The following is a 72,089-nucleotide window of genomic DNA, read 5'->3' as shown; positions in this document are numbered from 1 at the left end:
CTCATAGTTAAGGTTAAAAGGGAAAAGAGGTTAAAAGTCCCCCAAAAAACATATAAATACATAAATAAATAAAATAAAGTAGATAATTATTGGACACCCCACAAAATGGAATTTTCCATACAACACCAAGAATATATCTGATAACAAGAAAAATATGGCTTTAACAACAGAATCAAGAGAAGCAGATTCTAACATATGTTTCTCCACAACTAGTACTAACTCTGCCGAAGCCACTTCTGCGTCATTTCAGTTCAAAATGATTTAGGTAACTATCAATTATGTCTAAACAGCTAGCATCACAAAGAGACACAGTTAAAAGGGCTTCAAAGATTTGAGAGTTAAGGACCAAAATACTATACAAGCACAAAAGATATAATTGGACTCTACTCTACTATTCACGATTAACCAAATATTTGGAAAGAGCGAAAGCACCAATAAAAGGAAGAAGATGATTCGTAGAAGCAATTTTCCTTATCTAGAAAATTGTGACCTTAAAAATTGTGCCTGACCTAGTCTCAATTAGAGCAATCCTCCCCCCCCCCAAAAAAAAAAAAATAATAAATAAATAAGAAGGTTGTTTCTCAATACCACACTTCCCCTGCAAAATAATTCGAAACACAATGAGGTACAAGTCCTTAAGCAGAACTTCACTCAATTTCTAGAGAGCTTGACAAAAATTTCTTAGTTGGTAAATTTTTCAAATCAATTTTTAATTTCTTGTTAAATTGTTTCAAGCATGAATTTATTGATCTTTGATGTATTTTAAATCATGTTTACAAGATGGAATGAAAAGAGGCTTTAGTAAAGCAAAAGCATAGCTATTTTGGGGGTCAGTTTTCATGATTGCGCAGAATTGAAATTGTGCAGAGGCCTGACTTTGATGAATTTTTAAAAATAGTTCTCTACCTCGTAATTTCATGAAATTTTAACAGGCAGTCCCTCCATAAGCCTAGTATATTGTGTAATAGAAGAAAATTCCAATAAATGAATTTTAAATAAATCTCAAACTAGGTTGTGTTTTGTTTTATTACTATGCTGAATTCTATTTTAACCTACTGTTTTCTATAAGTTTTTTAGTCGAGGAGACACTCAAAACAATTCAAAATAAGTCAAATTTCTTGAAGTTGTACCAGGGGAGCACAATAAATCACTGCCTTCAAACTCTATTGCAAAATGTGCTAAAATTTTATTGGATTTTCACCAAAAATTTATCATTAGATCTTCGAGTTTTCTATCTGAATCAAAAATGAAAGAGTGAAAGAATCAAGTCTTATTATGTAGCAGACGCATAGAAGAAGTGTAAATTGAATCAAATTATGGTTGAACAACCTCACCTATTCACTTCAATGAAAAGCTAAAACACTTCCACTTCAACAAAACACATTCAGAAAGTAGCATTGACAGCAAAATCGAAAGAAACAATACATACACATACCTGTAGGGCAAAGGAAAATCATATTTGGATATGAGACAGAGAGGGCACAGCTTGTCAATACAAAATCAAGGCATCGACATTTCTACCCTGCAATGAATCCAATATTAAAGAGATGCTCGATAAGGACCAACAACATATGGTGAATGTCATTGTATTTTTATAAGAAAAGTGAGGTCATACCACCCCAGAATAGAGTAAACAACATAAATACAAGATCAGCTCTACAGGAAACATAAGCATGAGATGAGATAAAACTGTTTAAACTAGCAATATTATCATCATGACAATAATCTGTTTGACCCATCATAATCACTTTGTTGCCAAAATTCATGAGCCCATAAGAAGCTCAAGGAAAAGCCAATTCAATGTAGAGAGAAAGCTCATAACTTTGTCTAATTTCTTGATATGGATTCATAAAAAGCAAGCTAACAAATCAACCTAAAAACAAAAATATTTGCGTATAAAACTACGGCATTATGGTAATTATGTAACCATCCTCTATTTTTGGAATTATAACATCAGTTTTTAAATATTTAGCTTATTTTTTTTTTTTTTTTTTTAAATGAAATGAAAGAAAGAAAGAAAGATGGAAAAGAAAAGGGAAAAAGATAGCACATAGAACTCTAGGTCAATACCAAATCAAAGCCCTAAATCTAAGAGAACCAAAAACTCTAGATTGTAGCATTTCGAATTAGCTAGCTCAGGATCTGCATCCGTTCAATCCAGATCAAAGTCATTCAAATCAAAAACAACATCAGTCAAGTCCATATTTGAGCTTAAAATCTTAGGCCAGAACAATAAATAAGCAAACGAATAAAAGTAGTTTGATCTCAAATCCAACATCTACGAATCGAATGCAAATGACACGCATGAGGTGGATCGAAGCCCTAACTGTTGGAGAGAAAGAGATCGAGGGAGGAGAGAAGACAGAGAAAGAGATCGAGGGAGTGGAGGAGGGGAGAGGAGCCCTAACCTGTTCAGATCAATTGAAGAAGCTGAGGTATTCTTCGTCTGCTCTCTTCTTCTTCTCCTCCTCCTCGTCTTCGTCTTCTGTCTCCACCTTCTTCTCCTCCCTTTTCTTCGTCTTCTCCTATTCTCTCTCTCCCTTTCCTTTGTTTCTCCTTTTTATTTTTTTTCCCCCTGTTGCTGATTCACCCGTCTCTCTCTCTCTCTCTTCTATTTCTCTCTCCTCCTTTAGTTTCTTCCCTCACTTTTTTTTTTATCCTTATTTTTATTAAACCTAAAATTCATAAAATAAATTATTTTTATTTAAAAAGACTCATTTTTTATTAAAAAATTTAAAAAATATGTTTATTAATTTTATTACTATTGTAATTGTATAAAAATTAATGATTTTTCTTTTTATTTTAGACATATAATAAATAAATAAAATTATATATATTAAACGTGTCTCCAGCATGTCATGTCCTCTATTTTTTAAAAATTTACGTGTCCCGTATCCATATTCGTGCATCATATCATATAACCATGAATATCCCAAGAACTAGTGCAAAACTCAACAATCCAAAGTCAATTACAAGAGAAATACCTTCAATGGGAGCAACAATAATGATTAATAATTGTCATGTAACAGTTTGAATTCAATAACAAACATTATGAATCAAACCAAAACATGATTCTCCAAGAACCTAAAGGTTCAGATTATACAGAGCTTAGAATTAGAATTCGAAACTCAAGAGATTCATATATCTAATTGAGATAAATCATCAACCACGACAAGCAACGTAAATTATAGTTAAAATTTGAATCAAATTGTTTACCTGAATCGAACATTGAGGCATACGATTCTCAGCTGACACCTACCCTGCACCTAGCCCCTACTATCTCCATTGCCTGCACCTAGCCTGTCAAAACCTCCAAATTACATTTCTCAGCAAAACAGTCCCAACCTAACATGGTAACCATCTAATGCAAAATGCTTATATCAAAACAAGGCATGTTTTTTCCCCTAGGAAATTCAATTTTAAATTACATTTTCTTACAAAAACAAACTATTTCTCAACAACTACACTTCCAGTTATCCTCATTTATCTCAGCAAACTCACAGGAAAAATAAATAAAAAATAAAATAAAATAATAATAAATAAAAATGTGGAATCAAATAGAAATAAATGAGGAAAGTTGAATTGGGGAATCTAAATGAATTTGGTGGGTTTAAAACTTTATCATAAACGGGGTTTAGATAAAAACGAACAGGAAAATAAAACCCACGAAATCTATATAGAATCTCATGCGATTTTGCAAGAAATGTAATCAATCACCTACTTGTATAAAAGCAAGAATTCAATGAGAATGTCAAATAGAGAAAATTGGAAAGATTTATCAGATGCAGCTGAGCTTACTGATCTCCGACTGTGCCATGTGGCCGAAGTGGTCTACTTGGGAATCCAGTCAATGCTGGAGAACCAAGTTCGTCTTCAGTGTAGCAGGAGAGAGAGAAGAGAGAAAAATGAAGCAAATATAGGGTTTGTGTTTTGACATATTATTTTTAAAATAAAATTTTTAAGAGAATTTAAAAATTTTGAAAATTTGTCTAATTATAGATTTTGAAAATAATTTTCAAATGTTGGAGTTTGGGATGATTTAATAGTTATTATTATTATTTTTGTAGTTGATTAAATGGGTATAAGAGAAAAAGTGATTGAGAAAAAGAGAAGAGAATGAAAAAGTGATTATTAATGTGTAGTTGAAAAAAAAAGTGATTTTGAAAAAAAATTTAAAAATTTTCAACCAAACATGTTTTTGGAGACAAACCACATAGACTATTTTTTTTACAAAAAAACTAGGTCTCAAAATTTGGCACCCCAAATTTATCCACAAATGGCTATATGTGGTGGAGATTGAATTCAATTCATGCTTCACTATAGATCATGTATGAAGAAAAATATTATGGCGATTTTTTTTTAAGGTCCCTGATATTAAAATTTTGTAGCATAAAGGGGACTTGATATTTTCATAATATCTAAGGTCCCTTAACATTGATCTAGAGAAAATTCGATTCAGAGAATTTCTCTGGATAAATCACAGAGAAAATTCCAAAGTTCTCTGGACATATCACAGAGAAAATTCCAATTCCAAATTTCTCTGGATATATCAAACAGAAAATTTTACTCATCGACACCAAATTTTTTTGGACACATCATAGAGAAAATTTTACACATCACCCACATGAAATTTCTCTGGACACATTACAGAGAAATTTTACACATCTCCAACACCAAATTTCTCTGGACACATCACAGAGAAAATTTTACACATCACCAACACCAAATTTCTCTGGTTTCAAACCAGAGAAAATTGAAATTTCTCTAAGTTCAAACTAGAGATTTTTTTTTTCTTTTTCCTTTTCTTATTTCAACTTCTATTTATTAACAATACTGTTGTTGTTGACCATTACTCCATATCCAGTTTATGCAACCATTTATGTATAAACTAATATTTCTACAAAACCCTTTACAATAACATTAGAATTAAACATTCAAAAAATACAAGGACCAACCAACATTCTAATCCTTAGGGAGCATTTTATGTTGCATGATTTTCTTACCTGGCTAGATCTGGATAAACTTGGCCGCCTTGATCTCGCACGTCTCTAAACATCGAAAGAAATGAGTTGAACCCTTTAGATGAAGCCCCGCTCAATATCCACAGTAGCAAGTTACTAAACAAATTCATGGTCCCAACTTTGTTCACAAATTTTTTTGGCTTTGTTCACATCTGTAGATGCACATCTTGACCAGGTAGATGTTGTGTTTTCTTGGCAGCATTATCTTTTACTTTTGTGCATAATGATCGCTGCTTCTGCTTCATGTATTGGATGACTAGAGAAATTCTCTGGTTTGAACTAAATTTTTTTTAGGTTGGTCTAGAGAAATTCTCTGGTTTGGATTGAAATTTCTCTAGATTGATTTGAGAGACTTTAGACATTCTCTCCTTGACATTTCATCAAACACTTTCTTTGCTGAATCCATGTCCTCAGCTCCCGAATACACCTTTTTATGTGGATTTCTTCAATAAATGTTGTATGAAGATTTTAAGATTTGGTTTATTGAGATCAACAATAAAGACAATGAAGAAGAAACGAGAAAAAAGTAAGAGAAGCAATGATAAATATTTTTCAGTTGTGCTTGTGAATATGTAACTGATGCATTTTGTTTCTGCTTTCATATCTGCTATAATGCTTTTATAAAGATTACTAGTGTTCTGCTTCTTGATATTTTTCCTCCGAGGGTAATGATATTTGTTGACGGAGGAATCTTCATCAGAGGACTAGTGATTGGAGGAACAATAATGAGGACTAGTGCGTTGCTTCATATAAATCTTGTTGTATAAAGCATTATCAAGAATCTTCATATAAATCGACGATCAGCTTTATAAATCTTGTTAGTGCGAATTCCTCTGTCGTAGTCAATGCCAATGAAGCTTTGAACAATGTTGCAGACAAAGAGGAGAGAGAGAGAGAGTTATTTGGTGCAAGAAGGGAGAGGAGAGAAAATGAAAGAATGGGTGTTATATATGGGTATAGGTGAGGGACCTTAGACTACAAATTTTTTTTATTGTGGACCTCTCCCATTGCTAAAAGTTGGAGAGGGATGTTAGACTAATTTTCTCTAAATAATATGAATGAAATATAAGTTTTTTTTTTTAATTTTTTAAATCAGTATTTAAATTTATAATGTAAATACAATGAAAATGAAAATATTATGTATGAATCTTATAAATAGTATATTAAACGGTTGGTGTTGTGTTTTGTGCAAAGTGTGCAGTAGACGATGATAAACCACCAGTGCGGAATTGAAGTCAAGGTCCATGAGACTTTCCCAAACAGAGTCTAGAATTAGCTGAGACTAACAATTTTGACTCCAAGTGAATGATGAATTCTTTCACATAATTATATATAACTTTTGCTCTCTTTTCTTTTTTATATTTTCTTTTTATCTTTTTCTTTATTTTTTTGCTCTTTAGTAGGACACAAATGAGAGGAGAGGAGATGAAGAGATAGAAGTAGAAATTAAGTTTTTTTTTTTGGTGGTTAAAGAGATGAAGAGACTTGAATTTTAGGAATTTTCTTAAATTGAATTGTATAACATTGAATGGATAAAAATAAGTTCAAGAATTGATCTGATATCTCTTTCATGGACCAATTATTTCTATTTGATTATGTTTGGATGACAAGAATTATAGAGAAGGAATATGTGAATCTCATTATAATAAACTTAAAAAGTATATCCTAGGAAATGGTGAGATATATTTTTTTTTATAATTATATTATTTAAGAAAATGGAATGTTTTTAGATTTATTTTTTGTTAAAAAACTCTGACTAAATTTTCCATTTTATCTTCTTGTTTTTTTAGAATATAAATAGATATTAAAAAAATATTCAAATTGGTCAACCCAATTGATTGATATGCAAAGTTTGATTCCATTTGATTTGGTTTGGTTATAAATAAATATTAAAATGAAAAACTTACTTATAAATTTGATCTTGAGTAATGGTGATTTATTTAACCTTAAAGATTTTTTTATAGATCAATTAGTCCCATTAATTTTGAAAAGATAGATTTAATATATTATTTAAAAACTAGATTTAGTTATACTCTTATTTCTATTATATTTCTTTCTTTTTTTCTTTTGTGCTAAAAAGGTAAGATATATAATATATGAGAATCAATTTGGAATGAATTTTTATATGTGAATTTTTTTTTATTTAAAAAACATTTCAAAACGAGTACATAAATGACTTGAAATATAAAATTTTTTACACATTCCAAAACGATGTGCAATTCTTCGAACTTTTCAAAAAAAGTATAAAAACTCCTTAGAATTAATTTTGTCAATTTGTTTTTTAAGTTGGTCACAAACTATGCTTTTTAACTTTCAAAAGTGAATGTTTTAGGAAGTGTTTTATAAGTTGGCCTTTTTACTTCATTACGAAAAAAACGTTTAAAAAAGTTAAAAGGTAATTTGACATATATAAGTCAACAAATTTGGCTTATAAACTTGTTCCCAAAATCAAATTGAAAAATTAGAAGGCATATTTGAATGAAAATTTTAATTTCTAGAGATTTAATCGGAAAAGTAGTATAATTCAATATTTGTTGTTTTTCTCCATCTCGGAAGAAGTAACAGTGACCGTATAAATAGAACTAGCTCCTAGAAACTAGCAGTCACCACTTCAACATTTTCTGAAATTTGAAATTTTCTTTCAGAAACACTTAATTGGTAGGTTTGTTCGTATAACGGTGAAAATTTGTACTAGTATAAATGGTTATCAAGATAACATAATTTGAAGCAAGCCACATTTGATTATTCAACTAGTCAAAATCTTGATATTCTCCGGGTATTGAACAATGAAATTTTTTACTCATTTTGATATAATTTACAGAGAATCAATCAATATTCAGTAGCTTCTCTTTCTTTTTTCTTTTTATTTATTTTTTCAGTGACTCACTCAATGTACTCAATATCCACATTTTGAGATGGTTGATGCATCAACTCAAATGCTTCTTCTTCCTGTGATTGTATTTGTATATCCTGCCAAGCAGCAAACCAAGTCACCAACAATTCGAAAAATGACCAAATGCATAGGAAAAGCAAAACAATGGCAAGGCATGGTGTGCCATTATTCCTTTGTTTCAAAACCAAATCATGAGGATCACAACATGATGACAAAGATGATTCAATACCTGTGTATTTTTTAGATGATGTGTTGGTTGATCTTGGGCAATTGAATAGGCTTGGGGTTGAGACATTCGGTAATAGGGCTCTTTGAGATCAAATTTGCCGGATGATGTATGGACTATTCCTCCTTGTCCGGCACCAGCGGCCCAACTTTTAGCTATTTAAGTTCATTTACCACTAATTAGAACATTTAAAGAATCCTATTAACAAACAAATACAACTGAACTAGTTAGATCATGAACACTAACTTGTCATCGTTAAGTTAATAGAATAACTCTGAGCATTGTGTGCAATCATGTGGAGTTGACCTGTAATTTCTTGTCCTGGCATGACATAAAGTGGCTGAGAGAGGACACAACGCAGCTGATACCAGTGGGTTGTAGCCGCACCAGGAGCTGTGCTCAGCCACCTTTGTACAGTACTGTAGAATGAGGAATTAACAATGGTTGTGAGAGAGAGAGAGAGAGAGAGGAACATTATTAATCAAACATCAAATGATTACCTCCCATCGAACAATACATCAAACCAACATGCCAACCCATGAATTCTAGTACCCGCAGGGGCTTTGAATTTCAATGGAACATCAATTTCATACAACTCCTCTTCCTGCAGAATGAAAAATATAAGACAATCATCAAGCTTTATTCCATACTTCAATCCCATTTAACATGGATATATTACAGCCTCTATGGGTAGTTTCATAATCAGGTTGCATCATATTCCATTGCCCAAACAATCCCACAAAGTTTACAAAACAGAAATCCATATATACCCTGCAAAGAAAGACAATGTGAGCAGCTATCAAAACCTCCGACATTTTTGTACCCTAGTAGACCCCCTTTGTGATCCATAATTTCAGCAGTTCCATAGTTACAGAAACAGTAATTCCATTCCACAAAACCTTTTTAACTTGACCTCTTCAAATCCATGAATGCCCACCAGTCATGGACTATGAAAGAACAATTGCTGTGCTAATAAAGAAACAAGTATTTTTTTTATAAATATTACTGTGGTTGGCAAGTGATAGTTCTTATTTAGACAGTTAACTAATACCTTTATAGAAGTGAAGTTAATCGTATGAGATATTGCTGGAGCCACTAATAGACTAGGATCAAAAGCATCCACCACTGGCTGTACAGAAAGTAAAGGGGAGAGAGAGAGAGAGAGAGATCATTAGAGGTCACCATGATAAAAACAGAAAAGCCAACATAATTACTGTCAATAAACATGACAGACAGAAGTGTATGCACAGACACATTGTACTCGAAAGTTTCAAGAACCTTTGAACAATGCTTTACCATCAAGTTGATGGTAACCATGGCGTGCACACACACACACACACACACACACACACACACACACACACACACACATTGTACTTGAATGCTTCAAGAACCTTTCAACAATGCTTTCCTGCCAACACATTTATAATATGAGTGTTCAAATTGACCTAATTCAATTCATATGTGGAAACTGCAGGCAGCTTTTTTCTGTCAGTGACTGTATCAAGATTTACCACAATCTAACAATGTGAGTGTTCACAGTTTCTACTTTCAACTGGAATCCCTTAAAAGTTTCTCCTAATTTTTCTTTCTACACAGACCACATCATCCACATCATGGAAGAGAGAGAACTCTTCTAATGAAGACAAATAACAGATTCTTCCAAAAGGACACACCTCAATGAACATTGACCTGCCACAAATAAAATCATCTCAAACAAGCCTTGAGACCATCTGCTTTTTGTTATGATATCTTAAATAATGTCATTTCCATATGTTTGAAAAGATTTTGAGGGTGGCAATCCAAGGGGCGGGCTACCTTTCATAAAAAAAAAAAAATCCCACTGTGAACCAGTAAAATAGGGAATGATTCATGCTAGTGGATTTAATTATTAGTTATTTCAGTGTTAACAAGAGAATGAAATTTATTGACGTTCTAGAAGGTACACATACTTCAAAATTGCTTACAATCTAAGGTTATAGATAATCTGAATTAGATGTGCGTGGACAAAATCTCCACTGCTTGGTAAAGAAGACACTCTTACAAATGGGATCAAAACTCATAAGCTTGGTGTGTACCCATGCAATATAGAAATAACTAAATCCTACATGAAAATGAAGTTCTAAGAAAAATTTACATTCTTCAAATGATCACTACTTACAGCTATCCCAACTTTAACCAAACCAAGCCTCCAAACTCATCAAATGGGGTCGTTTACATAAATCCTTCTTCTCTACTCCCAATTTTATTAATCAAAATACCCTTCTAGAGCTTTTAAATGGTGATGTTGTTCTTCACGGTGATTTTTTATAATAAGAAAATTTTGCATAACAAACAAAAGATGTAACTTCAAAGAACTAACCTCTACAAACCAAACTCTATGTATCAACAACTAAATTATTGAAGGAAAAGAGCAGGAATAGGTTCAACAAATAAGATGCATTATAATGCACTTGTAGACATTTAAAGCCAAGCATAATGAGAAAACTGTGACACCATCTTAAAAATTCAATAATATTTGTAGTACTTGCAAGTTCTGCTATCAAAATCTTAGGATTCGCAATTCTTGCAAAATCGATACGAATCTATGGGTATTCGAAGTGAATCTCTAGTGAATTGCACGATTCACAATCGATTCACAATTTAATTCACTTTTTACGATTTATGTAATTTTTGAAATTATTATGTCTGACATATTTTAGACGTTTTTTCTCTATCTTTTTAGTGAAAATGACATAAACAACTTCTAATAACATTTAATACCAAAATAACCAACATATATACATGATTTGTTGTTATTTTAGGAATCATGGAATTTTTAATAGGATCCAATCAGATTCAGTCAGACTCGACATATTTTTAACTTTCTCATTTTTTTTCCCTTTAAAAAATCATAATATATCTTCTAAAGATGTTTAAAATTAAAGTTACACTATGAATTATCTATTGTTAGTTTATTAAATTGAATATTATATGTGTGAGGTTAGTTATACCTTTTAAAATATTTTAATTATTTCTTATTATTTGCTCACTATTACTTTGAAAAGTATGTTTGTTTATTGTCCAAATATCAATATCATTGTTAATTATTGTTACTTTGAAAATTGATAGTTTTATCTATTTGTTATTATCTTTATTAAGAATGGTTGATAAAAACTATCTAAAAAAGAAAAAGGTAAGATGGTGATCTTACATACGAACTTTGTTAACTTTTTACCTATTAAACTACGTGATTATCATTCAAAATAACATTTTCATAGATTTAAGTCTAAATATTTTATATTCATAAGATATATTTGATATCTAAATGTATGGATATATATGCTTTTAAGTAATTTAAAAAAGTGACCGAATATTTACAATTCACGATTCACGATTCACGATTCGCGATTCGGTACGAAACCATTTCGATTCATGGTACGAATCCCGATTTGACAATTATGCTTGCAAGTAAGACGAACCTGAGAAAAGTACCCTTGGAAAGCAAATCCATATAAAGGTGTTAGATCAACCTCATAATAACTTCGTTGCTGCCAAAAGAGGGCCTGCGTAGATAAGAGTAAAAAATATTAGACCACTTTCATTGCCAAAAAAACCAAAACACAACAAAAAACAAGTTTTTATGGTAGTAACAAATAAACAATATAAAGCAAATGGATGCATTTAGCAACAAGTGACCAAACAAAAATAAACTGATTCTAAAACAGAAGACAAAATTTTCCTAGTGAAGATATTATCTTCATTAAAGAAGAGCACAAGAGCCCAGCATATTTGCAAGGAAAAATAATGAAGGGTAAAAGCAGTGATATAATTTAATGTATCTTACCCAAAATTACAAATAATCCAATGACCTAATATTGTTTTTAGTCCCCTTTTTGCTTGTTTAATTTCTCAAGTAAAATAACAGCACAAACAAGTTCCTGATTTTTTGATCCAGGACTTTGTCCCAGTAAAATGCAACGTTCACTACAATTTGCATACAAATAGGTGTAAGACTAGTTCGATCACTATTTAATTGGATAGATTCCAAAAGGTCAACTTACATTTAAAAACTGAATTTTTTATTTTTATTTTTGATAAATAAATTTAAAAAAAAAAACTGAAATTGAATTCTTTTGACAAGAAATAGGAGGGGAAAATCACCTACAATTGGGGTCATGCAAATTTCACATATCATTCTTAACCTTCACTTAATCACAGGGTACATGATAGTGATTAACCCTACAAATGCTTCAACTCATTTCACTTACCTTATTTGCAATCTCAACATACAAATATTCATCACTGAATGGTGCCATATGTATTCTGCAGGAGCAATCAAACTTAAACATCAGAACCCAAACAAATGACACATAACAAAGCACACATATTAATCTTTGCAACAAATATGATAAAACACAGTGAAACAAATATATGTAGGCACTCCTAGGGACCCTTGCTACACTTTGGGTTCAGTCAACCCCAACCCCACTATATACCTAAGCCACTAACAAATAAATAAATAAATAACACCTACCCTCCCACTTATAGTCCATAGTGAAAATTTAAAAACTGTTCCGGACATAAATATCAAAGAAAAACACAGAAACATCAATAATTAACGTACTTAACATCCTAAGCAAGGCCTAAAGCTAGAATCCTGCCAACTAGCATGGCTGCTTTTGAATTGAGTTTCTTCCATCTCTTATAGAATTTCCAATATGTTCCATGCATGATATTTGCACCATAACGTATGCAGAAAAGTCAAAGCACATAAGTTCACAGAGGGAAGTCAAGCTAGTAACTGAAAGTCTTCTAATTTAATACAGGAGATTAAGGGAGTTTGACAATGAGAACCATTAAACATTTTTCCATGGTATTGTGTAGGTACAAAAATCATTAAGATCATAGAAAATAAGACATGTACAATCACCTTCCAATCGTAGGAAACATCTTTCCATTAGGAACAAGGAACCGATCCCTTGCAATTACATAGGTCTCCAGCATTCTTTCATTGACTAACAAGGTCCCTAAAAGAAGAAAAAAAGATTCTGAGACTTCATTCTGTGCATAAAAAACAATAGATAATCTCCCCATCACTATTAATAGAATAGATTGTCCAACATGCAGACTGGGCGGAGTGCCAGTCTAAAATACCACAATGTGTCACTTTTTTAATAGATATCTTTCCCAATTTTCACTTGTGTCCAAGCATATACTAACTTCATGCCAATTCTATAATGTTACAAAAGTGTCTCCATTACTTAACCAGAAAAGAGGGTAAAAAAAAACACACGCACACACACTTTGTAACATAACATTGATGGTGTCACTAAATTGCATAGTAATAATAAAAAAAACAAACATGGCATTATATGTTTAATATCACAGAAAATGCCATAGTTAACTAGAATTTGTCAATAGCGCACATGCCATGATAAGCTTACCCATTGGCTCCGAGATCAAAATATCTACTTTCTCAGGCAATTCAACTTCTTCAACTTTACCCTTGACTACCTATAATTTAAGTGAAAACATGCCCCCAAAAAAGGATAAGAAACAGTGTTCTAACTCCGTTAACATTTAAATTGAAATGCAAGAAAACAAAAAATTGCACCGTAATTCTTTGAGCCAACAATGGGTTCCCAGCAATAAGTTTCCTGGCATATTCTACCATTTCAGATGCTTCCACTGCATAAACATGTTTAGCGCCAGCCTGATATGAGAAAAAAAAGTGAGGCAGAGAAAAAGAGAGGGTGGAGTTGGGATAGAATTCTAGAAGCCAACAAACAAAGATTCACCTTGTGATCTATAACTACTCAATATAGACATGCATTTCTTTACAATTAAGGAAAACAAAAATGTTTGACAAGATACAAAGCATTTTACCAGCAGCACAATGGCACATATGCCTTTAACAAAGAATTTTTAATTACAAACATAGAAGGTAAACACCTACAACAAGATCAGCAAGCAACAAATCAAAGCTCAGTAATATTACCTGTCCTCACATAATCCTGTAGCATATTTTGTTGATGTAGCAATTGTCCATAGTAATGAAAATACATTTTGGCAGAAGATGACTCTATCTTATCATCAAACTTGCTTTTAGAAGCTGATAATGTTCCATTTGGTTCACATGATCCTGCAAGGGAAAACAAGAAACAATTAGGCTTCTCTAAACCATGATTTACAACTGCTCCTCATTCAAAATCTCAATTTCTCCATCTTAATTAGGGATTTTTTTTTTCTTTTCTCATTGTATAAGGGTGGTGCCCCCTTGGCACCTTCTCTAATGTAATTTTACTTATCAAAAAATGTCAAAAAAAAATTTTAATGAACACTTGGGCAATCTTAAGAAGTATTTGAAACGTGTGAAAGTGTCCAAAATAATTAAATTTAATCTGAGTTAGGGACACATCACCGAAGTATGCCCAAGAGGTGTCAATACTAAACGCATGCCCAACAGAGATACAACACCCAATTAAAGTGCCTATAGCTATTAGGGCACAATCTTATGCAAAAGCATTCAAAATAAGTTGGGACATATGACTTCAAATAGAAGCTTCACCTCATTTAAAGTTCCATGCAAGATACGATTGTTCTTTGTACAAATTACAAGCAAAGCACTAAAGAATCTTAATGACCAAACAATACTCAATAGAACAACTAAACAAAATATAAAATAGGGAAAAAGGGGTTGCAACAAATCAAAACAAAAAAATTGTATCAAACAGGTGACTAGATATACATCCATTTTTTCAACAAAAATTATAGGCGGATATCAAAAGAGCACCTTGAACAACCACTTCATTCTTCCATTGGTCAAATGCACAATGGAAGTCCCTACTTTCCTCCTCCTTTCTAAACTGAATTGTGATTCCCCTTGAATAAGAGTTCTGGTTCAAAAGTAAAGGGGTCAACAAACATGCACATTTAGCAGCGCAAAACCAAACTGCATCATAAAGCCACCAAAATGTAAACATCGACATGTTTTCACTATATCCAAGGTGATAAAATATTGAATGTAAACAGCAATAACAACAACGATAAGAACCTTCAAAACATGGAGTCTAGCGAAGAAAGAAAACTAGATGCTGCCAAACAGTGTGTCCAACCTACTGGAAGGGTGTTTTGAGGTCCCAAAAAGGAGAGGGTCATCCCCTCTCCTTGTGTCTTGAATACTTGCTTCATATGCCTCATGTGTGAGCATGTTTGCTAAGCTTATGTTGGCCATATATTGGCTTGTATTTGGGCTTATTTTAGCATGGCATGCCACTTTTTTTACTTGGTTTTGTCACTCCATGCATGCCTAATACACTTGTAGTGTAAATCTCACAAACTAGTCTTATATGCTTCATGAAGTAGCATGTCATTCTAACTTGTTTTGTTTTCATTTCAGCATGTTTTTAGTGATGTTTTGCCATGTCATACCTCTGTTAGGGTTTGGTTTGGTCACCTCTTGCATGCCTCATGCACTTGTAGTGCAATTCCATGAAATAGCCTAACATGCATCATGCTTTAACATGTCATTCTAACATGCTTTTGGCTTAACTTTAAGAAGCTTTTGTCCATGTTTTAGCATGCTCTAGCTCTGATTTGTGTTTTTTTGGTCATGCATGCCATGCTTTGTATAGCTATAGTGCATTCTAGTTTGTTAGCTTTGTGTGTCAAGTCCACTAGCATGCATTGCTTGGCCTATTTGAATGATTTGGCATCACTTATAATGTGATTTTAACCCATGTTTCATGGTCATGCACTTGCATTTATCACTCATTCAATGCGTTGGAGGGTTTCCCCCTTTATGCCTTAACATGAATCATTGCGTATGCCTCCATGCCTACGCTTGCTAGCTATCATTTCAATGTGTTTTTGGGGTTATTTTGCCACGATATAACTCTGATTTTTATTGGTTAAGTCATCCCATGCTTGGTCTTAATAGGTGTAGTGTAATCCACCATATTTGCCTTGTATGCATTATGCCTTATGCCCTTCATGTTAGCTTGTTTTGGCTTCCTTCCATACATGTTTTAGTATCATTTTAACATGTTCTAGGACTGTTTTGGGCTGCCTTTGCCATATGCTTCATGCTTTGTATAGCTGTAGTGCAATTGGCCTTGCTAGCTTTGTGTTTTGATGACTCGTGCATGCTATCTTGGGCTATTTAGATGATTTGGCATCATTTAATACTTCATTTTAGAGCTTATAGCATAACTATATTCCCACTTCTTTCATGTTTTAAATGCCTTTGAGTATTGTGCATTGTTGTCTTATTGTGGCCTAGTGTGTATGCTTGCATGCCTAGGTCTTTGAGCCTCCATCTTAGCATGTTTTGGTCATTGTTTTGACCTATTTCAACTCTGTCCATGGTTGGTTCATGCATAGTTTCCATGTATTGCATGCCTCCTTTGTAGTCCTCTTTATTAGCTTTCATGCTTTAGGACCTTTGCATGCTATACTTGTGTTTGATTGAATGATTTGGCATCATTTCTTACTTAATTTCAGTGCATTTAGTGTTGTTACACTTCCGCATTTGTCACTCCTTGAGCCTTCTCGAGGGTTGTGCTCTTAGGCCTAGTTGAAAGGCCAATGCATTGTGCATGCATGCCTTGTCTTTTGTGCCTTGGTTTCATCATTATGGCCACTGATTTGGGCATGACCGAGGTCTATCCATTTTGGTTTAATTCCATTGAGCATTATGTATGCCATGTAGTTCAGAGCATTGAGTATGCCATGTTGTTTGCATGTTGATTCATCGCATAGTGTATGCCATGTTGTTTGCATGCTTAGGTCACATTGCATTGAGTATGCCATATGGTTCATTGCATTTGTGTATGCCATGTCCATTTGCATTGTGTATGCTAGTTGTTGTTTGTATTGTGCATGCATTAGCATAGTTTGCATGTTATTAGCTTTGTTAAGTTAATCATGTCACATTGCATTAAGTGGGCCATGTTGTTCTTAGTATTGTGCATGCATGCCATTAGCCTTGTTAGGTTGTTCATGTTGCATTGCATGTTTGCATGCTTAAGTTATATTGCATATTTGCATGCTTGTGTTGCATTGCATTTTTGCATACTCCATGTTACATAGCATTGTGCATGCCATGTTATGTGTTGCATTGTGTTTGGAATAGGTGTTAGTCCAAACACGGGAAATAAGGGACATTTCATACTTGAAGTTATGAAACGTGCCTTAATTCTCAGTCGCCGACGCTCTTGATCATACATGATAGAGTTTTAGGCTTTATGTGTTTACTTGTGCATTCATTTCATATTGAATTGAGCAACTTCGCCTCTCGGCCATCATACATTGAGATGCGTGATTGGTGGTCCAAGGGTCGAGAACTACACTCCCTTGAGCTTATGAAATGATAGGGAGGGTGGTTGTGCACACATATCTTGCAAATGCATTACCATCCCCTTTCTTGCTCTCTGTTGCAGCAAAGTGGAAAAATGCAGCAACAACTGGTCGGCTAGCCAAAAAAACTAGCTGGCCGACCACTTTTTCTGCCCTGCAACAACAAAAAGTGGTCGGCAGGTGGTCTCCCACATCAACAACCGGTCGGCCACCCTCCCACAGGTCCCCAAGGTGAGTTAGAAGCTATCTGGAGCTTGGTGTAAGTTTCTGAGAGCAATTACAAACAGAGGCAAATTGGGGCATCATGATGGATTTCCAAACGAGGTGACCGGGCAAGCATGCACTCTTCTCCTTCTAAGGACCTTGTTTTACTGCTTTCCTTAGCTAGTTTATGCTTTGGTTCTGTACCTAAATAGTTAATGTGTTTAGCTATTTGTTCGTATTTAATTAGCTAGTGTAGTTAGCTAATGAAACTGTTTTGTAATAGTTAGTTAACTAGGATTAGTTAATTAGCTTCGTTGTGTAATAAGTAGTTTAATTAGCTTAGATTAGCTAGTTAGCTTCTTATTCGGACCATCCGTCAAGAGGGCTAACTGTTGTAATAAGCGTTCGTGTGTGTGATGCATGTCTTCCAATCCCCATTTCTTTCTCCTTTTTACTTAACCACTTACGATGGTTAGTTTTAGGGCATATTTCAATTAGCATACCTTATGCTTTGCATGTGTGCATCCATTCATCTGTATTGCATGCACCGGGCTCGCCGCATCATACAAACTGCATAGTATTTCAATATTTACTTGAATACGTGTTCAACAGCATGTTATCAAGTTGCATTTCATATGCCATCTTAGAATAGCCGAGCCTATTTTGGCTGCATTTTTGCATGTGTTGCATTAGCCATCTTAACATGAACTAGGATCATGCATGATTTCTAACTAGTTCTTTGTTTTGGCTCGAAGTACACTGTGAGTGTTTATGCTTTAGCATATTGCATGTGTATTAATGTTGCCATGAAAGCATGTTTGCCATAAGGCTAACTGCTTAAGTGTTTAACAGCCTGAATGCCTGTGGGTGAAGGTTGGATTACTTGAATTGGAACAATTCATTGAAATCCTCGATTTAGCCTACTTGCGAGTAGCAAACTTCAAAATCATTTTCACAAACGAACATGCAATGTTTTGTTCCAACTTAGGCGATCTAGTCTATACTTATATGCTATGCGCATCACATAGTAATTCTAGGTTAATAACCAGAATAAGAACACATGTGTTTTCAAAAATAAAATATTATGCTTAGTACAAGCCGATCTTTGATCGGTCGAGCGGGGGAATTAGTTAATCCTTGATTTCCTCTTTCAGATGAGAAATCTCTTCCTGGAGGGAATTAGTTTGACCCATTTGCAGTCCAACCTCCTCGTTGAGTCTTTCCTTCATCTCCCTCAATTTAAGGATTTCACTTTGCAGATTCTCCACTGAAATGGCGAATGATGAATTCAGCTCATTCACGTTTCTATTCTCCTCCTTAACTTGCCGAATTTCTTCCTCCAAATCATGTTTGCATATTTCCAAGTCTTTCAACATTTGAAGCCCATTTTTAAGCTCCGATGCTAAAGCATTCTGCTCCTATTGAGATTGAGAGTGCAAATTCTGCAAAGTTTAAGGGGTGGCTTCAACTTGCACGAAACACAATTGCTCATCTTGTACACAAGCTTGAAGCTTTTCCAACTCCTCGTGCTTCTCAGAAAGCTGTTGATCTTTCATTGCTATCTTCTTCACTAGATTTTCCGCCTCTAACCGCAGGGATTGATTTGATGTCTCCAACAGAACACACTTTTCTTCAGCACTCTTGAGCTTTGCAGTCTCAATCAGAACCACACTGTTAAGGCATCTGATTTCCTCTTGAGCACAAGAGAGTTCACTCTCCAGCTTAGATATTTTCTCCAAGCAATGCTCACACCGATGTGGCATTTTAGGCGTGTGACGTTCACGTTCATGTGCTGAAGATCCCGAAGGTGAATCATCAGACAGTACAAACGGGACTTGGTTAGGAAATGCTTCTGCCATGTGGCGGAGCCCCCCTGTTGTGTGATCATACCTTTCCGCCAAGGCACGGTACGCTCGGTAGAACTCCTCAACTAGTTTCATGAGCTTGGGCCTTTTTTTGTAGTACTTCCTGCCCTTCTTGCAAAGGAATCTGCATCTTCTTCAATGAGCTTGATCATTGCTTTGACTTTGGCATCCATATCTGTTCGGAAAACCACATGTGGAAGAGTTAATATTGTGGCCTTAAAAAAAAGCTTTAAAATAGGCCATCAAATATTTGCGACACTTCAAATACGATTTCAAACAGGCTGAAATGCATTTATTATTATTAAAATAGGGGAAGCATTAGGACCAATTATGACTGGAACTTTTATGACTGTTAAAAACTGAAGACAGATGGATCAAATGACCATTAGATCAATTTTCTTAGAACGCACTGAGGTGATCTACGTACTCTATCATTAATGAATGCAAAGCGTCATATGAAAAAACATACAAACTAGTAGGAAATGATATGAAATACAAGAAGAAACTTACTAGACTTCTTGGAAGAAGAGTGTCATTCATGCTGATTTCACCTTTGTAACAAGGTAGTAATAATAGTATAGAAAGTAGGAAAGATAACATTCGAGGACATTTTAATGCTAACCCATAAACCAAACAACCACTAATTGTCATGGACCAAGGCCAGAATAATTTATCAAAAGAAAATCAAGAATTCCATATAGGTTGCAAAACCTTAGGTGGGAACCTATAGCATGGAAGCCATACCGAAAAACTTGAAAAATAGAAAAAGCAGCGAATAAGACTTCAACTTGACACTAGCATTGTCAGCTCTTTCTCAGCTTGAAAATGAGATACATCCCAATCTAGGAATAAATGGAAACTAAGAATTGAGGAAGGAAGCACTATCACGAATCATATTTGCATGGGAAAAAGGTTAAAATTTGAAACCAAAACAGTAATCCCAATGCCTTGGTTTAAACTGCATTATGAGTTACTCCGCATAAACATGTTTCTAAAACTCGATTCTTGGTTTGAACCACATAATCGTGGTTCTAGAAGAGAAATATCACCTCCAAGTATGCAACTTAGGTATTACCTTCTAGGTCAAGGAACCCTAACAAAGTTCACTCACACTTAAGATCACGAGATTCAATTGCAAACCTACATCGTATATTACTTGTATGCTAATAGAGTTTAATCAACTCTACTCAAAGTTGAGTAGTTGGCACAATGGTATCCTTACTTGCTAGGGCTATTTTGATTCAATAAATGCAACCCCACGAATCAAATTTTTTCTTGGAAAAATTATCAATAAGTCCTATTTTGCTCTCAAGATTACTATTGAGTCCTATCAAATTTTATTTTGGACAAATAAGTCCTATTTTTTATAAAATGTTGCCCAAAAGTTCAATTCTCCATAATGGTGAATTTTATCCCAATTTTACCTTTCTCATTTAATATGAACAACAATTTTATAAACAATTTTAGTTACTTAAAATTATATATTTTAATTGTACAAATTATGAATATTATATTAACCAAAAATCATAAACAACATTTGGATTGGAAAAACTATAGCATCAAATTTCATCATTTTCTAAAATCCTCCGAAAGTCTTAACTTCAACATATGTTTCTGAACTAACTCCCTCTCCATTGCTGTATGAAGTTCAACCCAAAGCGAATGTCAAAAAGTGTTAGCCGTTATTTATGTACTAAATTATTATTTAACACAACAAAAATGGTTCCATATCTAATGGAAAGAATGGAAATCCAAATAATAACTATCAAGAAATTCCATACTTGGGCTTTCTTTTTCTATATATATATTTTTTTTGGCAAGTCCCATCCCTTTTTTTTTTTGGCTCACAAGGGTGTCCGCGGCTTCTCCCCAACTAATCCCCCAAGTACATGTAGTCCTCTCGTCCCACATATATCAGTAATTACCGGACCAAAGACCTAGGAGTAAGTTCCCTAACTTGATAATATGAAGGTCTGCCTCTGCTTTCTACTATCTTATAATTTCATGATTCTTTAAAATAATAAACAACATAAAGAAAAGAAAAGGACAAACACAGAAATATCAATTGCAAGCAAAAGACATCAATCCTTAAAACCAGAAACCAACAAAAATTAAGTGACAAAACAAACACCTTTAAGATTTTCCTGAAGCCATTTTGAATTCTTTGGGCTATTGTGACTGTCCCACCACCAAGAATACGAGGGCCTGGACTTAGAATGCAGCATTGTCGCCATGACTCCAGCAATGAACAAAAATAGGACTGGTTCAAAAGAGGAGGAAAATGTGAATCAGCTCCAACTTCAATGGCCTCCAAATCAGAGAAACACTGGTTCAAAAGAGCAGGAAAATGTGAATCGGATCTTAATCACCTAACCAATCTTAATCTATAAGCACAGAGGATGAAGAAATATCAACATTTTGTGGTATTTTATAAATTTACAATAAGGTAAAAAAAAATGAGCAACAATATCACAAGTATTTGGAGTGCATACCTTGATCTCCTCAATCCCAAAACAATACAGCATGAAAACTACCTAATCAACAATACCCACAACAAGGATCAATACAAATGTTGAAAGGATTTAACAGGAAGACACCCAGTAAAATAAAACAAAAACCAAATCCAAACACACACTCTCTCTCTCTCTCTGTATCTAACTAGCATTTTATTCGCCAAGTTGGTACTGTAATGCATGTATTAATACATAAATAAAAAAAATAATGGCGGCCAAATTAGGAACATTATCGTTTCCATAATCCCATTTAATTAAATCATAACTGCAATTTTTTTTTACCATAAATAAATATAGGTAACTGTATAATGTATACATAAGGGGGTGTTTGGGAAGTTTGGTTTTTGGTTTTTTATTGTTTTTTTTCACTAAAAAACAAATTGATTACAAAACCAAAAAAAAACAATCTAAACAAAATATCACATCAAACCTCATAATCATTTCACTTTTTATCTCGCAAACATCACATCCAACCACAAAAAACCCAACTATCTTCCCAAACATAAAAAAAAATTTCTCCAATAATATCCTACAATTAAAAAAACCTATAAAAAAAACCCACTTCCCAAACACTCACATAGTATATATTTATTTTTTTATTTTAATTTGTTTAATTGACAATTGAGATAAAATAATAATAATAATAATAATAATAATAATAATAATAGAATCCATTATGTTTGGCAATTGTTAAAAAAGTCATTCATTTTCTAAATATTTTTGTATTTTGTTAAAAAAATATATTTGTATTAAAAAATTTATTTTTTAAGTCCTCGTAATTTAGAAGGACATAATTTTTTGTTTATAATATTTAAAACCAAAAATGATAAAAAATTAAGGGAGAATTATTTATAAGTCCCTTTTCGGACACTTATGGTAGGCTAAGTCCTATGTAATTTCTTATAGAGTCTCAAGTCCTATTTAGATAGGAATGTATTCCACATGATCCTACATAAACGTAGCGTGACGTGACACTTACATAAATGTAACGTAACGTGACACCTATATAAACGTATCGTAACGTGACACCTACATAAACGTAACGTAACATGTCACGTTACGTTTCGCAAACTTAATGAGTTTTTATTTTTTTAAATTGAATGTGAAAATGTTGCTGGTTTATGTTGGTGTCACGTTACGTTTCATATAAATATGATCTATGGTAACATTCAATTTCCTATATAACGTAAAGTAACATGACACCTACATAAACATAACGTGACACCTATGATCTATGACAACTAGGGATGGCAATTTAAACCCGGTCCGACGGGGACCCGATCCCCCGACCCCGAAATAAGTGGTTTTTCCCCGAAAAATATTCCCGCGGGGACGAGGATGGTATTAAAAAATCACTCCCCAATCAATTTCGGGCCGGGGACGGGGATAGGCTCGTCAGCCCTGGCCCCGGCCCCGCCCCGGAATTTCCCCGATTCATCCTCGCCTCGATGATTAGTTGTATTATTAAATATTAGTTGTATTATATTTTGTATTATATTTTCCCCGATTATATTTTGTATTATATAAATATTAGTTGTACTTTTGTTCTCAACTCTCTCAGATGATCTCATTTCCTCTCATTTCCTCTGTGTCTCTCTCTCTCACCGACCGTGGCCCTCATCTCTCTCTCCCTCAAATCTCAGACTCAGTCTCATCTCTCTCCCTCCCTCTCCTCTCCCTCTCCCTCTCCCTCTCCCCCTCCCCCTCTCCCTCTCCATCTCCCTCCGTCCGTGAAGCGTTCCATCGTCAGATCCCTCCGTCCGTGAAGGCTTCACGGTGAAGCCCTCCATCCATCAGATCGTGAAGCTTTCCGTCAGATCATGAACCCTCTCCCTTTCCCCCCGTCCGTGAAGCCCTCCGTCCGTCAGATTGTGATTCATGAAGAAGAAGAACAGATCTGAAGAAGAAGAATAGATCTGATTGTTGTGTGTATATATATATCTATGATTTTTGATGATTGTTATATATATATAATTTTTTTTATGATTGTTATATATATATATATCTATGACATATATATATTTTTTGATCTTCTTAATGTTGCTTTTTGAGCTCACTGAGATGTTGAGATTTGTTGATGTTGTTTTTTAGCGGGGATTTTCGGGGTCGGGGAAACCCGATCCCCGTTAGGGGGCGGGGGTGGAGGTGGGGGGTGGGGGTGGGTTCCCCATCGGGGACGGGGAGGGGGGGAAGTTCTGCCATCAGGGATCAGGGACGGGGAGGGTGATCCTCGGCCCCGCCCCGCCCCGTTGCCATTCCTAATGATAACATTAGGAAATTGAATGTTGTCATAGATCATAGGTGTCACGTTACGTTTATATAGGTGTCACGTTACGTTACGTTTATGTAGATATGATCTATGGTAACATTCAATTTCCTAAGTGTCACGTTATGTTTATGTAGGTGTCACGTTACGTTTATGTAGATGTCATATTACGTTACGTTTATGTAGATATGATCTATGGTAACTTGCAATTTCAAATTGTAAGTTACCATAGATCATAGGTGTCACGTTACGTTTATGTAGGTGTCACGTTACGTTTATGTAGGTGTCACATTACGTTATGTTTATATAGATATAATCTATGGTAACATTCAATTTTCTATATATGGTTTTACTATTATTTATGATATTAACAACTAATATTGAGGGTAAATGTGTCAACAAATTTCCTCCAGGACTTATGAGAACATAAGTTTTTTAGTAGGACGATATGTAGCATAAGTCTTCCTAATAGGACTTATAAATAATTTTTCCAAAAATTAAACAACTCTACTCGAAAATAGACTGGCTCGTTTTGGCCCCCCTCTTCCCCTTCCTACCACCCTTTTTTTTTTCTTTTTTCTTTTTTCTCAATGAAATAGTGGCAAGAGGGAGAGAGAGAGAGAGAGAAAGAGAGAAGGATGATGGTGAACAACACAGAACAAAACAACACACACACACACACACAGACACTACAAGAAATTGCACTTTTGGCAACTACTTTTGGCGACGATGTCAATTTTTCGTAGCGAAAAGTATATTTTTTGCGACACAGTGATGAATTTCGTTGGTAAAAGTATACCTTTACCGACACAATTTACTATCGTTGCTAAAAAAGCATAACATTCTTTAAGCACGAAAATTATTTGTTGGCACCAAAATTTCAAAAGTTTTAGCTACAAGGCTTATTTTTTACCAACACAATGAGCGTTGCTATTAGTGTATTTACTTTTGGTGACGACAAGTTGGCGTGGGCAAAGAGTTAAACATTTAGCGACGATAACACTATTCGTCGGTAAAAGTTTTACTAGTGAAACAGGTGATTTATTGATTTGTGTTTTTATTATAACTTTTGAAAGAGTTTTAAATATTCTAGTTATTGAATTGTAAAATTAAAGTGATCATTGAATTAGATCACAAAATGAACCCATCAAGGCTAAACATACTCTTAAGTTGACATGGCTAATTTGAGTTAATTTAAACTTTTCTAAAAAATGTGGTTAGATTATCAATTTCAATATGTTTGATTTTATTTTCATAAACTTAGTTTAATTTTTTTTCTACTAAAAAACTAAAAAAAAATTAATTTTCTTTTTATTATTTTTATATAATTTCATCTTTTATGTCATACACTACAATAAAATTGATTTTTAACGAAACCGCATGGGCGACCTACAAGACACTGATTGTGGGACAGAGGGAGAAGAAAGGCAGTGAATTGGTTGGAAGGGGAAAGGGTTCTTCAAACCGTTGTTCTTCAAAGTTCTACTATCAATTGAATCGGTGGAGATTGAGAGGCAAACACGGTAGTCCCGAAGCCCTTTGGAGGTAGATTTTTCTGTTTCTAGCCAAACTCTGTTCAGATTTTTCTATCACCATTTGTTCTATTTCATGTATATGTTTAGTGATTTGGGGACTTTAATTGAAAAATAAAAATAAAAATTTTGAGAAGTTAAGTTTTAAATTGAGAATTTTGGGTTTTTATTTGGGGGGTTTTGATTGAAAAATTAAGGTTTCGTTGTCATTGCCAATTTTTCAGGTAATTTTGATTTTTACTTCTAATGGTTCCTATTTTACTTTCACCATTCTCTCTTTATTCAAGATTTGTGCTAGGTTTTTGCTGGAAAGAAAATTCGTATGAGGTGATTCTCTTCCTTGTCTTTGTGTGACGTTTGCATATGTTTGTATGTATCTAAATATTAACATATACCAAAATCGTGACTCTCCATATCAAGATGATTTGTGTTATGTGTACGATGATTACTTCTCTGTTTCTCTTTGTTGTTTTTGGCTGGGTATGTTTGTGAATCTATGTTTTCTTAGGTATCTCTATGTATCTCTATTTTATTTCTACTGTCTAGCAGAGAAGAAAACTATATATATGTTATTTATGCCTCCTAGGTGCTTGATAAAATGCCACTAAGAATGGCTGGCTCTTCCTATGCTTTTATATTGTTTTCTTGTGGGTGTTATTTTAATACATATCTATCTATATCTCTATAGTATTATTACAAGTGAACACCTCACTTAATTTCTATGAATTCCTTTCTCTCCTTGCGTCGAGTGTCAATTTCTCTATGCAAAAGGGAAAAAATACGAGGTCTATGAATTGGTGGGGTTTAGAGCTATGAATTGTACCTTTTTTTAGTGCTTTTTGTGTGTGGTCTAGGGGTAGTTGACCTGTGGGAGTGGAATTAATGGGCCATTTAGACTTAAGATGTGATAGCATCAATTGTTCATGTATGGCTGGCTTCAGCTCTGTTTTGTTTCTCCTTGAGTAACATGGACTTCTTTATTTCATAAATAGCAAAAAACAAAATGAATAGTTATTAAATTAGATGCCATTATCTGAATGACTCATAATTTTGAAATGGAAAGATGAAAACATTATTAAAAAATCTAAATAGTTGTACATAACTGATAATGTTTCTACCTTCATTTTCTATGCTAGTGAAATGGGCCATTTGGCCTCCACAGGATACTCACTATCAATGGGCGGGTGCAATCCTCTGGATCTTGTGTATAGATATATATATATAAAGAAAATGGCTATATTTGAAGCTTATCATGTTATATATGAGAAATCACCAAGGAGATGAAAAGTTTGGTGAAATAAAAATGTGAATAAATCACAAAATATAATGCTTATTCAGCAAACATAAGCTTGATATGTTCTGTTTTGTGGATTTGCAGAGTTCTTGCCCAAGTTGCATACTTTGGTTCTCACTAACAATCAACTAACGAATTTGGTTGAGATTGATCCTCTTGCATCACTCCCTAAGCTGCAGTTTCTTAGTCTTCTTGATAATAATATCACAAAGAAGCCAAATTACCATTTATATGTCATCCATAAGCTGAAATCATTGCGCTTGCTAGACTGTCAGTATGTTGTTGTCATTTACTTGTTAGTTTTGATTAACTTTCTTAGGCATGTTAAGGCTTAATTTTTTGAAACCAAGCCTCTGTTTGTTATGTGACATGATTAACTTTCAACTGTAACAATGTTCCTATTCTTGAATTTTGCAAATGAGAAATTGTTATCCTTCTGCCTTTTCAAAAAGCATTGGGTTGAAGGTTTGGAGCCTAACCTTAGGGGGGGAGAAAGGAGAAAAAGTGAAAGCAGGTGCAGAAGTTTTGCATATCATGTTATTTTTTGGTTAAATGCTCCTTGACTTCAGTGGCTTCTATTAAAAATACACATCGATAGGAATATGCTAATATCTAATTTGTTGTATATGAATTTAAGTCTAAAATTTTTCTTTTTTCTCCCTTATAGAAATGTTATTAACTACAAACTAATTACTTTGTATTTTCTAATATTTATTGGAATTTTTCTTCTAAAAGATTTGGATTTACATGCTGTTTTACCTAACTGATACTAAATTGACATGCTGTTTTGGAGTGTGGCCTTGAGGTTGGTGATATTGTTGTCTATTGCTGTGGATTGGCCTCGAGTTCTCTGGGCTTATAAGGAGGCTGCCCCGTTGCTGGGTGGGCTCTGAGTTATCACTTTTAGTTGCTGCTAAATGGAGCAAGGATCATGACATGGCAGCAGGTTCAATATTGCATTAGGAATAGGAGCTGAGCTATGCATATGTCAGTTTGTTTAATTAGATGTATTCTTCATATGGAAGCAGTGTTCACTGGAATCTGTGTCAATGGCTGAGGGTGGTCTGGGCATGGTTGCTGCTGTGATGGTCTCTGGTGTGCTATGTTGTTGGTAAGTTTGCTACTGTTTTTTGGGTGTTTTAATTCTTGGCTGCTCAGCTATGCTCAGGTAGTGGTCTGTTTGTGCTACTCTATTATACTTTTTATGTCATAAATTCCTCAAAACTCTCGTCAAAATACACCCTTGACATAACTAGAGTATCTTGTGAAATTCATATTTTATTTGTTCCTCAATATTTACTCTAGACACATCCCATTTTATTGGTACTTCACTTCAGCACTTCCCCGCTCGTTGCTTGCTTCATATCCTCTCTTTTTGGTAAGTCTAGAAACTGATATAAAAAGCTCTTTCTTGCCTTGCCAGGCATCTCATTCTCGTGTATATGCTAGTTGTTCAGTCACAGTGTGATGAGATATGCTTGCTGCTTGGATTGGATGTCTACGTTTTTCAGATTCTTCTCTATTGTCATGGTTAACAACTCTGGAGTGCAGTGTAGTGGGTATTATATCTTACTAGAAAAGTGGTCCCGAGAAATGTTTTTTCTTTTGAGCTCAGTAAAGTACTGATGGTCATTTCGCCTGCTAATCATATTACATGTTTTATAAGCATAAGAACTTATTTAAAAATCTTTAATGTTAAATGCTTCTCTGAGTTGGTTTTTGTTTGCATAAATAGCTAGCGAGGCTTTTCTTTTTCTTAAACTATTCATGTTTTAGTGTAATAATAGTTTGCAGATCTTTTGATGTAGTGACATTTAGTTAAAATTCTATACAGCATACATGTTGCTTAGAATTTGGATCTCTTTGAAATTGTCCAACTTGAGTTAAAGTACATTTCCCCCTTTCTAACTTGATGTAACATATTTGTTGCAGATTGGGGTTTTTCTTGATAGGAGGGTTTTGTTCTACATTCTTCCAATTTTCTCATTTGTTTTACTTTACTCCAATCTTCCACATAAGGTACTGCTTATGAAACTTGAAATTCAATTTACTTAAGGTCAACTTTTTGCACAAATTCTATCATAGTTGTCAGTGCTGCAGTAGATCCGCTTTATTATTAGTTTTGTTCCATTGTTTATCAGCGGCAAGTGCAGCTAGCAGAATGTACATCTCTTTTCTTTTGTTTAATTAATACCTCAATTAATTTATAGGAATACAGAGTTATTTTTATCTTCTTGTAGTTGTTTTAAATGATATATTGAAGAGTAGTTTTATATTTGACCAATAGAGGACTTTGCTTTCTAAAAGCATGTTAGACTTTCAATTTACTATTTGGGCGCATAGCACTAAGTGTTGCTTTCTTAAAACTGGGCTCTTAAAACTGTTTTCTGTGGTTATAATTACTTATTTTTTATACTTAGATATGATAATGGGCTTTTAATGAAGCAAAGAGACATATTTCACTGGTAACTATGTTACCTTCCTAGATGGTGTTGTATGATGCTCTTAATTATGCAATGTGTGAGGCTTATCAGTAGGATGCTACAATAATATGGTAACCCGGATTAATAAATTTTTCAAGCTAAAGATACTACTATTACCCCCAACATTTTGCAAGCTTACTAGTCATCCTGGTCTTAAGCTCTGTAGTTAGTATCTTCAACCCTAAGCAACTGTTTCGGGTCAGTGTTGTCCTGAATCAATTAGTAAATTACCCATGGCTCCTATTTTGCTTCCAGTGGAAACATTTTCCAGATAATATGATGATTTGCTAGGATAATAAGAAGCCTGAATACATGTATACACCATGCGGCTGTGATACAATATGTACGCATTAACAGGGAAATTTTAAATAAAAAAAACATGGACATGGGAAAAAATAAATAGATATCAAAATAATAATAAGGAAAATGATATACAAGTTCACTTTTTAGATGCACTTTCTAGACTCAGTAATGTGTCAAGCAGATGATTGGTTGATAATTAGAGAATATTTAAATATCAACTAATCATCTTCTTGACACGTCACTCCTCATATTTATTTTAAAAACCTCTATTTTAAAACAAATTGGAAGTTTTAAGCTTTTGGATTCTCAAATTTAAAAAGCTAAAGGAAGAGGGATTAATATGTTTAAATTTACATTATTTTTATATTTATTTTAAAAAGCTCTATTCCAAAACAAATTGGAAGTTTTAGGCGTTTGAATTCCTAAAATTAAAAAAGCCCCTTGCTAGTGGGTGGCACACCACCAAAATGATCTTCCGGTATGACTAGATAAATTACATGTGTCACGTCTAAGGGAGATGTGTGCCGCCAATGTTTGAAGTGTGTTTGGTTTTAAAAGATTTGAAAAATGATAGGATGTGTGTCCAGCATTGGTGGGTGGTTGTTTCTCATAACCCCCATTGTCAAGGTCTCAGAACTTGGTAGAGGAGAAAGAGAGAAAATTAGTTTTGCATTAATCTCTTAATCAATTACAAGACCGAATGTTTCTTAAGTAGAGAGATGCACTAAACACATTAGGAAAGAACAAAATAGGAAACTCTTAAAAGGAAATTCTAATGCTCTAATGCTAAATATACAATACGTTCACAGTGTTGGGGCATGTCCAAAGAGTGTTGGTGTCTAACACGTACCACCATACGCACAGGGCACCTTTTTAAAAGCATTTGTGCTTCCTAGTTGGTATGTTTATGCTAATTCTTTGGTTGTGGTATTGCCCCTAAGTTCGTTATTGAGTATTGCCCCTAAACTTGTATTGTTTAACATGATTGCGTGTGGGGGCATTATGATATCTGGATATGAAACTTTGACCCAAAGTTTGCTTTATGGTGGTGGTTGTTTTCTATTCCCTCACATGTGTGTGGCCCCCTTCTTTTTGGATGCATGTTCTAGTTTGATTCTTTCTTGTTATACGAGTTTGATGTATTTAATGGGATGGGTTGCTCTTTTCACCCCATTTGGTGAATAGAATTACTAATGAACAATTTAGATGTTGAGTTTCAACTCCCTGAATGTTTGTTTAACAGGTTTATTATGGCGAATGTTTCTGAGTTTACAACAATCCAAATATCACCGTGCACTTCAATACAAAGACTCTGGATATTGTTAGCAATACGACAGGGCAAATGTCTGGCATTTTGGTTAGAAAAGTTGACACTAGGGACGAGTCTGTGCTTGAGGCAAAAGGCTTATTCTATGGGATAGGTCATTCACCAAATAGCCAATTTTTGGAAGGCCAAATTGAACTTGACAGCTAAGGTTATGTATTGGTGGAGGGTACTGCAAAAACTTCTATTGAAGGTGTATTTGCTGCCGGAGATGTACAGGTAACTATGTCAAATGTTACTTGATTATTTCCTGCTTCTGTTTGTTATTTTATGGAACTCTCCAGGTTCATTACATGCCCCAAAATGTGCTGCTTTGGCATTTCAAAATGGATTAATTACTCATTTGGGAAATGAAACTCCATCAGTAAGGTGTAGGACAGATTAGGTTTGGCTGCTGCAGGACACTTTCACCAAATGCATATATATCTGGTGGAAGAGATGTATACAATTTTAGTGCAATCCTAGTGCACAAATATTTCCATGATACTGTATTTCCTTTCTTAGATGAACAGTTATGGAATGAGTGAAGTATACATGGAGGACTCAATATGTTAAAAGAGTCTTAGAGAAAATAACTTTGATAACTATTCGTGCTTTGAAGGATCAATTTATGCCGAGTCATATTGCTGAATCTGCACTAACATTAACGGGGTATGTTTAGATTTATCTAAGACACGCTAAGAAATTCAGGAGTGTTTGAGGATAAATATAGAAGATTTAAGGGGTTTATGGGATAAAATTTTCTGTTTTGTATATTTTTGGGCTTCATCGCCCCCTCTTTCAAGGAGACTTCCTTATTTTTTATTGTTAGATATTGGAAAGCTGTGTGTGATTGTAGACACAAATTTTAAAACATGAAGTGTTTCAACACATTTCAAAATTTTATGTTACAAATGTCCACTGTTTAGTCTTTTGGACTAAACAGTGTTGATTATTTGAATAGCAGGTTCTTATTTCCGATCTGTATTTCAGATCGTTAATTACACATTTTATGCAAAATGAAACCTCTGATTAATGAAGAACAAAATAAACAACAAAAGACAATTTTAAAAAAAAAGAAAATATTTTATTACGATTATTATGGGTTTTGAACCCTCGAATACAAAATACAGTTTGGGTTTGGAACCCTTTACCTATTCATCGCCATTAGCGTAGGTTCTTGAATTCTCTAGCCTTCTCTTCTTCTTTCTTGTAACGATTTGTTTAGCTCTCAACTTCTTTCTCTTTCTCTCTGATCTTTTTCACTTCTGATCTTCCAATCCCCCGGTCTTGTGTGATGGTCCTCATATTTATGGAGGGCCATCAGGTGATAGGAACGCTTCATCTTCATTTTGAATTTCAAATTGAATGATATTTGAATTTCAAATTGAATGATAACGCTATTTAAATTTTGAATAATAGCGCTATCTGATTAATCGTATATCTGATTAACCGAATTGATCTTTGGGGTTTCATCCTGTGTGATGTCTTTGCTGTAGGCTCTACAGGTGTCATTTTTTCGTAGGCTCCACGTGTCATTTGAGCATCTTGAATAACGTCGTTAAGATACGACGTTGTTTTATTTATATACCTCAACGGAGCAAATTAATCATTTTGGGAAGTGATTGCCTACAACAATCTTATTGTAGGCTCTATGTGTGTCATTGACTGTATTTGAAATTTAAACATAAATTTGGTTTAAAATTTATGTGCCAACAAATGCCCCTCGTGACTTGCACAAGTGAATTTTTTTAACTGTGCGAGTCACGACAATTTGGCACTTTTATGTGGATGATCTTTAGGTCTTGGATGGGATTATTTCTGTGTTTTGGTCCCTAGCCTTTTTTTTATTTTTTTATTTTTATTTTTATTTTTATTTTTGGGTTGACGACTTTTTTTTTTTTTTATAGGCCCTTTTACTTTTGTTGCATGGGTCCTTCTTATGGACTTGACCTTTTATTTTATTTTATTTTTTTTTTTTGAAGGGTCATGAGTAAGGTCCAAGATTTAATTGGGCATTTCCTTTTGTGGGCCTCCAATTTGCCACTAGTTTTTTTTTTTTTTTTTTTTTTTTTGCAGTAAATTGTTTTCTAGGCCATCATGGATTTTTCTAAACCATCATGGACCTTTTCTTTTCTAGGCCACCATTTTTTTTAAATTGGGCCTTTTCTTTTGTGGGCCTCCAACTTGTCACCATTTTTTTTTTACAGCAGATTTTTTTCTAGGCCATCATGGATTTTTCTAGACCATCCTGGACTTTTCTTTTTTTTTTTTTTTTTTTTTTTTTTTAGGCCACTATTTTTTAATGGGCCCTTTTCTTTTGTGGGCCTCCAACTTGCCACTATATATATATATATTTTTTTTTTGCAGTAAATTGTTTTCTAGGCCATCATGGATTTTTCTAAACCATCATGGACCTTTTCTTTTCTAGACCACCATTTTTTAATTGGGCCTTTTCTTTTGTGGGCCTCCAACTTGCCACCATTTTTTTTACAGCAGATATATATATATCTATATATATTTTAGGAGTTTGTCTAAATGGAATAGGATGGATTGCATTGGTAGGATTTCTAATTCAACACAAACTCTTAGTATTTCAAATCCTACCTAAACTCTTGCTTGTTTGAAGTATTTTAGGAGACCACTACCTCTTTTCTTAAGATAGACTTTTCCTTTATATGTATTTTTGTCCCTGCAGATTTTTCCTGCAGATTTTTTTAGCAGATTTTTTTTAGTTTTTTCAGAAAATTTCCAGCAACTTTGCAGCCATTATTTTTTTCTTTCCAACAAAAGCTGTACTTTAAAGAAGGAACAAAAGAATTCCTTCATATTCCTTTTAATCAGGTATACTTTCATCATAATATTTATTGCTTTCTTTTCACCCCTTGATTTTTACTGCTGCCATTTTTTATTTTATTTTTTTTTTTTTTTTTTTGCTGCTGTCATAAGAAAGTTTTAACACCCATACCAACTTCATGGATGTCATACTCATAAATTCTAGATGTTTTTTAAGGCATAAGATTTCTTTTATTCAAGAAAGAACATAAAGCAGCAATCTGCCTGATTCTCTCTTTAACCAGATTTTTTTTTTTTTTTTTTTTTTTAAGACTGTTTTGAGCAACCTTTTTTTTTGTAGATCATGAATCTAAATAGACCAATGATTGGCAGATGGCTAATATTTAGATTATAATCTAGAGGTAAACAAAGTCCCTTCCATATCTGCTGGGGCCTCCCATGATATAAATTTCGAGAAATAGTCAGGATGTTATACCAATTAAAAATTTGTGTATGTTAATCTAAAGAAAATCAGGAACAAAGACATGACTGTTTATATCTAGATTCATCATGATGGTATTTAACATCAGGTTTGTGCCAAAAACTTTAATTGGACAGGAACTTCTTTATTTATTTTATTTTTATTTTTATTTTTCAAACTGTTTAGCAAACCTTTTTTTTTTTTTTTTTTTTTTTTTGTTAAAAGTCGAAAATCAACCTTGCCCCCTCGTGATTCGTACAAGTGAATTTTAATTGTACGAATCATGATGACTTTTTTTGGCAATAGCTCACGTCTTTTTCCCTCTTTTGCAGGCAACATGCAAGGCGTCAGAGTTTGTTTTGCAGGTATCATTGCCCCTTCTAGCCTAATGGCAATGAGTGGCTAGAATTCTTGGCAGTGATTGTGTCCTTTCACCCCAATGGCTTCAATCCTTGGCAGTGATTGTGTCCTTCACCCCAATGGGTTGAATCCTTGGCAGTGATTGTGTCCTTCACCCCAATGGCTTGAATCCTTGGCAGTGATTGTGTCCTTCACCCCAATGGCTTGGAATCCTTGGCAGTGATTGTGTCCCTTCACCCCAATGGCCTGAATCCTTGGCAGTGAATGTGTCCGTCACCCCAACGGCTTGAAACCTTGGCAGTGATTGTATCCGTCACCCCAACGGCTTGAGTCCTTGGCAGTGATTGTGTCCTTTCACCCCAATGGCTTGAATCCTTGGCAGTGATTTTGTCCGTCACCCCAACGACTTGAGTCCTTGGCAGTGAATGTGTCCGTCACCCCAACGGCTTGAAACCTTGGCAGTGAATGTGTCCGTCACCCCAACGGCTTGAGTTCTTGGCAGTGATTGTGTCCGTCACCCCAACGGCTTGAGTTCTTGGCAGTGAACGTGTCCATCACCCCAACGGCTTGAGTCCTTGGCAGTGATTGTGTCCGTCACCCCAACGGATTGGGTTCTTGGCAGTGAACGTGTCCGTCACCCCAACGGATTGGGTCCTTGGCAGTGAACGTGTCCGTCACCCCAACGGATTGAGTCCTTGGCAGTGAACGTGTCCGTCACCCCAACGGATTGGGTCCTTGGCAGTGAACGTGTCCGTCACCCCAACGGATTGAGTCCTTGGCAGTGAACGTGTCCGTCACCCCAACGGATTGAGTCCTTGGCAGTGAACGTGTCCGTCACCCCAACGGATTGGGTCCTTGGCAGTGAACGTGCCCGTCACCCCAACGGATTGGGTCCTTGGCAGTGAACGTGTCCGTCACCCCAACGGATTGGGTCCTTGGCAGTGAACGTGTCCGTCACCCCAACGGATTGAGTCCTTGGCAGTGAACGTGTCCGTCACCCCAACGGATTGAGTCCTTGGCAGTGAACGTACCCGTCACCCCAACGGATTGGGTCCTTGGCAGTGAACGTACCCGTCACCCCAACGGATTGGGTCCTTGGCAGTGAACGTGCCCGTCACCCCAACGGATTGGGTCCTTGGCAGTGAACGTGCCCGTCACCCCAACGGATTGGGTCCTTGGCAGTGAACGTGTCCGTCACCCCAACGGATTGGGTCCTTGGCCAAGGGGCTTTTGTTAATCTCTTTATATTATGACATTTTGCCTTCACTAACCATTTTTATTTTATTTTATTTTTTTATATTTTTTTTATTTTATATATTTTTTATTTAGGAAGCATGGACAAGACCCTTGAATATCTTCGACGTGACGAGATGGATGTACTGGATAAATCTGGTCCGAAAATAATTCGGCACAAACCTATCACTGCTTTATTGTCACCCACCGAGTTGGACCCCTACATCCCTTTACATACGGCTTTCGAAGACTTGGTTTATACAGGAATTCGAAACTGCTGTGAGATTCTCGAGAAAGGGCATTCAAAATCAATTGGTTCATTCCCTGTCTCAATCCTTCGTCCATTTTCTGAGGACCTTGACTGCTCTGAATTTAATACTCTTCTCAAGAGAATGAAGCATGAAAAACTGAAGTGGGATAATTCCTTTAATGTCCGTGGCATTTCTACCCATTTGCGATCCCCCATATGGATTTTTTGGTTGAATGACGTTCTTTCCACATTTGCCCCTATTTTGAAGAAATGTGGGATTAAATCAGAAGAAGACGTGCAAACTGCTCTGAATGTTTTGAGCCAACACAAGAAGAAGAATGGACAACATAGTGTTGTGGAACGTGCTTTTGAAAGGGCTAAGGCTTCTCTTAATGAATGAATGCACTTTTATTATTTTTTATTCATCAGAACATAATGTATTTATGAAATTTTGCTCAGTGGTGGATTTATTTGTTATTCGAAATTTCTCAATACAATACATTGATTTGTCTTATTTTAGTCGTACACAAAAGATTTACTTGTTATATGAAATTTCTCAATACAATATTTTATCACCTTAGATTTCGGTGAGGTATTTTAGCAGTTTAACCACATACAATACCGTTGGTGGTTTTTTTTTACTTTTGTTTGGCCGTACACAGTTTATACTCTTGCGGGCCAGGAGTATCCAATGTTTTATCACCTTAGATTTCGGTGAGGTATTTTAGCAGTTTAACCACATACAATACCGTTGGTGGTGTTTTTTTGACTTTTGTTTGACCGTACACAGTTTATACTCTTGCGGGCCAGGAGTATCCAATGTTTTATCACCTTAGATTTTGGTGAGGTATTTTAGCAGTTTAACCACATACAATACCGTTGGTGGGTTTTTTTTTTTTTTTTTTTTTTTTTTTTTTTTTTTTACACAAAAGATTTACTTGTTATATGAAATTTCTCAATACAATATTTTATCACCTTAGATTTCGGTGAGGTATTTTAGCAGTTTAACCACATACAATACCGTTGGTGGTTTTTTTTACTTTTGTTTGGCCGTACACAGTTTATACTCTTGCGGGCCAGGAGTATCCAATGTTTTATCACCTTAGATTTCGGTGAGGTATTTTAGCAGTTTAACCACATACAATACCGTTGGTGTTTTTTTTTTTTTTTTTTTTTTTTTTTTTTTTTTTTTTTTTGCCCTAACTTTTGCCTAGGCCGCCCTTTCGGGTTTTCAACCTAGCAGGCTTTCTTAAGGGTAATATCTTTTCAAGAACCTTGCATTAGTTGGGGGAATGATTCTGTCACCATCCATCGTTATCAACAAATAGGCCCCATTAGAATAAACCTTCTCAATCACATAAGGTCCTTCCCATTTGGGCTCAAGCTTTCCTTTGGTTCTTCGTGAGACTACTATGGGTGTTCTAACCATTAGTACCAAGTCTCCCTTTTTAAAGGAGCGAAGCCTCACCCTTTTATTGAACGCATTTGCCATCCTTTGTTGATAGATCTCCAAATTCTGTTGAGCATACAACCTTCTTTCATCTAGGGTCTCGAGCTCAGCCAACCTTACTCTTGCGCTTTCATCTTCCGTTAAGGACTCTTGTATTGCCACTCGCAATGATGGTATTTGAACCTCAAGTGGTAACACTGCTTCTCCTCCAAAGACCAACGAATAAGGGGTTGCTTGAGTAGGAGTTCTGTGCGAAGTCCGATAAGCCCACAAAGCTTCTTGTAACTTCTCATGCCAAGCTTTTTTGTTCTTATCCACCATCTTCTTGAGAATTTTGCACAATGTCTTGTTGAAAGCTTCTGCCAAACCATTGGCAGGTGCATGATATCTTGATGAATGGTTGTTTTTGATTTTGTACTTAGCAAATAACTTGTTCAAAGTATCACTCCTGAACGGCTGTCCATTATCCATGATGATACTTTCTGGAATCCCGAACCTGTAAATGATATGGGTTCGGATGAACTCGGAGACAACTGTGCTTTTTATATCCTTTAAAGCCACGGCCTCTGCCCATTTTGAGAAATAGTCAGTTGCAGCTAGGATGTATCGATATCCTGCTGAAGACGGAGGTATAAAAGGACCAATAATGTCCATGCCCCATGCTGCAAATGGCCAAGAACAAGTTGTTAAATGTAAAGGCTCTGGGGGTTGGTGGAGAAAGTTCCCATGGAATTGACAGACTTGGCATCTCCGAGCATAATTTATGCAATCTGCAATCATAGTCGGCCAATAGTATCCCAACCGTTTTAGCTGCATGTGTAATTTAGGACCACTTTGGTGTGCCCCACATACACCTGCATGTATTTCTGCCATTACCTCTTGAATACGCTCCTTGGCTATACACCGCATGAACATTCCATCCAAAGACCTTTTGTATAACGTTCCATCTTTCCACAGGACAAATTTGGTAGCCCTGCGTCTCACTTCAATTCTTTTTACTTTATCTTCAGGTAGCCTACCATGTTGGAGGTAAGTCACGAATGGTTCTCGCCAATCCTCTTCGTTTTCTCCTTTCGTGGTGACGACCAAGATTGGAACCAAGTCAGAAACCTCCTTTAAAGGTTGTAACACCCTTCTTTCACCTACCGTGATAGTAATTGTTTTGCTATCTGGTAGGGTGAGTGATGCAGCCAAACTTGCAAGTGAATCAGCTCGAGCATTTGTTCTTCTCTTCACATGGAAAATGTGTGTTTTCCTGAATTGCGAAAGCAATTGATCAGCCCTTTCATGATATGGGATGAGACTTGTTTTCTTAACAATGTATTCTCCACGGAGTTGCTTTACCACCAGTTCCGAATCTCCATAAATTGAGAGTTCTTCAATAGGAATTTGTAATGCCAATTCTAATCCAGCAATTACAGCTTCATATTCTGCTTCATTATTGGAGCATCCTTCACTTAAGGCGAAAGAATGGGTGATTATAGCATTGTCTGGAGTCACAAACACAATTCCAATTCCAGCTTTATTGTTTTTAGGATTTTCTTGCTTCTTGCCATCTGAACTCCTTGAAGCTCCATCAAAATACATCTCCCATCCTTTCTGAATTTCTACTTGCATAACCTCTTCATCTGGTAAATCAGTTACTAGAGGTGAGTTATCAGGTATAGGATGTGCTGCCAAAAAATCTGCTAGAGCCTGCCCCTTTACAGCTCTTTGGGGAACATATTCAATTGCGAATTGTTGGAGAATTACAGCCCACTTTGCAATTTTCCCTGAAAGTATGGGCCGTGAAAGTATATATTTCAAGGGGTCTGCTCTTGATATCAACTTAACTTCGTGTTCCAAGACATAGTGCTTTAGTTTTTGCAAGGCGAACACCAAGGCAAGACATGTCTTTTCGATAGGGGAGTAATTGACTTCTGCCCCAACCAAAGTACGACTCAAGTAATACAAGGCATTTTCTTTCCCATGCTCATTATGTTGTGCCAACAGTGCCCCTAACGAACCATCCAAGGCTGTTATATACAACAAAAGTGGTTTCCCTTTTATTGGGCTCATGAGTACTAGAGGCTTCAAAAGATACTCCTTAATACTATTAAAAGCATTTTGGCACTGCTGATCCCATTCAAATGGAACACCTTTTTTCATCAATCTTGAGAATGGCAAACATCGACCAGCCAAGTTAGAAATAAATCTTCTGATATAGGCCAATCTCCCTTGTAGCCCCTTCAATTCCCTTAAGTTTCGTGGAGGAGGCATTTCGGCAATAGCTTTAATCTTGGTAGGGTCAATTTCAATCCCTTTGTTTCGAACCACAAACCCAAGAAATTTTCCTGATGAAACTCCAAATGCACATTTTAGTGGGTTCATCTTGAGTTTGTACCTCCTCAAACGTTCGAAGATTTTTCTCAAATCTTCCACATGGTTTTCCTTTTCCTTTGTCTTGACGACGAGATCATCAACATAGCATTCGATGGTGTCATGGAGCATATCATCAAAAATTATAGTCATCGCCCTTTGATACGTGGCCCCAGCATTTTTCAGGCCAAAAGGCATTACCTTATAGCAAAAGACTCCTTTCGGAGTCCTGAATGCAGTCATTTCTTCATCTTCAGGTGCCATTCGGATTTGATTGTATCCTGAATATCCATCCATAAAAGACAAGGTTTCATACCCAGTAGTTGCATCTACAAGAAGCTCAGTGATGGGCAAGGGAAAGTCATCTTTAGGACAAGCCTCATTGAGATCACGGAAATCAATGCAGACCCTTATTTGACCATTCTTTTTCTTGACCGGCACTATGTTTGCTAGCCAGGTTGGATATTGGACTTCCCTAATGAATCCTGCATTAATAAGCTTGTCGACTTCGGCTTCAATTTGGGCTGTAAGCTCTGGTCGAGTTCGCCTCTGAGGCTGTTTAATTGGCTGTTTCTCAGGATGAATTGCAAGCTTATGGACTGCAATCTCTGGATTAAGACCAGGCATCTCACTATAGTTCCATGCAAATATATCACGATACTCCCTTAAAAAGGAAATATATTGCCGAGCTTCTTCTTCCTTTAAATTTGCACTAATGAAGGTTGGTTTGTTTTCTCCTTCATCACCCAGATTTATTTCACAAAGGTCATCCACGGTAGCTTGGCCTCCTGCTTCAAATTCTATTGGTGCAGGTTGAGCTTCATCTTGGTCAACATCTTCCGACACATCTTGAGTGATAGTCATGTTTACTGGAAATTTTTCCTCATCACCCCGATAGCCTAACCCTTCTGTCCTAGCGGTGATAATACCGCCTTGCTGTATAGCTTGCCTCTGCGAAGGCGTTAATGCAAAGTCAAAGGGTGTCATTGTTTCGGGTATTTTTTCAGGATCTAAACCAACTTTCACCAACATCTGTGTAATTTCTGCACTGAAATTAGGCTTCTCAAAACTCGAGATGTTTTCTTCTGGCACTTGTTCAACTTTCACTTTCTGTTCAACATCTCCAAGTGAGTGAAATATGATGGGTTTCGATCCTTTTCCTTTAGAAGGGACCACAATCTTATTATATTTCTCCACATAGGTACATTCTGTCCTCCTTAATGGCAACGTGAACTCACCCTTGAGATCCAAAATTGGATTTATTGGGGCTAGAGCCTTTGCCCCCAGTGTCCTTTCGGACTTTGGCACATATCGAAAAGTTCTTTTTGTTGAAACTGGAGTAGACTCTAGAACGTCTTTGACATTCGGAGTATCTTCAGACTTTTTCACATCTTTTTTCTTTCTTTGTGAAGTCTTTGTATAGAAGCGAACATCAGCATAATAGGCCTCTACTTCACCAAATGGATCATTGTCAGCCACAATTATCCCCTCTTTTTTGGGTGAAAGCAACGGGTACTTGATACATTGGTGATAAGTTGATGGCACTGCATGATGATTATGCATCCATGGTCTCCCAAGCAAAGCATTGTAGGAGGTGTCTGCATCAATGACCAAGAACTCAGTACTTTCTTCAATATCTCCAAACTTGGTTCGCAATTCAATCTTCCCCATTGGGCGTTGCTCATTCTGATTAAATCCTTGAATGACCAAACGACTTGGGTGAAGTTGTGAAATTCGAACCCCTAACAAATTTAAGGCCCTCCGAGGCAGAAAGTTCACCGCAGATCCTCCATCAACGAGAATTCGGGAAATTTTCACATCATGGATAAGTCCAGTGATAAACAAAGGCCGATTATGGTCTGTCATTTCAGCACACATGTCTTTGTCACCAAAGGTTACCATAGCCATGCATGTAGTTGCCTTCTCTTGATTTCTACTCTCGATTTCTTTGTGGAAATCCTCTGGCTTGGACAGGGCATATATTAGAGACTTTCGAAGCTCTGGAGACATTTTCAGTGCATCATATACACTCAACAATGCTGGAATTTTCTTTAGATGAGCTAGCACATCATATTTCACTTGCTCCTCCTCCAGCAAGACCTGTGAAACTTCTGACGTTTGAGGGTCTTGAGGATTTCGTAATTTCCTCCGGTAGGTCAAGTAAGTCTGGCATACTTCAGCAACCGCCTTTCCGTTGACCTCAACTTCTTTTGTTCCCTCACTTATTTGGACCATGTTAACTGGTCCAGCTGCAGGGTGATCATCATCATCAGTCACTTCTCCATCTTCCTGAAGCTGCATTCTTCTCCCATTTCTTAGGTACCGGGAGTCACGCCTATAAAAGCATTGAGAATCTTCAAAACCATTCTTCATGGCCTCCCAACTAGGCACCACGACTCCATCGAGGGAGCAATACCAGTCAAAGGCGATCCCCTCTAAGGAAAGGGGGAATTGTTTTAGGCAAAGTGCTTCATTTTGAGCTGTTTCCCCACACTGTTTCAAAAAACGCCTAATATGTTTTTGAGGATCTCCATAACCCTCATATAGGACAAAATTTGGAAGTTCGTATCCTTCAGGAAATGGTGTTTGCTCTACCCATAAAGGGAACAAATCCCTTGGGCGATAAGTGCCCATCTCTCGAAGGTCAAGGGCAGTTTCAATCTTCTCCTCAATTGTCCCTTCTATGAAATCATATGTTTGAGAAGATGTACCTTCGTCATCCAAATGTTCTGACATCTCAATTTCTATTGGCCATGGTTTATAAAATGTCCTATAAAATCGATCAGCCATGGTGTCCCAATCTGGGATTGAATTAGGTGGCAGGCTGAAGTACCAATCCGCTGCCCATCCTTCCAAAGAAAGAACGAACTGCCGTAGAAGTAACGCCTGGCTTTTTACTGTATTTCCACATTGTGCAAGGAAACGAACCAAATGGCGCCTTGGACAACCTGTCCCATTATATAAAGGAAAACGAGGTACTGCGTATCCTCGTGGGAACTGAACCCATTCGACCCAATTAGGGAAAGGGTGCCCAGAAATTTGATTTCTTTCAATACTCAAATTTTGATGGGCTTCAAAACCCTCATCTTTCAAAGAGACTGTTACTTTTGCCTGATGTTCTGTTTCCCTTCTAGCTTCAATTTTTGCTTTCTCGTCATCACCTGGATTGCGAATGATATGTATTTCTCGCTCTTCAAAATTTACGTCCACAGTGATGACATTACAAGGAAAGTCAAAGTGGTCACTTGATACACTTTCTCCATCGTATGTCCTAGCTGGGGATGTGTGTGGTGAATCATCAGGGGAAAAGTTAAGTTCCCAATCTTCATTAGGATCCTCAACTTGAGATGACTTTGCTTGTTTACTTGAATGCTTCCATACTTCATCATCCGACATACACCTGCCATTCACCTCATCATCCTTGAAGTGTAGTCGTTTTTTCGCCTTTTTTACAAGCTCAGAGTCGGACCTACACCCGGTGTCTCTTTGTTTTGTTCCCCTTACATATTCTGGAGTGCTTTGATAGTACATTGGTGGTACTGGCGAATACTCTGGAGAAAAGGCTTCTGGTGTATACTCTGGAGAAGCTGGTGTATATTCTGGAGAGGCTGGTGTGTATTCTGGAGAGGCCGGTGTGTATTCTGGAGAAGTTGGTGTATACTCTGGTGAGTCAGGTATACAGATAGGAGATGTAATGCAATCCCCTTCCCTAACTTTTGAACCAATTTCACCCTCATCTTCCTCGCTATCACTCAAAACAATGATGGTTAGGCAAGGGGCCAAAGTAAACTTTTCCTTCCTTCTCTTATCAAAGTATGTCTGCAACTCCACAGATTGAAATTTTGAAGGTAGAAATTCCTCCAATGTAACTGGGACAAGAGGATCTTGCTCTAACTGCTCATCAGGGACCAATTTCTCCCCCTTTTCCTTCTTTGGGTTCTTTTTTTCCTTTTCTCTTATTTACTCTGGCTTTTTTTAGTTTCCTAGAAACTTTTGATTTTTTTCTTTTTGGAAACTTTTGGCCCTTGTGTTGTTGAATCAACCACACTTCTAACTTTCACTGTGGCATTTTGTTTTTTCTTCATGCTTTTTGACTGATAAACAACCCATTCATTATCATTGTCGATAGTGATTGGGTTAGCAGATGCTTTCTCTTGAGGAGGGAGCTCAATGATCTTGGAGTCCAAAAGTTCTTGAATTTTATCTTTCAGAACAAAGCACTCTTTTATCGGATAACTAATCAAACGATGGTAGGGGCAATACTTTGGATCATTGGTCTTTCTTACCTCATGTGGTCTTTTCACCTCAGGGAGAGCAATCAACTTTTGCTCCAACAGATCTTCAAATAGGTCTTCGACCAGATCATCCATGAAAGAATATTTTTTCTCCAACCTCTCTTTCATAGTCACCTTTTTAAATTCCTTGGGCTTTTTAGCCCCTACTACAACGGGACCCTTCTTTCTGGTTTCGATTGTAGCTGCAGTCGAGGACTCAACCCTTTCAACGGCCCTAAACCTCCTTCGTTTAGCTAAATGCAGCTCCATATCATGAGCTTTAGTGCATAGATCATTGAATCCTTCAAAAGTTTGAGCCATAAGAGCCGTAGAGAGCTCATGTCGGAAGTTGTTAAGGCACATCCGAATTAACTCTAATTGTGTAAACTTTTGAGGACAAGCAAATGTCAAAGCTCGCCATCTTGCAATGAAATCTGTAACAGACTCATTGTCACGTTGCTTGGTCTCAATCAGTTCTGGTACTCCAACTCGTCTTTGTGTGTTGCAGAACTGTTTAAGGAACTCCTTCACCATGGAATCCCAATTTAGGATTGATCCCTCAGGAAGATTAGCATACCAAGTAAATGCAGAACTTTCAAGCGATTGGACAAATAGCTGCAGGCACAGGGCCTCATTCTGGGCTATTGGCCCGCATCTTGAAAGGAAATGAGCCACATGTTGTCTTGGATCTCCTGTTCCATCAAACATTTTGAAATCTGGTTGGGAAAAACCAGAAGGGAATGGAACAGCATCTACCCATGCTGGGTAAGGTTTTGTAATTATTCGAAAATTCTCATCATCTTTTTCTTTGACTTTCTTTACTTGTCTCCTCACCATATCATCAATCATGGCCATGAGCATTGGATTCATACCACCACTGGTCAGATCAGAGTAACAAGGACCATTGCCCCCTGGGGCTAGTGTACTTTGTATGCCTACAGATGTCCCTACAACAGGTTGTGTCATTTGTTTGGGTGCACTTCCTGGTCCTGTCATTTGGGCCTGCAGCTGTTGCATTTGCTCCAACATAGCAGCCATTTCCCGTTCTTTTCTCTCGAGTTGTTCTTGTAGGGCCACCACTTTTTCCTTGAGACTTTGGTCCTGTTGGACCTGCGAACTTTCACCCTCTTTCTCAACCTCAGTCATCATAACCGCGACTTTGTTGATATCTTTCAATTCATTGTTTCCAATATTTGTTGAAACAAACGAGATAGAATCATCTTGTTCGTATAAAGGATTATCAACCCCCACAACATTACTCATATTTGAAGCATCTGACGATGCTTTGTTTTGAGCCTGACGGGTTATGGACCTTGTCACAGGCCCTTTTCTTATTCCCTCCATAGATAGTTCAACCAAAGTAGAAATATTTCTCAAGGGTTGCTTACCCTCATCCACCTTGGATTTTCCAACAAAGATAGGACTTTCAATTTGTTTTTGGGGTTCATCTTTCGAGAGAGCCCTTTCAATAGCTCCTATAACATTTGTTGCCACTGTTCTTAGTTCCAGTTTTTTTAAAGCTTTATTTCTTCTTCGCCTTTGTCTTTTCGAAACTGGACCGAATGGCATATCAAGTTGAGCCCCTAAGGGCATAGAAGGAACTGTTTGTGCCTTTGCAAATTCCTCATGAATTTTCAAAACAGTCCCTACATTTTTAGAGTGGGTCAATTGATGTTGATTCAAGTCCCATTGGGCCAACGGGTGTTTCTTATTCTGTTGGGCCAACGGGTGTTCCTTATTCTGTCGGACCAACGGGTGTTCCTTATTTGAACCCTGTTGAGCCAACGGGTGTTCTTTTGGCTCCTGAGAGTTGACTGAGATTTGGTTTGACCGATTTTGTGCTCTGAACAGAACTATCGGTTTATAGGCATCAACTGTTTTTTCAACAACAGGGGCCTTTTTTTCATCAACAGAAGTTTGGGTCATTACCCTCCTCCCAATGGCCCTAATGATGGCCATGTTTTCAACAGAAGCTTTCTTCTGGGCAAACTCCACCATTTTAATGGAGTCTTCTACCCTTTTGAGTAGTTGGGCCACAACATTTTTGGTTGCCCCCGTTGAAGCTGCAACAAAAGTCGTAGTTGCAAACTGATTAGCCTCCTTTGCCTGAATTAAAAAGCTCTTCGTTCGGGCTGTGGCCCTCACAATTGCGTACTGCTTTGACGCTTTCACATAATCTTCAGTAATCTTTCTCAAACTTTCAGCTTTCTAGAGAAGTGTGACTTTTTTCGTCACACCAGTTACCTTCGGGACAGCCAAGAGCTTTCGCTCCGGAGCCCCTTGGGTGGCAGGGGAAAGAAGTGCATCTTTCCAGGATTTCGTTGACTCTACCTTTGGGACAGCCAAGAGCATTCGCTCCGGAGCCCCTTGGGTGATGGGTGCTATCTCCAACCTTGGTGATTTCAGAACCACTGGAGTGTAGGCTTGTCTCCTAACAGTTGCTTCAGCATTCCTATAACAAAAGAATACGTCAGTAAGTATCAACTGTATATATATATATATTATTATTTTGTTCTTCAAAAGATGAGAGGAGAAATAAGTCCCACTGGGCGTGCCAGAATTTGTAGACACAAATTTTAAAACATGAAGTGTTTCAACACATTTCAAAATTTTATGTTACAAATGTCCACTGTTTAGTCTTTTGGACTAAACAGTGTTGATTATTTGAATAGCAGGTTCTTATTTCCGATCTGTATTTCAGATCGTTAATTACACATTTTATGCAAAATGAAACCTCTGATTAATGAAGAACAAAATAAACAACAAAAGACAATTTTAAAAAAAAAGAAAATATTTTATTACGATTATTATGGGTTTTGAACCCTCGAATACAAAATACAGTTTGGGTTTGGAACCCTTTACCTATTCATCGCCATTAGCGTAGGTTCTTGAATTCTCTAGCCTTCTCTTCTTCTTTCTTGTAACGATTTGTTTAGCTCTCAACTTCTTTCTCTTTCTCTCTGATCTTTTTCACTTCTGATCTTCCAATCCCCCGGTCTTGTGTGATGGTCCTCATATTTATGGAGGGCCATCAGGTGATAGGAACGCTTCATCTTCATTTTGAATTTCAAATTGAATGATATTTGAATTTCAAATTGAATGATAACGCTATTTAAATTTTGAATAATAGCGCTATCTGATTAATCGTATATCTGATTAACCGAATTGATCTTTGGGGTTTCATCCTGTGTGATGTCTTTGCTGTAGGCTCTACAGGTGTCATTTTTTCGTAGGCTCCACGTGTCATTTGAGCATCTTGAATAACGTCGTTAAGATACGACGTTGTTTTATTTATATACCTCAACGGAGCAAATTAATCATTTTGGGAAGTGATTGCCTACAACAATCTTATTGTAGGCTCTATGTGTGTCATTGACTGTATTTGAAATTTAAACATAAATTTGGTTTAAAATTTATGTGCCAACAGTGATATGTAATCTTTCAGTTTTTTATCTTGCTTTTAGCTTGTGCTGGTGGACTTCTTGGCCACTTGTTCTCTGTTGAACTTCCTTTAATACATTCTCTTTGTTATTGATTAAAAGGCAATTATTTCTAATTTAGTATTAAAAGAAGTATTACAGAGAACAAATGGGCAAGATAGATTTATTTATGTTTTATTAAATTTTAGTAGTTAAGGGTAATTTGGTTAATTTTAAATTATGAACTGTTAGGGAATGGGCCCAACATGTATATGATGATCTTACAGATTTGTATTAGTCATTGAACTTGTAATTTTTTGAGACTTGTATTTCAGTTTCCCGGTCTTCATATAGGATCATGAAAGGAGGCAGCAGGTTTAGGATGCATTGCTGCTTTATCAGTTGAGAGATATCTTGCGAGCAATAATCTCCTTGTTGAATTTCACCAGGTATTTTTAATCCTGATTGCATTCCATTTCATCTGTTCAACTTCCCTCTTCAATCTATATCTGTGATTAATTTTGTGGTGGATTCTTGTGAGGTTAAAAGAGAATTGGGGTAGTATGTGGTGCGTTGTGTGAAAACTTAGACAAGACCAATGTGCGTAATGATGGATCCAGCAGTTGAGGCTGTTAGATGGTTCCAACTGCCCTGGTCCTTGAACTAGTCAAGTTTGGTGGTTGCATAACTCTGAAAACTATTGAAACCCTTTTTATTCTCTCTTTCTACCTACTTTATTTTTTTTGAAGTATTTGAAGACAGTTGGAACCTCTAGTTAGATTGATGACCCATTTAACATGTTCATGGTTTCGCTTGACCAGGTGGTGTTTTTCACCCCTTATACAAAGCTTTATTGAGGGGCTAAATCTCTCCTTTTTGTTTTATCACTTTACAAAAACACAGCTCCCAGAACCTTACTATCATACCCGTTATTATAGGTAAAAGAATCTGCAAGATTACATCAAGTAATGCAGACGATTCTCACTATAGGATATGCATTGAACCAAGGCACTGCTTGAGGTATTATTCTGTGAGATTGAAGTATGTTATGATCTGTAATATTTTGTTTGGTGGAAAGCTTTTGGCATTGATGTCCTCATTTGTATTTCAGGATCTGCCATAGGATTCAAATTGGACAGCCTACTTAAGTTGTCTGATGCTCGTGCAAGGAACAATAAAATGACATTGATGCATTAGCGACCTCAGGAACTTGATTTATGCCCAGGAGTAGGCATACAATGTTTTCTGTAAAAGAGAAAAATTTAGAAATATGCTTGAAAGGAAAAATGCTGACTCTTCTTTTTGTAAAGGAATTGTTGGATCTTCATAGATGTACATAATTCTAGTTTCATGACAAAACTAGTGTATGTTTGTTGGCAGTGATGCTGAGATATAAAATAAAGGGGATTTGCCAATACTGAAATTTTAATCTTAGTGGAAAATTCAGCAGTAAATTTGGTTTGATTTTCTTTTGTTAAAATCTGCAAGTTCTTGCTTAGTTAAGTATACCGACACATTTATCTTGCAGGGAAGAAGTGCAGATTCATTGTCTCAGTATTTTGGGGTTCCAGCCAGGTGCCCTTTTGAACAAGGTTTGGTTTTATTTTCCACATTTATGTACTTAATTTTCTGTTGCTGTCAAGTAAGGAAGTTCACTACATTTCTTTTCTATTTGATCTGCCACATTGATTATGTTAGAGATGTATCTGTATGTAGGTTAGATTAGATGATGGAAGTGAAAATGCTTACATTTCAAGGTAGCCCTCAACATGATCCTGCTCACATTATAGTAACATAATGTAAATAACGAAAGGATTTTTAAAGTGACCATAGTGTATAGCAGAACAGCCAATAGTAGACACAGAAGAGAGTTAGAAGAGAGGAAGTATCACCAGCCTCAATAAATCTCCATGTTTTTTGTCCTCTGCTTCAATGGCTCTGTCCAATATACCTCCAACTGTGTGACTGGTAATGCAGAAACAGCAGATTATAGCATTTAGTATGTCTAAAACTGTACTCTATGATTGTTAATCTACAAGGACAATACAGTAAGATTAATTTCCAAATGTGTGATGTATATTCATGGAATTTGAAGAGACCGTGTTCAGTGAATAAAGTAAGATTACAGTATCATGATTGTCAAGTTATATTTGCAATTTCAAACTAAACTGGGAAAAAAATTACAGATAAAAACCTTTTATCTTCATCAAATGGCTCGCTAAGGTGCATTAAGGACTGTTTTATACATACAATTTACAACTAAGGAACACAGACTGAGTAGGGAAAGAGTTCGGCTCTGCTTCATGAATGTAAGTTACAGAAGTATGCTAAAGAACCAACAAACCTTTCAGCTGTAATAAAATTGGATATGATCTATTAATTACAAATCTTTAAATGCAGGTTTTGGAGTTGGGGATGAATTTTCGTACTGCAGATGATATGAGTGCAATACTTGCTGGAAGAGAATGGGTTGCGGAATGTGGGTGAAGTTGCACCTGTCAGGCATGCATCTTGAAGGGAAGGTAACAACTAGTATATTCTTATTTTTGGACTAGACTGTGTATGCATGCTATATTTTGTCATTTGTATTATATGTTCATAGCCTATAATGAATTTGAATATTATATGAACGTTGAAAACTGTAAAGGTTGAATATTATTGGATTGTTATTTGTGATTTTATTGGGTATAGAAAAGTCTTAATGGTCAAAGAGCCAAAATTCTCTATTTCTGAGTCTTTTTTCTAGTAGAATTAGGAGAAATCTAGTATGCTGTAGATACATATGTAATCTTTCTATCCTATAAATTAAAGCTGACATTGTGAAATTGTATTTGTGTAGTTTTGGTTAACACTTGCAAAAGAGTAGTTGTACATATATTCAAATGCTTTCAAATGCAATGCACTCATCTCAACTTCTAAGTGAAAGACAATGGACTATTTCAGTATCTGTTGAATGCCCAAATTCTCTATTTCTCTTCAAGATGACATCAATTGTTGCCCGGACATAAGTTCTTACCTTGCATCATGAATGACAGATATGTCATATTCCACCACTGAGACTTGTTTAAGGAAGGAAAATTTTGGCCAGATAGCCGAAGGTATGTTTCATATATTTTTTTCCTTGGTTCATGAAAAAAAGAAAAAGAAAGTGTCATGTCTACCTATTTGTTCCAGTACATGCTTCAAGTTTGCTAATTCTATCTAGTTGCACTGACAGTTAAGCTTGTTATGGATGAAAAGGTGAAGAGGTCAAAGGGGTATGCTTCTATTCAGTACACTAGTCAAGACGATGCCCTGCTAGCTCTAGAAAGCATGGATCATAAGGTAATAGGCGTATATTTGGTTGACATATTTCCACAATAATGCTAACTTTATCATCATATAATAAAATACTAATTTATGGTCTTGCTTCTGTAGACTAACACATTGTTTTCAAATAAAATTTGCTTATTGATGGTTAGGGATGGCTTTAAAATGGGAATGTTACCGCAATAAAGGTTCTTTCACCTGAATCAAAACAGGGAGTGAAGGAGTTCTTGACAGAGATTAGAGTGATTTTAGATATAGAGCACAAAATTTAGTCAAGCTCTATGGCTGTTGCGTGGATGAAGATCATAGAATTCTGGTCTACAACTACCTTGAGAATAACAGCCTTGCGCAAACACTTATTGGTAATTTAATCTATCCGTTCTTAGTTTGGTACTCTTACACTTGTTGGATTGGCATAAAAACACAAATTTGGCACCTCAATTTACGAACTTTAGCTTTAAAGCATCATCATCATTATCATGACCTTGGCTTTCAGGTGGAAGTTACAGTAGCATCCAGTTTAGTTGGCGAACACGAACTAGAATTTGCGTTGGGATTGCACGGGGACTTGCCATTCTTCATGAGGAAGTGCGACCACATATCGTTCATCGAGATATCAAAACTAGCAATATTCTCCTCGACAAAGACTTGACACCCAAAATTTCAGATTTTGGTCTACCAAAACTTATCCCAGCCAACATGACTCATGTCAGTACCCGTGTGGCAGGAACGATGTAAGTTCTAACAATAATGCATCATTTTTTTAATCCATCTAATCATAAGAGTTCATTTTCATTACGTTCTTAGAGAAATTACTAAAAACATACATTGCATTTGTACTCGAGATAGTGACTTGCACAAGATGGGTTATTGGTTTGATATCAAATAATCCCCAGTCATGCACATGTTGTCTACAAAGAAATGGCAACTTAATCAGTCGTCTTTAAATCATGCTACTTTTTTGTTGTTGAATTGTCTACATAGTAGATAGTTATTTTTTGTTGATTTTGTTGATGAAGGAGATTCATTGGTGGAATCTTTTGGGTAGAATTATGGATGGCAATTAAATCCGTACGTAATGGAAACCCACCCTGCCTCGCTATTATTAGAGAGGATTTCCCCAAATTCCCCCCCTCCCCCCCCAATGATTAACTGTTTTTCTTCTCTCATTTTTCAGAGCACTAGTGGCTGATGGTTGTTGCTTGTTGGTCTGCTGTCGGTCTGCTGCTGCTGTTGCCGCCGGTGTGCTGTTGTAGAATTTTGCTGGGCTGCTGCTGTTGCAATGTTGCTGTGAAGCAGGCTGCTACTAGATGCTGGTCTGCTACAAATTTGGGTGGTTGTTAGTTTCATGTTTTCATTTTGTTATCTGCTGTTTTTACTATGGGTTCACAATTTGGATGTATTTGAGTATTTTAGTGAGTTTATCCTTTCAGGTTTTATACACCCGCTTCCAAAAGCATATTTTTCAACAGTATTTTTTTTGTCTACACATCAACTTTAGGTGATTTAATATCAATGTTATTAGTTTGTAATAGTAGTACCTGAGGGATGCCTCTTGTAAATATGTAAATCTTATAAAAAAATATAAATGATTTTCAATTTTTTTTGCCGCTACAAAAATTATTGTTGTCAAAAAGTAAAGCTTTCTCGACAAACAACTTGTCGGTAAATGTGTAGCCAAAAGTTTATTTTTGCCCACTCATATTGTGTTGCTAAAAGTGTATTTTTTGCTAAAAAAGTATAGCTTTATCGGCAACCAAATCGTTGGCAAATGGCAACATTTACCGACGTAAATGTGCCCTAAAAGTTTATTTTTGCCTACTCATATTGTGCTGGTAGAAATGTATTTTTTGCCAAAACTAATTTGTCATTGCCAAAAGTAAAGTTTTAGCGACAAACAAATCGTTGGCAAATGGCAACATTTACCGACGTCAATGTGTCGCCAAAAGTTTACTTTTGCAGACGCATATGTTGTTGCTAAAAGTATATTTTTTGCCCATGCAAATTTGTGTCGCGAAAAGTGTCACAATCATCATATTTGAATGACTTTTACCGACGCAAGGTAAATTGCCGACGATGGATGAAGGCTTTTATCGACGACTGTGTTCGTTGCTAAAGGCATTACTTTTACCAATGCAATAATAATTTCGTCGGCAAAAACTTTTGCCGACTCACTTTTGCCTACGGGTTGCCAACGTAGCCTTGTGTGTCAGCAAAACTCTTTGCTAACGAATTTTCCCTTTTAGCAACATATTTTGTTGCGTTGCGAAAAATGTAATTTCTTGTAGTGAGAGAAGAAGAGATGGGAGAACACCACACAGAAGAGATGGGAGAACACCATTATTAAACAACACCAAAAAAAAAAAAAAAACCACTAAGCCAGACCCAACAGCAAATGCACCATTGTTAAACAACACAAAAAAAAAAAAAAAAAACATTTAATCGTCGTACCTCAAATAACACTCATCGTAGAACAATCAACCATCGCGAATCAGACGTTGGAAAAGGGAGGCAACAAAGGATCTGGGTTTTGATTTGAGCGAAATAGAGATCGCAATTGGAGCGAGAAAGGTCTTTCAAGCACTCTCTGAAGGCGTAGACTGTGGTGTTGCCGGAGCCATTTATTGCGCCGCCGTAGTGTTGGGCAGAGACGAGGGGGGTCACGGCGAGCAAGAGAGAGAGAAACAGAACAGAGATAGAGAAGAGGAGAGAGAACACTTCCAGAAGAGAGCAGAACAGAAGTAGAATAGAGAGGGAAGGAGAGAGCTCTTACAAAACTTGCAAATTAAAAAAAGGGATATTAATATTTATTTATTTATTTATTTTTGTTTAAATAAAAACTAATCAATGGAAAAAAAAAATTAATTTTTAAAAACTATAAAATTATAAAACTTAAATTAGAAACTTAGAGCTCTTACAAAACTTGCAAATTAAAAATCCATTTTCCTAATATAAAATATAGAAATGGAGAAAACCAACTAATAAATAAGAATAATACCATAAATTAGTATATCAATTAATATATTAATGGATAATGTGGTATAATTTTAAAATTTTTAAATATTTTTAATTTATATAATAGATGGGGTTATAATTTTAAAATAATAATATATCGTTATATGTTCATATATTAATTATTATATTAATTAATACATATAGCACCATTATAAATAAATCAGCACCTCACGGTAATAAGTCATATTTTAATTGACAATAACATTTTCTTTTGGAATTGTGGTTTACAATTGTAGTTGTCAATCCTATTTCTAGTCCTGCCACAAATTTTTAGTTCAACTTTTTTTGAATTCCTCAAGTCAGATTTGCAGTCCAAACTTGTTTGTTTAAACTTGATTCGAATATAATAAATTCAAGTAAGACTAAACCCAAATTACCCACAAATTCAATCTTTAAAATAATAATAATAAAAAAACTAGATTGGTTATATAATTTGTTAAAATTAAACTCTAAAATTATTAATAAGATCAAAACAAAATTATTTTTATAATGAAAGAGAGATGAGAATCGAGGTATCAATGCACTATTCCAATAATCTTTGTCATTTATGAGAAAGAAAATAAAATGTTAGAATTTTGTATTGTATTACTCGGGTGTATAATAATTAGTGATATAATCTAACGATTTTGATAATTTTAACATCATTTAATGACTCATAATATATATTTAATTATATATATAATGTAATTCAGATTTTAAGTCGTTCAAATTGCTCGGTTTTTTTTAGTCAAAGTCAAAAGGCTAAAAAGCCAACAACTCATACTAAAAAGTCAAAGATTCATTTTTTTCTCTATTTTTTACACATTTTTCGTAAAAAGCCAAAAAATCATCCCAAATATACTAGTTTTTTTTAGTTCATTTTTAGCCAAATAGCTAAAAAGTTACTAAGAGGTTGTTTGGGATGTCCTAAAAAAATGCACTTTTTGTCTTTTTGGACTAAAAAATTGAGGAAAAAAATATGGATGTTTGGGTTAATTTTTTAACTTTTTATGTAAAAATGTGTAATAAAAAATTATAAAAATTGATTTGTAGGGAAAAATTAGGATTGAGAGTTGTGCAGCCGTAATTGTTAAGTTTTGGTGAATAGTGTTAACTTTTTAACTTTTTAAGTAATTTTTTGACTTTTTAACTTTTTTGTAATATACCAAACTTAACCTAAATTAACATGTTTCCAAACGGGACCTAAAAAAAAAAGAAATAATATTAAAAGGAAATAATGAAAACAAAAAAAAGGGATACCTCCTCCAACACCACCATCACCAACAAAAAAAGAAAGAAATAATGTTAAAAAGGAATAGTTGAGCATGGGGAGGAAAATTTTTTTTTGAGAAGTAGGGAGGGAATTTTAAATTGAGTGAAATTTATTTATTTGTTTATTTATTTTTTTCTGAGTTTTATTTCCCGCATATATGTATGTATATATATAGGGGAGTGGAGGGGAGGGGCAGCCATTGAAACCTTTGATAAGGCCACCACCAATACCTCCTCCAACACCACCTATACCACCACCACCTATACCACCACCTCCTCCAATAGCACCACCACTACCTACACCGCCACCGACACCCCCGCCAGTACCTATACCACCACCAACGGCCTCCTCCAACACCACCACTACCACCTATGCCCCACCAACACCCCCACTGCCACCGCCAATACCTCCTCCAACACCACCACCACCACCTATACCACCACCAACGCCTCCTCCAACACCACCACTACCACCTACGCCCCCACCAATACCCCCACCACCGCCACCACCAATACCTCCTCCAACACCACCACCACCACCAACAGCTCCCCCTATTCCACCACCACAACCAATACCCCCGCCACCACCTATACCACCACCAACACCTTCCCCTATTCCACCACCACCACCACCACCGCCAATACCCCGCCAACACCACTACCACCACCTATGCCGAGGGGAGGGGAGGGGAGGGGAGGGAGGGAGGGAGGGAGGGAGGCGAGGGGAGGGAGCGGTCTCGCTTTTCTTCTCTTCTCGCTATTTCTTTTCTTTGAAAGAGACAGGGCAAAGCTTTCTCATTCTCCTCCTCTGCCGCACAACCAATCGTCTTCATCTTCCGAAACCCATGTTTTCCAATCAAAGCTTCCTAACATTCCCATCTCCAACCACCTACCTCCACATTTACTGCTTCCAAAACCTCTCTTAATTCCTAGACAGACCCTGTCTCATCATCGATTCCACCGGTAAATCCTATTCTTTCTCCGAAACCCACCTCATTTCCCAGAAAGTCACTGCCGGATTCGTCTTCGGTGCTTTGATGATCACCCGTTGAAGCAGCTTCCTTGAACACCCGTTGAAGCAGCTTCCTTGAACCTTTCATCTCTCCACATCACTCTCATTCTCCTCCTCCGCCGCACAACCAATCGTCTTCATCTTCCGAAACCCATGTTTTCCAATCAAAGCTTCCTAACATTCCCATCTCCAGCCACCTACCTCCACATTTACTGCTTCCAAAACCTCTCTTAATTCCTAGACAGACCCTGTCTCATCATTGATTCCACCGGTAAATCCTATTCTTTCTCTGAAACCCACCTCATTTCCCAGAAAGTCACTGCCGGATTCGTCTTCGCATTCATATCACCCGTTGAAGCAGCTTCCTTGAACCTTTCATCTCCCGTTGAAGCAGCTTCCTTGAGCCTTTCATCTCTCCACATCACTCTTAGCGAGGGGAGGGGAGGGTGGGCCGGAAGGGGGGAGGGAGGGAGTGAGGGGAGAGGAGTGACGTGAGTGAGGGGAGGGGAGTGACGTGAGGGGGGGGGGTTGGGGGGGCGGGGGGGGCTGGGGCGGGGTGGGGCGGGGGGTTGGGGGGGGGGCGGGGGGGCGGGGGGGGGGGGGTTGGGTTTTGGGTTTGAGTGATGAACATGAAGTTACAAAAGAGGGTAAGCTTTACAATTTTGATTCTCATTAAATTTTTAAATTTTTATCTTTCTTTCTTTCTTTTAAATTTTTAAATTTTTATCTTTCTTTCTTTTAAATTTTTATCTTTCTTTCTGTTTGAGAAGATTTTATCTTTCTTTCTTTTAAATTTTTTTTTCCTCCAATGGTTTGCAGCTTCAAGATTATGTGGAATATATGGTTCTGCTGCACGTGTGATTCTCGTGCCATCTATACGGGACGCAAATCATGACTTTGTTTTCCCTCAGGTAATTTTATTGCTAAATTAATTTATATAGTATCTCTATTTTCCCAGTTAGTTAACAAAAAATTGAGATCATAATTAAGTGTTAATTTCTAGATTAATGTTGTTGGCTTTGATTCTGCAGCCTGCTTTTGATATTCAGCAAGCCGATCTCAAACATCAGGTATGCATGATTCTACTAGACTAGGGGAAGCCCACCTGTGAACTGGTTGCTAGATCCAGATCATTTTTCAGTTTGCAGTCTCGCAAGTCACAATTGTAAAGAAATTACATTGTCTTACCAGATAACCAGTCTTACAAATCCGGGGATTTTCAGTGCAAATGAGGTAATCACTAATTGCCTTTATTCTTAAATTATGATTGTTCGTACTTGTAGACATTAATTTCATGTTTGTGTGTGCTCCTCCGAATTCTTCAAAATGCATTGATGAGATGAAATTTTTTTGCGTTATATCAATCTCATGATTGTTCGTATTTAGTTTTTTTATTGTTGTGTTGTTTTTCTTTGATTTCATTCGGAGTTCATATCCTCAAAAAACATGTGCAAAGTGAAGCTAAAATTCCTTTATTATGTTGTTTAGCTTTAAGTTTGTGTGTTCATTTGCCTGGTGTGCAGATGAAGAAGCGAAAGCTTAAGGTTGGGGAGAAGAGGAAAATGCATGAAGTGGAGAAAGCCAAAGACGAGCAGATTTCAAAGAAGCGGCAGAGAGAAGAACGGCGTGGAAGGTACCGTGAGCAAGACAAACTAAATAAGAGAATCCAGAAAAATGCCAGGGACTAAATGTTCCAATTTGCAGATTCCCTTTCCCAGTTTTGTTTTTATAGGGGGACACAAAGGGGTCAATGGTGTAATGGATAGACTCAGAGGTGTTGAGGTTGCAATAATAACTGACCTTAATTATCTGGGATACAAGAAGAGTTGGTTTGGTTTGGTAACATTTGTGTAAAAACTATTCAAGAAATTAATTTTGGGAAATTCATTTGCCTCAGTGATTTTTTTAAAATTATTTATTTGTGTTAAGTCTGGAACTTTAAAAAATCTATTAAAGTTTAACATTTTAGGATTATGACTTTTAGGCTTTTTTGAACCCAAAAACAGCTTAGGAAATGCCTAAAACTAGATATTTTTTTACTTCTTTTCTGGGTTTTCTTATTTTTCTCTGAAGTTGAGAGAAGGGCAGTTGAGGTAAAAGCAAAAGCTTATTGATATATATGAGATGTTGACTTATCTGATCATTAAGGCCTCCTTTGGGAATCTTCTTTTTTAGTTAAAAAGTCAAAAAGTTACTAAATTAGTCAAAAAGTTAATAATTCATATTAAAAAGTCAAAGGTTCTTTTTTTTCTTTATTTTTTATACATCTTTTCATAAAAAGTTAAAAAGTCATCTTAAACATACTAATTTTTTTTAATTCATATTTCAGTCAAAAGTTATTAAATTAGTATGTTCTCAAACGAAGCCTAATTTCAGGGTCTTGGGGATAATTGAATTGCGCGCAAATTGATCGGATACCTAATTATCAAAAAAAATGATGTTGGTTTGTCTTGTCTTACGGCTCCCCATGGTCTTAAAACAAGGTGTTATGACTACTTGCACAACTAGTTGATTAATTATTGAAGCATATAATCAATGGAAGTACACTTTTCGAATCTCTTTAATTATTGAAGCATATAATATTTTACCAGCCAGTGAAGTATAATTTTTCAAATCTCTTTGTTCAATTTTAGCCCCTTTGACTGTAAGTTATAAGCTAGTTTAATGTGGTTTTTTTTTTTTTTGTTAATTTGGTGTTAAATTTGTTAACAAAAATTGTCGCGTGACTCTGGCACTACTGCCACTAATACAATTTTAATTGAAATAAAAAGATAATTGTTGGGGTATTTCAAATTTGAAACATAAGTCATAAAACTGCATTTGTAAAAAAAATAAAAAATTGACGATGATGTAATTTCAAAGGGTCAACCAGATCGATATTCCCATTTGTTCTTATTTTTCTTTTATTTTTTGTCATATATCAATTATTTGATTAAAAACTTTGTTTTCAAGGGTCTCTTATTGAAGTAGTCCCATTAAAATTAATTGGAAAAAGAGTTGAAATTTTGATTTTCTGCAAAATCAAACTACTGCATTCAATCAAATTATCTTGAGGAAATTTTAAAAAATTAGGTTTCTTCACAAAATCAAAAATTAGTGACATTTTTAACTATTTCTGATGTTTTTTTTCATTTTACAAATGAGGAAAAATATTCGAAGAACGTTGTAGGTTTTGTAGGTATTTTTTGTAATTTTAATATTTTAATTTGGCTCAAATTTTATTTTAATATCCCATTACTTCAATTTAAACGATTTAGTTACTACATTTTAAGTCTAATTTTAATTAGATTGTTAAAATTAACAATTTTATAATAAGTTTCAAATTTCTCCTATATACGTGTAGAAGAAACTAATAATTATTTGAACAAAATAATTAAATTGAGACTAGGTTTAAAGCATTATTCAAACTAAAATAATAAGGTTAAAAATAAAATTTAAATTAAATTTTAAAAGTGAAAAGTGTAATTTACTCTAATAAAAAATAATTGAGAGGGATATAATAAAATGAAATTACGTAAAGAAAATTCTATTGGAGGGTGTATCATGTACCTTAGTTACAACTTTTGTAATTTTCAGTTATGGGGAGCTACTTCAATTAGTTATGGTATTATTTTAATTATAATTTAAAATATTTTTTATTTGGTCATGACTCAATTATTTTAAAATAAATTACAAATGCATCTCTGAGATTTGTTCAAAATAATCAGTCTTACAAATCCGGGGATTTTCAGTGCAAATGGGGTAATCACTAATTGCCTTTATTCTTAAATTATGATTGTTCGTACTTGTAGACATTAATTTCATGTTTGTGTGTGCTCCTCCGAATTCTTCAAAATGCATTGATGAGATGAAATTTTTTTGCATTATATCAATCTCATGCACCACAAAAAAGCTTGAAACCGTACTTTTGGAGTAAAAACACACTAATTAGCAGAATGCCCTAAACTTGAGATGAATACAATTTGGAAGAGCAACATGGAATTAGAAAGAATCTAGTTAAGGTTCTCCCAGGGGAATATGTTTAATCTTATTATTTTAGATTCTAAAACAATGGTTTGAAGCATTTTGAGTTAAAACACATTGTACAAGTCTCTAATTAGTTTTCAATCACATTTTGGGTTTTCAGATCAAGGTAGGTTGCTGCACTGTAGATGTTCTCAAACAACTTAGCAGAGAGGAGATCTCACGGAATCCATCTGGGGGATCCAAGCAGCGCATGAATAGACTTGCAAATCATCTACTTAGCCAGCACAGGCATGTTTTTATTATTCTCTTAATGGAAATTTCTGTATTTGATATTAAAGAAGTTTAAACAATTGAAAAGACGGTTACTTTTTGAAAACAGCTTCTATCCTCTATACCCACCAATGGAAGATACTCCCGTGGATTTTTCTCTCGCTCCAGAGGCTCTTCAGATCCCTTGTAATCTAGATATCCTAATCCTATCCTCTGACTTGGCTCATTTCGTGAAGGTAAATGATAGTTCTAGTTATATCAAAGTAATGATGGATATACGAAATAGAATAGTTATACAAAATGATGTGTCAAAATGATATTCATTCATTTCAAATCAAAAGACTCATGAAAGTGACTTGTTATTTCAAAACTGCCATTGACACGCCATTCTAGTGGACTTTTTTGTACATAAATTCTGTTTGCAAACCAGTTTTCTTTCTTATCTAGCTTAGAGCAGATTGGATTGTATGAATGAAATTTAACTCTTCATCTTCTATGCGGACAGGTGTTGTCAATTGGGGATAAAAATGACGGAGAAGAGCAAGCGAAGTGCATTTGTGTTAATCCGGGAAGACTAGCTAGGGGCGAAGGAGCGGGTTTCTTCGTGGAGCTTAACTACGGGGGAAGCCCTGATTCAACCAGTGCTTCAGTTATAAGCATATGGACCTTAAACTACCGCGTGTAGTGATTCAACAAGTGCTTCAAAAAAAAAGTAAACCCTAAACTTATAGAGCTTGCAGTTGCAGATGATATCAGTTTGTTTGGAAGCAAACTAGAGACCTATCATAGTGGACACCAAATTCTAATGGAGGAGCTTAGCACCATGAAGATTGTTTAGGGAGTGCTGTCATGTAGTACTAGTTTCACATCACAATTAAGGTGATGTTACTAACATGATGTTCTATTAATGTATTATTATTGTCTTTTCAAGATGGCAATGATTTCGCTCTTTACCAACCAAAAAAAGAAGGGAAAAGGAAAAGATAAAAAAAGTCGTTTTTGGTTTTGTTTTTGTTTTGTTTTATTTTTGCTTTTCATGTTTTAAGAAATACAAGCAATGAAAAGTTTGACAATCATTTTTATTTTGCACGAAAATAATTGTTATTTTTGAAAAGGCAAATGCTAATGAATGTCTTTGTGGCAAATTGTCTTGGAAATAGTTAAAAAATGTTTAAAAAATAATATTTTGAATTCAGCTAAATAAAAAGTGTTTTGATTTCAATAAGCCTCTTATTCCTTGTGTCTCATTAACACTTGTTTAGAATTCTTTTTGCAAAAAATAGGTGTTTACAGAAAAATAAATAAATAAATAAATTCCTTAAAACTAATCAAAACAAAATTATTTTTATAATGAAAGAGAGATGAGAATTCAGGTACCAATGCATTATTCCGATAATCTTTGTCATTTATGTGAGAGAAAATAAAATGTTAGAATTTTGTATTGTATTGTATTGTATTACTTGGGTGTATAATAATTAGTGGGGCATTGATTTAGACCCCTTAAAACACCCACCCCCACAACCTCCTCACACACATGGAGGTTGGGGATTGGGTGAAAAGAAAAAAAAAAAAAAAAAGGAAAAGTTGACCAATCAAAACTAAAAGGTGTCAATGGGGTGACCCCCAAAGGGGGTCTCAACCTTTATTCTAATTAGTGAGATGATCTAACGATTTAGATAATTTTAACATCATTTAATGAAGATTTTAAGTCGTTCAGATTGCTCAGTTTCTCTGTTTATCTCAAATTTAATTCAAACATTATAATTTCTCCTCAAATCCGCACTCAATTCAAAAATATATTACTAAAATCTTAAAAAAATTCGAATTGAATTAGATTGAGCCGAATCAAGTTACACCCTTATATGCATATCTATCAAGCTATGTATGTTTGAAAAGCTTATGGATTAAAAGTGAATATAGAGTTTTGAAAGAAGTGTTAATCCAGAAGCCTCTTTTGTATTTAAATACAAAATTTCAAATCGGTGATACATATTCCAGTACTTCATCGCCAAACAAACACATGAAAAAAAAATATATATATATATATATATTATCATGTCACATTGCTATAGTCATGTAAGAGAACATCTGGCGGGACATCCGGCAACGGTAATGAACAGTAATTTGATAAAAGGCACATTATCTTCAGTTTGATGAAAGAAAAGTGAAATTCTCAATTTGATACCTATTTATGCAATCGTTAGAGTAGGAAAAGAACTCATTTTTTATCAAATTCAAATTTAATAGAAGATTTGAGTAACCATTGAAGATGGTCGTTGAGATGAATGATCTCATTCTCATATAAAATGACAATAAGAGGTGGAAGGGTATGCTACTCATAGTTTAATATCCTAACAATTTATGAAGCATGGGTATGAATGAGTATTGGTACTAGTACGATACAGGTATGTCAATACAGTAAAATTCAAAAAAAATAAGGTAGGGGTACGGCTCGGGACGCTTGTAAAAAAATATTTATTTTTAGTTTAGAATAACGTAAAAATTAATTAAATATTTTAATTTGTTAAGGTCCAACCTACAATTAACATTTAATGCCAAAAGTAAATATATTAATCAAAATTAAATGTCAATATATTAAATAACTTACAAACCATAATTTTATTTTAAAATCATACTACGCATAAAACAAAAAATAAAAAAGAAATCTAGCTAAATGAGTTTTATCTCTGTAATAGAAAAAAATATTGTTTCAATTGAGTTACGATACGGTTTGGATATATACTAAGTACATCTAGGTACGTTAAAAATTGAGAAGAAAAAATTTGGGTACGTGTTTCGTGTATCCAGTACGTATGCAGAAGTACTATAAGAGGTATCATATACCGGTAAGTATCTGGTACGGGTATCATATTTTTTTCAAAGTACCCATACTTCATAGCTGACAATAATAATAATAATAAAAGTTTAAATTTTATTATTATTATTTTTTCAATATGAATAAGCAATTGTGCTGTTGGAATAGTAAGAAACACATTAGGGTTAATTACACTAATAACCCCTATAGTTTGGCACTTGTATCACTTTGGTCCCTGACTTTTCAATTGTGACACATTTGACCATGAATTTTGAATCTTGTTCCAAATAAGGACAATTGAAAATATTATTAGATTTTTCAAGGGTAAAATCGTCAATTTGATAAAATATAAACTAATTTGATAAAAATAAATGTCAAAATTTTTTTTTTAATTTTTTAAAAATTATTTTTATCCACCAATGATAAAATTATGTAAAATTAATAAAAATTACATGATTAATTTTTTAAAATTAATTTTATATGATCATCATCCAAACACATAATAAAAATTAATTTTGTAAAAAAAATAAATAAATGTCTAAAAGATTTATCAATTTTACATAATTTTATTTTTAGTAGGTAGAAATAATTTTTAAAAATTCAAAAATATTTTTTTGACATTTATTTTTGTCAAATTAGTTTATATTTTATCAAATTGACAATTTTACCCTTGAAAAATCTAATTATATATTCAATTGTCTTTATTTGGAACAAGATTCAAAATTCAGGGTCAAATGTGTCACAATTGAAAAGTCAGGGAATAAAATGACACAAGACCCAAACTATAGAAACTATTTGTATAATTTGCCCAACACATTATTACAATAAGTTCTTTAGTTTATGTTCATGTAAAGGCTTGATTTTTTAGAGTGAGCAATTGGGTCAACATGCATTTATGCAGCTCAATGGTGAACCATGGCCCATGGGTGATGATCTGACTTCGTAGCTCACATAACAAAAGTCAAGGTGACACCAACCATTAACAAAGTGGGTCCAAAATTTAATGTGTACGAATCTAGAATATGGAAGTGTAGCCCAACTGGTTGGGAGAGAAAATTTTTAAAGGCAAGTCGTAAATTATGGACATTTTGAATTCGATTCTCACTCCCAGTTAGTTTTCTCAAGGGTCACTACTTGTTGCCTGGTCGATCGGCTAAGGATTCTGAGATTAGTCGAAGTGTGCGTCTTAAAAACATACTGATCTGAATACTTGATTATCAAAAAAAATAAAAAATAAAACTATTAGGTAGGTTTCATGAGGCAAGAGGATTATAATTTATCTTCAAAATGACCTTATAACATTAACAGTTATAATAATGTAAGCGGACTAACGGTCATGTTGGTGGAAGTTTTTCCTTTAGTCATATGACTTAGTTGCCGTTTGGCAATTAGGTTTTTAGTTGGTTTTTTAACTTTTTAGTTATTTTAGATTCGGTTAAAAAGTTTATTTAGTTTAGTTTTTTTGACTTTTATGAGAAAAAAAAGTGAAATAATTATGATTTAGATATAACATTTTATTTTATTAGATTTTTAATCTACTTTATCTTTTTGTGACTATTTAGTTAAAAAAATCCATCGCCAAACAAAGCCTAAGCAGCTGCAATGGTCACTGAGAAAGATGAGACAACTGTGGAAAGATTGAGTAGGGAAACAAACGGCGAACAAAAAAATGAATTTATTTGCAAGGAAAATTTTTTTGTTTTAAAATTTTTTTCAACTAAATCTATCACTACCATCACTGTGTCTAACGGGAAATTATTCAATACTTCCGGAGTACCACGTGTCCATACTCTAAACTAATTACCAATTAGTTAGCCCCATGTTGTCCCCCCATCTCTATCATAAATCGTGGGCCCTTGTGTCTCTCCACCAATCAAAATCTTATGGAGCACCACGTATCCATACTCTGGGAGTATTGAATAATCACCCGTGTCTAACACTACAGACGCTACCACTACGACCACTTCTACCACTGTAGCCACCATCACTACTACAATCACATTTTTTTATTTATTTATTCTTTTCATATATTTCTCGAAACAAACTAGCCTAAATCATAAGTCGAAATTAGCTTTGAGTTGGTTCACATTGTTTCATCTAGGTTAGTGGATTTAGGTCTCGACCTAACATGGCCTACCTTAAAAAATTTCAGAAACTTGCCCTCTCAATCCACACATCACTTGCAAGGCTAACCACGAGAGTGTACAAATCAACCAAGATTCTCAAATCTGTTTGGTTTTGAGATTTTATTTTAAGTGAGATTTTTTATTTTTTTATTTTTAATTTTAGTAGACTTTTTTAATATTTTAAGTAATTATTTTTTAAAAAAAATTTACTTAATGTACCTATACTTAAAAAGTAAACTATTAGTCCAAAAATCTTTTCAAAAATGACTAAATAAAAAAAATAAAAATTCAATATATTTTTGTATATATATTTTTTATATTTTTCACAAAATATTTATTTTTTAAGTGTATCTAGGTTAGATGCATGTAAAAAATTAGTTAAAATATTAAAAAAGTACAAAAACAAACTCAAAAATTCAAAAAATATTTTTGAAAAAACAAAACTAAGCAAATATGAAAAAAAAAAAAAAAAACTTATTTACCTAAACCAAATAAAAACAATTTATTTAGAAATTGGCAAACAAAACCTAAGTCGCATTTTGTATACCCACCGCTTGGGACCTAATATGATCGGTATAGGTCACTTCTCCCATTTTATAGAATCATATATTTTAATTTCATTATTTTAAAATTAACATTTAATTAAAAAAATTTACATTTTTTTTATTAAACATTTGGCTAGAGCACGAAATTTCAGTAATGTTAGAAATATAGAAACTAACACAGAATGGGATACAACCCTCTCACAAGGGGTGAGTCCCATTTAGTGCTAATTTTCAAAAATTATTACAAATTAATAAAAAATTTATCATTTTAATTATTAAATATTTATAATGTTAACCACTTTTTTGAAATTTTTTTTCCTGAACACCACCGTTGGGTTATTTTCCCTTCTTTAGTCACTTGAGATTGAGCAATTATTCAGTATCACTAATGGTATTGATGTGGTAATGACACATATATATTTGGATTCTTAATTTTTGTGAGAACCACATTGATCCAAATGTTCCCGCAAAAATTAAGAATAAGAATATATTTGTAGTATTGTTACAAACTGGCACAGAATAATTGTTGTTTGAGATCAAACTCAATGTTTAGACATGTTTAGCCTTATTTAACTCGACTAATTTATGAGTAAAGTTCATTAGGGAGTACTTGACGTTTTTGCTTCTCATGTTTGATAGATTGATCCACACCATCGTTATGGGCACAACCTACACTTATATTATAATGTCTGGTTTAATACTCAGAGCTCACAACCTTTCTTTTTACTGGTAAATCAAAATATTCTTATATAAATGTTCTATATTTCCTTTTAAGTAAGCTCTACTTTCACTTTTCTTACCCACTGAAATTCTCATTTGTGAAAATTAAGGTTGGATGTTGGAGATGGCAAAGAAATAAATCTTGAAAAGTATTAGAGAATTGTCTTGCATTATCAATGCATCAAATAGCTTCGACCTGTAAGTGTTTGAGATATGTAATCTTATCGTTATTGAAAAATGCTTAAGACCTTAAAAATATCACCATTAATTTCATTCTTAATGATACTGATAGTTATATGTCAATTGTTGATTTCCTTAAGAATCAATTAATTAAAACCCAAATGCTAGTGTGAATCAATTTAGAAGTAATGTTTTAGGGGTCTATAGCATTACTATTTACAGAGTAGGATTCTTTGCAAAAATGTTTAGTGCAATGGTAGTTTAAGGATAGTTAAATTCCAAAACATAATTAATCGAGTGATTTAAGGATTTAAACCACTCTTAAACCACTATTAAAAGATTATTGCATAAAAATCTATCGTAAAGAATCATAGGGGTTGTCACTAGAGACAACAAATTATATCTTCAAAAATTTATAAATGAGTTTAAAAGATACTTTTATGGGATTGGCAATTATTTTTTGGTACAGTATTTTTTTTTTTTTAACTTTTAAATTTTTTTACAATAAAATTTTTGCTAAAAAGAGTTAATGTGTCTTGGCTAATTTGATTTTTTTTAAAAAACTTTTAATATCCCTCTCAGATAGAAGAATGTGAAAAATAAAAACTTTAGTACAAATTCTAAAAAATTGCATTAAATACAAACAAAAATTCAAAAAATGACTTTTTTTAACAACTGTCAAATATAAATTAATCTTGTTAATTTTTTTTCTTCTCAATTGTTAGCTAAATAAGTAAAAAAACAAACAATTTGATAAATATTTAAACAGTAACCAAACGCAGTCCTAATAAGTCAAGCATTGTGGTATGTATTTAATTAATTGGTGTTGCATGGTAGCAAGTGGGAAGCTTGTTTACAGACAAAGTAGGAAAGTTAAGTGAAATATGAATAAAATATACCTTCATTTTAGTTTCACACACCTTTTCCATTTCCCTTCCTAAATCCCTCAACCAAACACAACGTTAGTGTAACACTCTAATGTACATAAATAAATTTCTTAGTGTACTTTTCTCAAATGTAACATTCTAAAAAAATGATGTAGGATTCTTTAAACCATTTCAAAAAGAGTACAAAAATCCCGTAGTAACCTTTAGGCAAATGTATAATTTCAAACTGTGAGTATTACAATTATTTAAAGTACATTAAGAGTTTTTTAGTGTTTTTTTTTTGGGGGAGGTGTTATAATGGAGTACTACGCTTGAGAAAAATACACTAAGAAATTTTTTTGGAGTGTTACATTATTATGTTTGAGAAAAGTACACAGCGAAATTTTTTATTGTTACATTGAATTATTACATTATTGAAGTGTTATATTAGAGTGTTACATTATTGTGCGTAATGTAAGATTTGTTCCAAATTTAGGAAAAATTCAAAATCTCTATAGTACGGATTGCCTAAATATGTAATTTTACATTGAGAGAAACCCACTTTTATCTCTAAAAAATTAAACTCTAATATGTAAGTGACTACTCTTTTATGTAATTTTCACTTTAATGAGATATTTGGGTTTATAAAAAAAAATGAAAGATTAAACAATTTACAAGATTACATTTCAAGATTTATTGATACTTCATCCTATTAAAATCTACACCAACTTCAAGTTATCCAAGGTAAAATTACTTTAGTAATTGGCTTCCTCGATTAATGATTCTTTGTACTTGAATTTTCTATTTAATATCTCAATGCACACTTAACTATTAAATTATATAAAACTTTTTAAATATATTTGAAACATAATCAATGATGGAAAGATTAAAATGGCTTGTTTGGTTTCATATGGGATTTTTTTTAAAACTATTGATGGAAGGACAATCAGCCGATTGGTTTGTTTGGGTTTTCACAAAACCAAACTATTGATTGATTAATATTCTTCCCATACGGAACCAAACTATTGATTGATTACGTTTCAAATATTCTTTCCATCACAGTGGAATCCACCTCGGGTAGAATTTTACATAAATATTTGGCGTCTAATATTTTTGTTGGATTATTCCTTATTGATGGAAAAACAATAAACCTATTGATTGAATGTTTAAATTTTAGGGCAAATTACATATACCCCCTCGAGGTTTGGCTAAATTACAGATACCCCTGAGGTTTGAGAAATTACGAATTCCCCCCTGAATGCTATATTTGCATAAGAAATTAGGGGATAATTTGTTATGAAATATAAACCTCAGGGAGCAAATTGTTATGAAAAAACAAACCTCAGGAGGCGGGATGTAATTTCCAAAATCTCAGAGAGGTATCTGTAATTTAGCCAAAACTCGAGGGGTATATGTAATTTGCCTTAAATTTTATTTTCAACTTTTTAAAAAAATTAAAATTAATTTATTTAAAATAAACTTGAAAAGACAAGAAATACATGAAAATTTTTATCAAATTAATTTTTAATTTTTAAAACCTCAACTAGCAGTTTGTGGATGACAACATGGCAAGTGAGTAGGAACATATCAATATTGGCGACGGTTTAATTTCACGGCCTGTTTGTTTTGCTCTCTCCAGGGCAGATTGCAAGTGGTGAATAGTAAATTTGGATGAGAGGTTGCTGTTGTGTCAATGACATAACAATAATTGTTGTATCTTAATTTAAGGTTTATTGGCTTCATTTGGGAAGAAGGGTTAGGTTGGGTAGGGTTAGGTTTGGACTATTTTAGCCACAAAAAGACGAAATATAACCCAATAAGATAAAATATCACATCCAACCCATAATCATTACATTTTTTCCTCACAAAAAAACAAAAAAAAAAATAAAAATCAAAAATCAAAAAGCCCTTTAGCCCCAGACTAAAAAATTCAAAAAGCCAAAAAGCCAACACACTTTCCAAACAAACCCATTTATTTTTATGATTCAAACAGTCATTTTGTAGGGTTCGTCGAGTACTTTAAGCATGTCAAAAATTATCTTAATCGAATATCGATAACCATACGATCAAATTATATTTATCATAAAAAAAAATAAACAAAGTTTTTCTTTCGAGAAATATTTTTTAAAAAAATATGCAATCCGATCACGTAGCTATCAATATCCGATCAATATAATTTTTGATATGCATGAAGTACTCAATGAACCCTACAAAATAAGCAATTCAGATTATAAAAATAAACACATAATAAGCCTCAAATTGAGGCACATTAGCAACCCAATACCTGTAAATTTGTATCAAATTTGTTTTGTTTGCGGTCCAGATTTGTAATCCATTCAAATTATAGAAGGCTTCACATGAGCGGATTGATAGTTTAGGCGATGAGATGATATTAGAAAATAATCCATTCGGCTTAGGGTGTTATGGGACAACCGCCTAATCGTTTGGCCAAGTGCAATTTTTTATTTTTTTACTACATTTTGGACAGTACATTTTGAACCTTAATATTTAATTTTTTCTTAAGTAAAAACCATGATTTTTATTTATTTTATTATTTTATTTAAAACTAATTTAATAATCTCCACACTAACAACTATTATCAAAACAAATATAATTTTACGTAACCTCCTTACTATCAATTTCTTTCATTCTTTCTGAAAATAAACGAACCGTATAACTTTACAATTGATTATTAAATAATAATTTATAAGGGCACAAATTTAAAAAGCTTAAGATCATAATAAAATAAAAATTTAAATAGAAATAGTACTTTAATATTTAAAAAAAAAGATAAATTACAAATACAATCTCTAAATTTTGCTTAAAATACAAATTATCCTCTGTAATTTGAAAAATTACAAATACTTCCCTATTAGAATTTTTTATTTAACAAAATTAATAGAAAAAGTAAAATTTATAACTATTCACCTATACAATGATAAAATTATCTGAATTATTAAATGAAATAAAATTTTCACATTATTAAAAATTGTTAATTAACTTGATAATTTGCTAATAAAAAGACATATTTGTTATGAAATTAAAAACCTTAAAGGTATAATATAATTTCTAAAATTAGATAAAGTAATTTATAATTTGAATAAACCTCAAGAGTGTGTTTATAATTTACCTTTAAAAAAATTAAATTATGACCGGTGCACTTTCACTTTTTTTAATCCTGTTTTTCCTTTTCTTAATTCGAATTAAAAAATTCAAGCCTTCCCCTATTAGGAACTTAACATATAATCCACCGAAGGTCCTCCTCTCTCTCTCTCTCTCTCTCTCTCTCTCTCTCTCTCTCTCTCTCATCCATCGTAGTTTTCACTATAAAACACTTTCGAAATCACTCAGCAAAAATAATTTTCCCCTCTGACAAAAACCTTCTAAAATCACTCAGCGAAAACGTTTTCCCCTCAAACAAAAACCTACCTACAATGGGTGCATTAGGGAAATGGCTGAAATCACTGATTGGTCTCAAGAAGACCCAATCAAGCCACCAAGTAATCCCATACTCTCAACCATCACTCACCCATTAGCTTGATTTTCTTGTTTTCTTTGTTTGTAGAAAGTGTTTTCAACTTTATTTTATTTTATTTTATTTTTTGTAGGGAAATGTGGGCAATAGTGGTAAGGGTCGAAAGTGGAGGCTATGGAGGAGCGACAAAGCAGGCCACGTGGTTGCATCTGATTCGTCTTTTGGGGTTGATGACCTGTTCAGTGCTACTGTGCCAACTGTGGTTAGAGCTACGACCAAAGAGTTCATGGTGGTCAGGCAAGAGTGGTTCTTGCCTTTAATGAAGTAGTAGCAGGAGAAGAATGGCTGCGATCAAAATCTAGACCATTTTTTGGGCTTTTCTAGTAACCTCATTTTTTTTCTAAAAAAAAAAATTCTCTTTATCACTCTGTTTACTCAATTTTTTTCATAACTATACATGTCTTAGCTATATGAATTTGATGGGTTTGTTTGGGATTGAGTTTTCAATTGCTGATGAATGAAATCAAATTTAATCAAATTCTAGCAGGAGGTGCCACAACTGCAATCTGGGAGATTGGTTGCCCATAATGGCCTTCTTCAGGTATTTGGATGTGAGGGGCATATATGTCAAAAAAAAATTATTGAGTGTCACGCCATGAACTTATCTCAACCCTTTGATTTCAAGTAAGTCCTATGT

At 34.7% G+C, this 72,089-nt stretch overlaps 3 protein-coding genes and 2 long non-coding RNA genes across 15 annotated transcripts; 3 read left to right on the top strand and 2 right to left on the bottom strand.

The window, feature by feature from the left end:
* Nucleotides 1-30: 30 nt before the first annotated feature.
* Nucleotides 31-2,622, bottom strand: LOC145792195 (uncharacterized). The gene is made up of 2 exons (XR_014331572.1): nucleotides 2,409-2,622; nucleotides 31-1,522 (listed from the first exon to the last, which is right to left on the bottom strand). It is a non-coding gene; the product is annotated as an uncharacterized LOC145792195 (long non-coding RNA).
* A 5,120-nt stretch (nucleotides 2,623-7,742) lies between these two features.
* LOC114321475 (putative histone-arginine methyltransferase 1.3) lies at nucleotides 7,743-13,863 on the bottom strand. The gene is made up of 10 exons (XM_082872927.1): nucleotides 13,737-13,863; nucleotides 13,567-13,636; nucleotides 13,053-13,149; nucleotides 12,391-12,445; nucleotides 11,602-11,685; nucleotides 9,192-9,269; nucleotides 8,641-8,744; nucleotides 8,387-8,559; nucleotides 8,144-8,295; nucleotides 7,743-7,991 (listed from the first exon to the last, which is right to left on the bottom strand). Exons 1-10 carry the CDS (start codon nucleotides 13,794-13,796, stop codon nucleotides 7,905-7,907), a joined length of 960 nt encoding a protein of 319 aa, XP_082729053.1. The 5' UTR covers nucleotides 13,797-13,863; the 3' UTR covers nucleotides 7,743-7,904.
* Nucleotides 13,864-26,182: 12,319 nt separating this feature from the next.
* LOC145792193 (uncharacterized) lies at nucleotides 26,183-31,396 on the top strand. Of its 2 annotated transcripts, XR_014331570.1 has the most exons (4): nucleotides 26,183-28,099; nucleotides 28,182-28,264; nucleotides 29,086-29,172; nucleotides 31,183-31,396. It is a non-coding gene; the product is annotated as an uncharacterized LOC145792193 (long non-coding RNA). The 2 variants fall into 2 exon arrangements; XR_014331569.1 differs by lacking the exon at nucleotides 26,183-28,099 and having other exon boundaries at nucleotides 28,123-28,264.
* A 16,454-nt stretch (nucleotides 31,397-47,850) lies between these two features.
* LOC145792192 (organelle RRM domain-containing protein 1, chloroplastic-like) lies at nucleotides 47,851-52,771 on the top strand. Of its 10 annotated transcripts, none has more exons than XR_014331568.1 (11): nucleotides 47,851-48,291; nucleotides 48,781-48,862; nucleotides 48,954-49,069; nucleotides 49,371-49,434; nucleotides 50,029-50,151; nucleotides 50,243-50,364; nucleotides 50,878-50,940; nucleotides 51,083-51,166; nucleotides 51,304-51,513; nucleotides 51,648-51,885; nucleotides 52,329-52,771. XR_014331568.1 is itself a non-coding variant. In XM_082872928.1 (11 exons), exons 7-9 carry the CDS (start codon nucleotides 50,871-50,873, stop codon nucleotides 51,421-51,423), a joined length of 237 nt encoding a protein of 78 aa, XP_082729054.1. In that variant the 5' UTR covers nucleotides 47,851-48,291; nucleotides 48,781-48,862; nucleotides 48,954-49,069; nucleotides 49,371-49,434; nucleotides 50,029-50,151; nucleotides 50,243-50,364; nucleotides 50,682-50,870; the 3' UTR covers nucleotides 51,424-51,513; nucleotides 51,648-51,885; nucleotides 52,329-52,771. The 10 variants fall into 10 exon arrangements, 1 of the variants encoding a protein (XP_082729054.1); XR_014331560.1 differs by having other exon boundaries at nucleotides 51,060-51,166; XR_014331562.1 differs by having other exon boundaries at nucleotides 50,786-50,940; nucleotides 51,060-51,166.
* Nucleotides 52,772-54,178: 1,407 nt separating this feature from the next.
* Nucleotides 54,179-58,325, top strand: LOC145793978 (uncharacterized). Its single transcript, XM_082876897.1, has 8 exons — nucleotides 54,179-54,190; nucleotides 55,594-55,740; nucleotides 56,742-56,875; nucleotides 56,949-57,076; nucleotides 57,249-57,340; nucleotides 57,461-57,499; nucleotides 57,621-57,662; nucleotides 57,953-58,325. The coding sequence occupies exons 1-8, from the start codon at nucleotides 54,179-54,181 to the stop codon at nucleotides 58,115-58,117; spliced, it is 759 nt and encodes a 252-aa protein (XP_082733023.1). The 3' UTR covers nucleotides 58,118-58,325.
* The last annotated feature ends 13,764 nt before the right edge of the window (nucleotides 58,326-72,089 follow it).

This window comes from Camellia sinensis, chromosome 6 (genome assembly GCF_055761805.1).
Source record: "Camellia sinensis isolate YWXY chromosome 6, ASM5576180v1, whole genome shotgun sequence".
Taxonomy (NCBI): domain Eukaryota; kingdom Viridiplantae; phylum Streptophyta; class Magnoliopsida; order Ericales; family Theaceae; genus Camellia; species Camellia sinensis.
The sequence above is the reverse complement of the archived record's forward strand: the minus strand, read 5'-3'. Positions and strand labels throughout refer to the sequence as shown.

Excerpts from the sequence above, each read along its gene's own strand:
- LOC145792192 (XM_082872928.1), top strand. The coding sequence starts at position 50,871 with ATGACAGATATGTCATATTCCACCACTGAGACTTGTTTAAGGAAGGAA. Across the intron at positions 50,941-51,059 it reads TTTTGGCCAGATAGCCGAAG|TTAAGCTTGTTATGGATGAA; the intron begins GTATGTTTCATA and ends TTGCACTGACAG. Across the intron at positions 51,167-51,363 it reads TAGAAAGCATGGATCATAAG|GGAGTGAAGGAGTTCTTGAC; the intron begins GTAATAGGCGTA and ends GAATCAAAACAG.
- LOC145793978 (XM_082876897.1), top strand. Across the intron at positions 57,341-57,460 it reads ATGACTTTGTTTTCCCTCAG|CCTGCTTTTGATATTCAGCA; the intron begins GTAATTTTATTG and ends TTGATTCTGCAG. Across the intron at positions 57,663-57,952 it reads GGATTTTCAGTGCAAATGAG|ATGAAGAAGCGAAAGCTTAA; the intron begins GTAATCACTAAT and ends CCTGGTGTGCAG.
- LOC114321475 (XM_082872927.1), bottom strand. The coding sequence starts at position 13,796 with ATGGTAGAATATGCCAGGAAACTTATTGCTGGGAACCCATTGTTGGCT. Across the intron at positions 8,296-8,386 it reads TATTAACTTAACGATGACAA|CTAAAAGTTGGGCCGCTGGT; the intron begins GTTAGTGTTCAT and ends GAACTTAAATAG. Across the intron at positions 7,992-8,143 it reads ATCATCTAAAAAATACACAG|GATATACAAATACAATCACA; the intron begins GTATTGAATCAT and ends GCTGCTTGGCAG.